The sequence below is a fragment of the Trichosurus vulpecula genome, chromosome 8, assembly GCF_011100635.1.
Source record: "Trichosurus vulpecula isolate mTriVul1 chromosome 8, mTriVul1.pri, whole genome shotgun sequence".
NCBI classification, from domain to species: Eukaryota; Metazoa; Chordata; class Mammalia; order Diprotodontia; family Phalangeridae; genus Trichosurus; species Trichosurus vulpecula.
The window spans coordinates 208,090,640-208,162,728 of record NC_050580.1 but is presented as its reverse complement, the minus strand read 5'-3'; the positions used below and the strand labels follow the sequence as shown (position 1 = coordinate 208,162,728).

The window sequence follows — 72,089 nt, the reverse complement described above, 5'->3', positions numbered from 1 at the left end:
ATTTATTCCTATGCTTTCTAGTGTTTTTAATAGGAATGGGTGTTGTATTTTGTCAAAGGCTTTTTCTGCATCTATTGAGATGATCATATGGTTTCTGCTAGTTTTGTTGTTATGATCAATTATGCTGATAGTTTTCCTAATATTGAACCACCCTTGCATTCCTGCAATAAATCCTACCTGGTTGTAGTGTAAGAGTCTCATGATAAGTTACTGCAATCTTTTTGCTAATATTTTATTTAAAATTTTTACATCAATATTCATTAGGGAAATTTGTCTATAATTTTCTTTCTCTGTTTTGACTCTTCCTGGTTTGGGTATTAGTACCATATTTGTGTCATAAAAAGAATTTAGTAGGACTCCTTCTTCACCTATTTTCCCAAATAGTCTACAAAGTATACGAATTAATTGTTCTTTAAATGTTTGATAAAATTCACATGTAAAACCATTTGGCCCTAGAGATTTTTTCCTAGGGAGTTCATTGATGGCTTGCTCAATTTCTTTTTCTGAAAGAAACTGGAATATGATCTTTTTCTCAGCGGTACATGGCACATACTCAAAAATTGATCATGTACTAGAACATAAAAACCTCACAATCCAGTGCAGAAAGGCAGAAGTAGTCAAAGCATCCTTTTCAGATCATGATGCAATAAAAATTATTTGTAATAAAGAACCATAGAAAAATAAGCTAAAAATTAATTGGAAACTAAGCAATCTAATTCTGAAGAATTAAAGAATTAAAGAGAAGTCATTCACTTTTGTGATGGTTAAGGGTGACTTTGTGATCTATTTTACAGCTGAAACATGTAAATAATTACTTGTCTTGGTCATGTTGTCTGTGTTAATAAACCGTATGGGTAGTAACCTTGATATTTATTTAAGCAGCCTGGCGGATTGAGAGTTCGAGATATACACACACATACATACATGTATATGTATATAGAAAAAATGTATAGAATGTCTGTCTGTTGCCCAGATTTCAACATGCATTTGGATGGACACCCTATTGAACTTGGCCAACAGTATGTATATCTGGGACAAACAGTACAGATTGCATGTGTGTGTGTATATGTGTATAATCTGAATTATGTATAATTTTATAAATGTCACATATGATATTATATCAGATTTTTATATTTTATAATATATATTTATTTGACATTAATATCTCTGTGACATATTAATTATGATCTGTTTATATATTTTATACTATATATAATATTTCATATAAATATATACTTATATAAATACATAGCTATACACACTCGCATACATATAAATGGAGCAAGCGATGAGTCAAATACTTATGAAGAAAAAAGGTTTTCTCCAGTTTGCTAAATAAATAAAATTTCATAAACTGGAATAGGAGCTTAGACTTAATTGGAATGATGTTGAAACTGTAGTAGCTAATAAATATCCATACCCTGGATCATCTTAGAATTTGGAATGATGAGAATGAATATGGTAACTAACAAGTCAAGTAGCAGGCTGAGAGGGGACCACCCCGTGTAGGTTACATATCAATGTAGTTTCCCCTACAATCTTGTTGCATAGATTAATCCAATATATTATATATTTCAATCAGCTCAAAATAGCTATCTGGTCTAAAAATGTCACATAATTTTTAAAAATAGAAGAAAAAGGAATCAGATACTTTTTACAACTATGGCTAGGGGGAGAACTCTTAACCCCGTAAAGGACAGAAGAGATCCCAAAAGATATTTATATCCAAAACAGTCAAATGTATTTGTGATCTCAATTTAGGAGTTCCTTCCAACATACAGATGGCAGCCCATTCATATCTTTATGCAACTCCTGTCCATGTTCTTCTAAAAGTTCACCACAAAGGATCCACCCAACATGTTGGAGGCCTTTCTCTCTTTATCCCAGTATTATGAGGGTACCTGTGGAGCATTCTAGCTGTCCATCTATCATCACTTGCTCTTGCCACATGACCACCCCTCTTCTGATATTATATTGCAGTTCCTTGAGGAGTGTCTTTTGCTCCTGATATTCCTTAGGGTTCCTTGATATATATTGCAGTCTGTTCACATTTACCATATACCTCTCAGTAGCCCTCTTTGTGATAATCATCTTTAGTTCTTTGGAGAAAATGGTATTCTACATCTCACTTCAATATAACAATGCACTTCATGAGAAGTGTAGGGTCAGTAGAAGAATCTTGTAATTTCCCAAAAGCAATCCAGAACCCTCTTCTCCTAATCAACTCTGGATCAATCTTCTTGTCCATCTGCATACTTGTCCATCTGTTTGTTCCAGAGATACATACAAGCTCTGTAGGGTATCCAACCATATTTGAAATCTGGGCAACAGACATTTTTCACCCATGTAGTCTTTCCTGAGTGTTTGGATGGGCCAGATTCCTTCGAGTGATTACAGATTTTTTGTAGGAGACTCTGAAATGTTCTGTGGCTTGAGACAATCAACACCATTATTCCCAAGCTGGATCATCTAGGTGACCAGACTACAGGGAATCCCTTTTCTACCTGGATCCTGAACTGGATTTCCTCCATAACAATGGCAAATGTCTTGGGTAACAAATATCTCCCATGCATCATTTGGTCTTTACTATCAAAGAGTCATTATTTCTGTTGACATAAATTTCAAAGAACCTTAGAGGATTTTAATATATAAATGAGAGACCATTTGTAATAGAGTCTACAAGGCATTTTCTACTGAACCAAACGCTTTTTCATCATCAAAAAACAAGCACAGGAAGATCCCATATTCTCTTTATCTTTCAGTTAATTGCAAAATAGTGAAAATGTAGTTCATTAGTGAATATTGATTTTAGAAGCCTGGTTGTTCCCTAATACTCTCATCGAGGATGCCCTCTATTTGCCCTCTATTCATGTATAGATGACCTTCATAAAAATTTTGTATAGATGAAAGGGTTGGCTTTCTTGATGAGTAGTTACTGTTCTGGAAATTTTTTTCATTATTAATCGTCCCAAGATTTCTTCCACATTTCTGGTATTTCCCCCCTCTTTCAGATACCTTGTATCTGTTGTCCATCAACATGGTCACAATTATATTGCCTCCAGAAATATGTCCTCTACAGGGTATTCCAAAAGTCTTAGTACAACTTTAAGCTTTAATAGCTTGAATAATTTTAATAGCTTAAAGCTGCATTAAGACTTGTGGAACACCTTGGATATATATTTGATCCAGTTTTAGCTACTTTTCCCATCTTTGCTTTCTGTAGTGCTATTTCTACCTCCTCTATAAACACATTTGTGACTATGACTGTAGGATTCAAATGTGGTAGTTCTACTCTGCTTGATGGAGAAAAACTCTTAATTAAAATGTTTTGGATGTTTTTTTCCAAATTTTTCCATTGTTCTTTTTGTGGTCCCTCTTCCCTTTTCATGTTTGAATGAACCTGAGATAATTTTACTTAGGGCACATATTTTGCCAACTATCTTTACACTAGTTTTTATAAAACTTCTACTGCTTCTCTCTTTGAGAGGATAAAATAAATAATTTTGATTATATAAACCTAAATCTTTTTGCACAAACAAAATCAATGCAACTAGGTTAATAGGGGAAACTATTGATTGGATTACTTGGAAAATAATACCCAGAAAATTGGTAAAGAAGATAGAAATAGTGTTTGAGAGGCTACAGGAAAATAGGAACACATCTGGTGGAGCTATGAATTAGTACAACTATTCTGGAAAGCATTTTGGAATTATGCTTTTTTAAAAAAAAGACTATAATATATCCTTTGACCAAAGATCTCACTGATTATATATATTATAAGGAAGTCAAAAGCAGAAGTTTCCATATACACCAAAATATTCATAGCAGCAATTTTTATGGTAGGAAAAGAACTGGAAAAAAGTAGATGTCCATTGTCTGGTGCCTGGCTAAACAAATTGTGATACATTAATGTAAAGGAATCTTTTTGTACCATAAGAAATAATAAATACGACGAATTCAGAGAAACATGGTAAGACATGTGAATTAACACAGAGTGAAGTAAGCAAAACTAGGAAAGCAATATACACAATGACTACAACAATGTAAATTAAAAGAATAAAAATAACCAAAACTAAATAATTGTTACAATGCCTGAACTTGGGCCTGCAAGAGAAGTAATAAAATTTATATCATTTCCCTTATTACAGTGTGGGGGGGGTGACTATGGGTGTTGAATATTATGTATATTATCAGAAATAATTTTCTTAGTTTTCCTGAACTACTTTTTTTAAATCTTTGTTACAGGGTACGGCTTACGGGGGGGAGGGGGTGGTTAGGGAATATTTTAGAAATTAATAAGTTGTAGAAACCAAAGGCATATATAAAAATAAGGTAATTTTTTAAACAATTGGACAAATCTAACAGATTAAACACAAAGGATAACAGAATTGAACAAATATTTGGAGAAGTTGAAACTAAAAGACTTAAGTGCCTTCTGAAGGAAGTCACTAAAGAATAGATGTATTTTTCAGAACTACATGTCACTTTTACCAAAAAAACCTGATGAAGGCACAAAGAAATTACAAATAAATGGAAATAAAAAAGCAGAAATACTAAACATATCCTTTAAAGAACATAATGCAATAAGAGCTCTAATCAATTCAGGGAGTACAAACAAAAACACAAACCTAAAGGATGACTTAAAAACAAAATCCTAAATAAGAAACATGTCAAATAACAAATTATAGAAACAATAATTATGTAAAAGATAATGGTGAGACAACACAACAAAAATTTTGGTACCCAGCTAAAGCAATCCTTAGAGGAAAAATCTATACTCCTAAATCATAATTTAATGACATAGAAAAGGAGATAATTAATGAACTGAATATGCTTTGTTAAAAATTAGAAACCCAATGAATAAAAAAATTCAAGATAAGCACAAAAAAGTTTACCTTAAAAATTAAATGAAGAAGGATAAAACAAAAACCAAAAAGACTATTGAACTGATAAATATAAAAGCTGTTTTTTCACTCTAACAAAACTTACAAACCTTTAGTCAAACCAATCTTCTGCCTAAGAAATAGGCAGAAAATCAAATTGACAAAGAATTGAACAAAGTAAAATCACTATGAATCCAGAAAATTCTTAAAACCTACTATGGACAATGATATTCCAACAAAACTTAGAATACACACACACACACACACACACACACACACACACACACACACACACATACACACAGAAAGAGAGAGAGAGATTGCCCTCAAAATTATAAAATACCTGTCCAACAAAATACCGGCTAGATATCTTAAATAACTCAATGTTGTTAAAGGAAAGAGAACTAGCTATAAAGAACTACCAAAGGAAAAACTCCTGGTCCTGATAGATTTATGGGAAAATTCTATCAAACATTTAACAATTAATACCTATACTATACAAATTATTCTCAAAAATTGAGAGAAAAATTATTCTACCAAAGTCCTCTTATAAGATTAACATTATCCTAAAACCTGAGGCCAAAGCAAAGATAGTACTATAGACAATAGCATTAATGAATATTAATTCAAATGTTATAAATAAAATCCTATTAAAATTCTATCCAAATAGACTACAGTAATTTATCTAAGAAATCATTTACTATGACTAAGTTTGACTGATACCAAGAAAGCAAGGATAATTTAACATTAGCTAAACAAACATATTAAAAAACAAACATGTTTCTCTCAGATACAGGGAGGGGAAAAAAGCATTTGACAATGTACAACACTCATTTATGCTAAAACCCCCACAAAATATAAACACAGAGGGAAATTCTATTCATATTATTTTTTTAAATATTTATTTAAAGCCGAACGCAAGAATTATGTGAAATTGGACATACAGCAAAAACTTTCCCAGTAAATACATGAATAAAGCCAGTGTCTTCTTTCCCCACTATTATTTGATATAGTTCTGGGAATGCTAACAATAGCAATAAGAGACAGAAATAAAAGGTATAAAGACAGACAAAAAGGAGACAAAACTATCCTCATTTGTTAATGGCAAGATGGTTTCCTTAGAAGCTCCTAAGAAACTGGCATAATAACTGAGGTAATTATTAGCTACAGCAAAGTTGCAGGCTACAAAATAGGTCAACAAAAATGAATACAATTTCTATATAACAAAATCCAGGAATCAACAAGAAAAAGTTAAACTCTATTCAAAATAACTGCGAAATCCATGAAACATCAAGGAGTGAATCTACCAAAGGATATGTAATATTTCTTTAGGTTCAGATAATATGATAGTATACTTAGAGAGTCCTAGAGAGTCAACTAAAAATTAACTTCAGCAAAGTTGTAGGATATACAATAAGTCCACACAAATCAGTAGCATTTTTATAAATAACTAGTGAAACATGCAGAAAGCATTAGAAAGAGAAATTCCATTAAAAATAACCATAGAGGCTATAAAATATTTCGGAATGCAGCTATCCAGATTCATCCAAAACCTATATGAACCCAACTATAAAACTCTTTACAGAAATACAGACCTAAATAATTCAAGAAATATTCATTGCTCATAGGAAGGTCAAGCCAATATTTAAAAAAATGACAATACTATCTAAATTAATTTATTCAGTGCTGTACCAAACTACCAAAGCAATATTTTGTAGATTTAGAAATAATGAAATTCATAAGGAGTCAAAAAAAGTATTAGTTGGAAATAAAGGGGGTGAGGGTCTGTCAGTACCAGATCTCAAACCGTACTATCTTTAAAATGATTTGGTGCTGGCAAAAAAGAGAGGTTAACTTGTGGAACAGATACACAGCATACAGAAGAAAGCAAACAGAAATAGCATAATCTTTGATGAACTCAAAGACCCCAGTTACTAAAGGAAGGATTCATCATTTGACAAATACTCATGCAAAAAGTAGACAGAAATCTAGCAGAAAATAGTTTGACTAGTACCTTACACCATATACGAAAATAAGCTTTAAATGGATACATGACCTAGATGTAAAAGATTAAGTCACAAAGTAGAGAAGCAAGAAGTAAATCACTGTTCAGATTTATGGATAGGGAAAGAGTTTAGGATTAATTGATAGAGAGGACCATACAAAATAGAATGGATAATTTTTATTATATAAATTTTTTAAGGTTTTACACAAATTTAATAAAGTTAAAATTAGAAGGGAGTTGGGAAACTGGGGAGAGGGGGGAGAAAATCTTTGCAACATGTTTCTCTAATAAAAGTCTTATAACCAATATATATAATGAACTGACTCAAATTTCTAAGAGTAAGAGCTATTCCTCAAAAGATATACAGTAAAAACAGATCGTTTTCAAAGGAAGAAATCCAAGTACCTCTGAGGTTCTAGTCTTGATGTCCCAAGACTAGCAAAGATAACAAAAAAGAAAAATGACAGATCTTGGAGAAGCTATGGGAAAACAGGTACATTGTCTACACTGTTGGTAGAGTTGTGAATTGGTCCGGCCATTCTAGAAAGCAATTTGTAATTTTGCCTAAATAATTACTCAAATGTACATACTCTTGACCCATCTAGGCCTATACCCCAAGAAATCAAAAGAAAAGGGAAAGCATATATGTACAAAAATATTTACAGTAGCCCTTTTCATGGAAGCAAAAAACTGAAAATTAAGGAAGTATCCTCCTGTTGGGGAATGGTTAAATAAATTGTGGTATATTGATATGAGCAATATTATTGTGCCATAAGAAATTATTAAATGGACAGTTTCAGAGGAAACTAGTAGACTTCTATGAATTGATGCAGAGTAAAGTGAGCAGAACATTTTATAAAACAATAGCATTATAAAAAACACAACTTTTAAAGAATTCAGAATTCTAACCAATGTAACAATAATCCATAAATCCAAAGGAATAAAGATGAAACATGCTATTCGTCACCTGACAGAGAGGTATAAATGTAGAGATAATACATATTTTTTTGGATATGACCACTGTGGAAATCTGTTTGGCCAGACTGCAGCTGTGTATTGAGGACTTTATTTTTTTTATTTGCTCAGTGGGGGAGGAGGGGAAGTAGTGAGAGGGATATTTGATTTTAATAATACTTTTAAGTTGATCAATTTTTAAAATCAAAGGATGTTTAGGCTATGATGTGCCACATTTATTTCACTATAATTTCTCACTCTTCAGTGATGTGGCTCTGAAATAAAATTCAGGTACTGAACTACTCTGCCAAAAAGGCTTGGTGAAAGTATACTGCATAATCTTACTTCTAAACAAAAAATATTTCAATTTCAATTTCAAAAATATTTCAAAACCTACCTTAGTGGGTTGTTTAATTATTTTTTAGTCACCTGGCTCTTTGTGACCTCATTTGGGATTTTCTTGGCAAAGATATTGGGGTGGTTTACCATTTCCTCCTCCAACTCATTTTACAGATGAGGAAACTGAGGCAAACAGGGTTAAGTGACTTGCCCAGGGTCACACAGGGAGTAAGTGTATGAGACCAGATTTGAATTTAGGTCTTCCAGGCTCTTGGCTCTATCCAATGTACCACCTAGCTGCCCCCTTAGTAGGATTGCTATTGATATCACTGGTATTGAGAATGAAAGGGGAATATTTACTGAAAGAAGGGATTTAAAGTGGACACAGCTTATATTTTTAAATCATTATACTGCTAAGACATGTAAGCTGTGTAATAAAACAAAAATTTTAAAAGTAACTGTCAAGGCCCCAGCAGGTTGACAGTATTGCTTCAAAATTTTTAGCAACAGCATACAATGAAGTTGTGCCTTTTTACATTACCCCTTCTTCCACTCCCCCGCTCCTGCAAATACTCTGTAAAGCAAAAAAGGACAAGATAATAGCTGAAGGGATAGTTCAGTCCTCATGGTTGAGACATGCCAATAGATTAAAAAATGACAATAGTACCAAAGTTAATTTGCAGATTTCATTTTACCCCTGTATTTAAACTACCAGAGCTAAATGAAATAATAACAAAATGCATCTGGAGGAACAGAAGATCTAAAATATCAAGTAAAATAATGAGAGGAAAGGTAGGAATGGAGGGAGATGGCTCTTCTAGACCTCAGAATATACTATTAAGCAGAAATCAAAGCCATTTGGTACTGGTTAAAAAATTAAAAGTAGATCAGTGGAATAGCCTAAACAAAGGAAAATCATAAAGAACGGAACCGCAAAACATCGATTACCTAGGTTAAAGAATGCTCTATATGATAAGAATCTGGGAATATAAGAAACTAGTCTGGCAGAAATTAAACTACCACCTTACATGATATTGCATAATAAATTCAAAATGGGTACATGACCTGAATATTAAAGATCATAATATTAAATAAATGGAAGAAAAGTGGATCAGATACCTTGTGCGACTCTGAGTAAGAGAAGAATTCTCAACCAAATGAAGGATAGAGACAATTACAAAAGATACAATCATTTTTATGACGTTAAATTGAAATGTTTTTACACAAACAAAATTAATGTGACTATGATAAGAAGGTACAACTTGGGCCAAAAATCTTTGCATTTAATATCTTTAATGAGGGAATTTAGATACCTATATAAGAAAAATAGATAACTAATAGAAAAAAGAAAAGCCATTCTGCCATAGATAAGTGGTCAAAGGACATAAATAAAACAGTTCTCAAAAGAAGAAAAACATACTACTAACCACCAAATGAAAATGCTCCAAATCACTAATAATGAGAAACACAAATCAAAACAACCCTGAGGTTGTTGTCACAGCTATATACTGGCAAAGATGGCAAAAGATAGGAACAGTCCTTTTTGGAGAGACTGTGGAGATATAAGAACACTAAGGAATTAGTAATGGAGCTGTGATTTGGTACAACAATTCTGGAGAGAAATTTGGAATGATACCAAGTGACCAAAGTGTTCATAATCTTTGAAGGAGATATTCCACTTCTAGGTATCCAAGTAAGTCATTGACAAACAGAAAGACAACATTTACACCAGAATATTTATAGCAGTGCATTTTATAGCAGCAAAGAACTGTAAATAAAGTTGATGATCAGCTAGAGAGTGGCTAAACAAATTGCTATATGTGTATGTAATGAAATATTACTATGTTCTGAAAAAAGAAAAGAAAAAACATGACTAATACAGATAAGCATGGGAAGACTTACATGAATTGGTGAAAAGTGAAGCAGTAGGCAAAGCCAGGGGCAGTATACACAATGACTACATCAATGTAAGTGGAAGGAACAACCACTACCAAAAAACTGAAGGTAAATGCTGCAAAATTATGAAGTCTAAGCTTGGCCCCAAAGACACCAGATATATAGAACGTACTTCCCACTGCTCCTTTGCAGAGGTGAAGGACCTCTATGTGGAGCACTGCATATAATGTCAAGGGCTTATATATATATATATATGTACATATGTATATATACACATATACATGTACATATGTGTATGTATATGTGTATATAAATATATACGTATGTTTGTGTGTATATATATATACATATACATATATAAAGGTTCTTTTTAGCAACGTATTGTTCGTTTATCAATTGTAGAGTGGAAATGACCCGAGACTGAGTTTGTCTTATCCCAAGATGCATCCTGCCCTTGAAAGATAATTTATTACATGAACTACTGCTGGCCTTTCTCCATTCTTTCTCATGTTAGGTTTCCTTCCAAATAGTAAAGTTTCTTAAAATATGAAATATGTATTAATACTATATATTTTACCTTGTGAGGCTTCAACAAATCACAAGCCAGCCTTCAATCAGCAAATACTCCATGTATATTACTCCTTAGATGGATTTTTGCTCTAAATAGTAAGTTCATCTCCTTCCTCTGTGCTTTTGTACTGGTTGTGCCCTGTGCTTGGAATGCCTTCCCTCCCAACTTCTAATTCTTAGAATTTCTGGCTTCCTTTGTGACTCAGCTCAAGCCTACAATCTTCTCTAGTGACACCATTCTGTTTAACCAAAAGTCTTCCACCCCACCATTAATTTGTACTTTCAACTTGATTCCCAACTGCCTACTTCAACTCTATTATTACTCAATTCAGTTAAACATTTTAAAGTGCTTATCATCTGCAAAATACTGTGTTGTTGAGCATCTGAAGATATAGGTTTAGAGAAGATGGTTTCTCCCCTTATGGAGCTTGCATTCTAATATCCATGCAGAGAAACTATTAATCCTTCCCCAACTACCTCCTCCAAAGCTCTTATTCACCATAGCCTTACTTCTCCTCATCCCGATCCTTAATGTCCTTCTACTAGCCCCTTTCATCATCATCATCCTCTGCTGAGATAGCATCAATATATACAAGAGTATACTCCCTCCCCCATGCGGGTTGGGTGATGTGTTTTCCTAAGAAGCAAGGAATCTTGGTCTAAGACTTAATTGGTCCAAAGGGCTTAGGCTTAAACTACCTAGAGGTTGATACAGCTTTCTGGTGGCCTCAAGCCATGTTAAAGTGGCTTTGTCATCATCTAAATTCATAATAAGTCCTTCAACTGTCCCAAACGTCCCCCCACCAACCAACCCCAGTTGCCATCCTCACCCCTTGCTGATCAGGCTAGTTTCCATATTAAGGAGCTAAGAACTGTAACCTTATTAAGTATCCTTTTTATGCTATGGTTTAAATAAAACTTCCCTTTGTTGTATATTGAATGACCTATGAGTATCTCACTTCATTATAACATTGGACCTAAACTACAAGGTAATGCGACTGAATAAGTCAGCCTACTACATCTGCAAAGTCACTGTTTCTCTATGGCCAAATTCTCCTTTACTCTGTCATTTCCTCCCAGGTTTTCTTGACTTGAGATATAAGACAGAAAACTCATTTACTGGGGAATTAGAGAACCAAGGTCTGAGCAGGATAAGAATGAATGAATGTCGATGCTGAATTGGTAACTGCCATGGGGAGTTACAGCTCCTCTACTCTAGGCCTAGGATTTGTCCTAGAGTCTGGGGTAACACTGAGCTTTTGGGGTGTGGGTAGGTGTAGTTATGATCAGTCACAAGGGCTAGGGTTAGCTGGGTTTAAGAGCCCACAAGCCCATAATGGCACAATCACGTGGGAACCACAGAAGCTATTATCAAATGAAAATCAATTATAATTGAATTAATTTTTAAAAGGAGGGAAACTAAGAAATAATCACTAAATTAATGAATGTAATTAATGATACTAAAGAAGATGCATTACTATCTGTTTTGCCACTGCACCCTAAGCACCATTGGGCCTTTCTTTCTTACTTGCAGCTGAAATCTACATGTATTGTCTCCCCCATCAGACTGTGAGCTACTTGAAAAAAGGGATTGTCTTACTTTCCTATTGCATCCTCTCTCTCTCTCTCTCTCTCTCTCTCTCTCTCTCTCTCATATATATATATATATATGTATATATATATACACACACGTGTGTGTATGTACACATACGTATACACATGTATATACGTACTCATGCATATATACATGCATGCACATGTACATATGCCTATGCATGTACACACACATTTTTATATATACATATGCATATACATGTATGTGTATGTATATACACACACACTCACACACACATATATATATATATATACATATAAAATCTCCCCTCGAGATCTAATTCTTCAGGGCAATTCTATTACAAGACTGTCCCCTAAATATTTGTAGAAGGAGAGGTTAGGACAATCCTCTACACCAGAAGGGTCAAGCACACTGCCCAATCTGTAGCACATTTCCAGTGTAGCACAAACCAGTCTAAAAATGTAATTGGGAAATATTTAACAAAATAAATTAAAATACTGTAAAACATAGGTAACATATTTTAAAGCTAAATTGATACATGGCCTGTGGGAATCCTTAGGTACAGATTAGTGGTTCCACCTTTCTATTTGAATTCAACACAACTGCTCTACACCTATGAATACATACACTATCCTGTATTGTTTCTTAATTCCTCCATGCTTGAGTGTCATCTTCCTAACCAGGTTACAAACTCCTAAAGGGCAGAGACTGTATCTTATACCTCCATTACTGGGAATGATGCATTGTACATATTCAATAAATCTGCATAGCATATATGGAAGAATGAAATGGGGCAGGTAGGTGGCCCAGTGGATCAAATGCCAGGCTTGAAGTCAGGAAGACTCATCTTCCTGAGTTCAAATCCAGCCTCAGACACTTACTAGCTGTGTGACCCTGGGTGAGTCACTTAACCCTGTTTGCCTCAGCTTCCTCATCTATAAAATGGGCTGTAGAAGGAAATGGCAAACCACCTTAGTATTTTTGCCCAAAAAAACCCCAAAGTGGGATCGCAAAGAGTTAGACATGACTGAAACAACTGAACGACAAGAATGAAATAGAATTAGTTGATTACGCCACTTTCCTCTAACTTTTCCTTGCAGTGGTTTCTTATTATTTCTCATTTCAGACACAGACTTCAGTGGCTGACATGTAAAGCCCTATGCCAGCTGGCACCCATCTACCTCTATGACATCTTTTTATTTCTTAGAATTATGGTCCTTCCTCTCTAGCTAACCCAATCTGCTTCTTGTCTTCTTCACATCTCATTGAGTCTTGTTTCCAAGCCTTTATTCACACTACTAATTCTGTCCAAAATGTCCTAGCCTCCTCCTTGTTTGGTCTTCCTAAAGAGACTGTAAACTTTACAAAAAGACTGATTTGGCTACTCTCTCCTCTCCTCATCTTGGTCTCTTTGAACCAGTTTAACTCCATACAGGCCTCTTCTCTTCAGTCCCTTGTCCCTTATCATATTGTAATTGTGTTATTGGAAGCCTCAGCCTTCAACCACTCCTACCATCTGTTGCCTTTGTTCCTACACATGCTGCTGAATGAGAGTGGAGAAAATCATGCAACCATCCTGACTGAGTCCACTACAATTTTATGGTACATAATAACTTCAGCTGGGCTATCATTGCTGCTAGGCAAACCTTTAACATCTCCCTAATTATTTCATTATCTCACCACAGCAGCTCCCTCAAACCATTTCATCCCTCCTCAGACTTTCCATGGTTCCACCCACCCCCAAAATTGAGGCAATTCAATGAGAGCTTCCCCTTCTTTATAATCTTTCTTATCTTACATCATCCAGAAGACTTCTACCACTGTTTAGGCTTTCATGCTATCTCACATGAGGAGGTGGTGTTTCTCCTTACCAAGGTCCACCCCTCTGCATGAACAAGTGATCTCATTCCATCCCACATCCTCCAGCAGACTGATCCCTCTATCATCCTCATTCTCTCACTTAGCTTCAATCTCTCCCTGTCAACTACTTCCCTTCTGATCAGAAACTCTGAGGGTCTTCCCTTCCCAGATTGCTTCTTTTGTAAAGGCAAACTATGCCTCAATTCTTACCTAGCCTTTAATTACTGAATGGGCACTGTCTCAGACAAACTGAGACATGGAGAAAACCTTAGCTGCGGCCATCACTAGTTGTCTTCACCTGTGCCTTGCTGCTGGACTCTAACGACTGTGGAGGCGATAGTGAGGCTGATGACTTTGCACATTCCTGCCTCACTTAAATCCAATTCACTTGCAAGTCAAGACATCACCCTCCCTGATGTCATTGGTCCTCTTCAAGAATGAAAGACAAAAACAAGCCAACTGACTGTTTCCCTGCTACTTACAAATACCCTCACCTCCCTCATCCTCAAAAGCCCCTCACTTGATCCTTCTCCCCACTATCATCCCATTATCTCATAGCTAGTGACAGGCTGCATTTGAACTCAGGCCTTCAATACTTCAAGTATGAAAGGCTGTGCACTAAGCCATACTGCCCCTCCACATAAAAACCCTCTTAACAGTTTACTTCAAGCTCTTATGATCATAGGATTTAGAACTGACTCTGGGGATCATCTCTTCAAATCTTAGAAAGGCAGTGTAATATGATAGACCTGGAGTCTGGAGGACCTACCTGAGATACTAGCTTTCAAACGAGTGGAGAGACTATGACTATACAAGCTGAAATCGGCATACATGATGCATCGTTTTTGTGCACAAATATAGAAGTCATGGTCATGAATCATGCCAAGGTTATGACCAAGTCCATGGGCAACAGTGACAGAGAATTCCAACAAGTTATCCGCAACATATGCATCGATGCCAGCTGATTTTAGGTTGTGGCATATTGTACCAACATAAGCATAGATACCCACTAGCTGTTTCCTGGGGCAAATTATTTAACCTCTCTACACCTCAGTTTTCCCATTTTTAAAGTGAGAGAGGAGAGAGAGAGAGAGACTCTGAAACTCTTCTGAGCTCCCTTTCAGCTCTAATTCTATGATCTGCTTATTTTATATATGGAGAAATTGAGGTACAGAGTGGTGTATAATAGGAATAGAGATATAACAACCAAGATTCCAACCCAGACCTCAGGATACCACATCCAGTGCTCTTTCCACAGAACCTGGCCATTTCTGGCTGAATTGTTGACACTGCGCTTCCGAATCTATTAAGTTCAGTGTTACATCTGGCCTTCTTGCTCCCCCCACAACCTTACCCCTACTAATGGGTACATCTCAGAGCTTAATGAGAATACGTGAGGTCTCTACAGGTTGCAATTTCTAGGCTTCTCTAGGATGCCTTTGTCCTACCCAAACTGTAGTGAATATTGGGGTAACTCATGGAATGATTTCCCTTAGCTGTAGCACTTCTATCTAAGTCTATAGTTAGTCACAAGGTGGAGAGGGAGTGAGGAAGAGGGACCATTCATCAAAATGGTCCCTATGTAGTGATAAGCAGAATGGATGGTGAGAGGGTAGGTAGAAAGACTATGAAAGCTTGAACAGTTAAGAGTCCTATCTATGATAGGCAGATGTTAGGGCTCTCTTTGCTTCACTGTTATGCTCTGTGGCTCAAGATGCTGCTTTCAAGCCTAGAGTAGGGAGAGCAAGCAATTTTGAAGCTCTGGCCTCAAGGGCCTGACTGGAGCAGCTGATTTTACTCCTCTCCTGCTTGAAGGAGCGCCTTGTGGTAGGCATCAGGAGGGCAACAGTCACCCAGGGCTTATGTCTGTTAGAGTAATTTGGCCTGACCCTTACATTATTAAAGTAACTAATGATATTTGAGGGGTACATCCTGATTGGTTCAACTCCATGACAAAACTCCCTTCAGAAGCTTTATTTGATATCAGTTTGCATTGTATACTATTGGTGCAGATGGTTTTTTTTCTTTTTCTGAATGGGAATTTTTCTCTGATAGAGGATATTATCTGATATGGATAGATCCTTCCACTGGTTCCTGACTTTATTCATAGAAAGACTTTTCCTTTCTCGATGATAAATGCTGACTTTCTTGCTAACCAGACAAGCAGTATTAGTGTCACATAAAAGCCAAGGCAGAGAGCAGCTAGATAGCAAATAATTAAGACATAATTTGCTTTCCATTCTGGAGGAGGGCCACTATCAATGCTTCCACCAAATCCTCTTCTAGCACAGAATGGGGGATTCCATCCACTTAGGCAATGACAATTTTTCTTGTTGTTGCATATACCGTTATAATTGCACTTTTGGGCTGTACAGTCATAATTCAGTACAGAATAATCAACACACTTCTTATTCAGGCAGATCTTTCCAGGGTCACACACTGCACCATTATTTACATTCCCAGCATCCTTCCCCGTGGGAGAGTCCATTTCAACGCACATAATTCCATTCACATAAACTTGGAGTACAGTAGTGAATTCTTCTAAATGGGGAATCCGGCTGACATTAGTACATTGCAGCCTGCCACACAAAACATGGGCTGTGTTACACTTCCTGTATGCATGACCATCCAAAGAACAGTCCCCAGATCGATCACCTCTCATGTATGCTTGTTTGTAGCAGATCAGGGGAGCGTCATAGGCTGTTTCACCAAAGATAGTTTTGCACTGTTGAATTCGGTCACTACAAATATTCTGATAACAGACAGCATTTTTAGTGCACGGAGTTCCATCCTGCATGTAAAAATCTTTCTGGCACAGTACCGAAGTTCCATTGCAGTACTCTGGAAGGTCACATGGTGTCTTAGGGGGTCTGCAAAGTGTTCCAGCTGGTGCAATCTTACAATTTACACAGCACAGTCCAGAAGCACAGTCAGCATGGGGCCTCAGAGTACAACCTGGTTTACAACAAGAATCCTTGCTACATTCTTTTACTGATCCACAGTCACATTCTTCTCCCTCTTCGACTACCTTATTACCACACAGCTTTGTAGAGGCAATCTTGTAAGGCTCCGGTGGATTTGTTAAACAGTCTATAAACAATTCACTAAATTGATCAAAATAACTGGCATAACTACAGTTGCTAAAGACGTCAGTTAAGCCTAAATTGGCATACATGATGCATTGTTTCTGTGCACAGATACAGAAGTCATGGTCATGAATCATCCCAAGGTTATGACCAAGTCCGTGGGCAACAGTGACAGAGAATTCCAACAAGTTATCCTCGACATATGCATCAATGCCAGCTGATTTTAGGTCGTGGCATATTGTACCAACATAAGCTAAACCCTTGTCTGTACCAAAGTTATAGCGAACAAAGAGGTGGGCAACATCATGTGGCAAACGTTCATTAATTACTTGTTTCCAATGGGCAAATACATCCAAAGTTACCTTTATGCCATTACTAAAATCCACTGGGTTGCTATTTGTCCAGATCTCCACTCCACTCAAATTTATATAGGCATCCATCAGATAATACAGGGAATCTATTATATTGACTACCTCTAACACTTGGTATATCACCTCAGTTTCATTTTCCCAAGCATACTTATACCAAAAATTATCCACTACCACCATCAACTCCACAAACCTGGTTCCTGGCCACCACCTGTCCTTGGGACCTGCCCCAGGCACTGACTGTCCCAACCCCTTTTTCTCCAAGCCCAGATGACCTATTTCCTCTTCCGTTAAGCCGCACTTCCAGCCAGGACCTTTCTTTTTATTCTGCATCGGATAAACCAGGTGCTGAAAAATGGGAGAGGCCGGCAGGGGCTCAATTTCATAGTAAAGAGAGTTCACCTGCAGCATCCCCTGGAGACCCCCATGGCAGGTGTTGAGAGCAGCCAGGGAACCCTGGGCCCCTTCCACGTAGCCTCGGTAGTAGCAGTCTTTAGGGAAGAAAGAGTGGTCCATCTGGATGGACCCTTGGGCAGTATAAGTGAAGACTGGCAGGTGCCTAGGCAGCAGGAACTTCTTAAGCTGCAGGTGGACCACATGCCTCCTGCCCGCGAAGTGCAGCACGTAGGACAGTCGCCCAGGGCGATCCCTCTGGTCGAAACCTCTCAGTTGCAAGGGAATCACCACTTCAGAGGAGGCGAAGCGCCAGCCGGGCCGGCGCTGGAAGCCGCCAACTGGGGCCAGGAGTACCCCGAACCCAAGCACTAGGAGCGGGATGCTCAGGAGGCGCCAGGCCTGGGCAGTGCCCATGAGCAACGTCCCCGGGGAGACCCGGAGCCACAGGGGAGACACCGAAAAGTTCCCGCTACTGCAGCTGCCCTGCCCCGGGAGGCGCCTCCGGAGAATCCTCCACCCACTTCGAGCCCACGGGCTCTGTCTAGCTCGCTGCTCTTGGACCTTGGGCTTCAAGACTGGCTGGAGGATGTTGGGAACCAGAGACAGTTGGACTTGTCGCGAGGAGGGGTTGGGGGAGGGGGGAAGGAAAGAAAGATATGTGGAAATATCTGTTGGGTCCACGGTTCGGTTCCAGAGCACACCACGCATCTCCTGGCAGAGAGGGCGATGGACTTGGGGTGCAGATTTGAGCCGTCTATTTCGGCGGCATGGCCACTGTGGGAACTTTTTTTACTTTGACCATGCATATTTGCTATAAGAGTCTTGTTTTTCTTTTTTTTCGGGGAAAGAAAATAGAAATTTCCTTAAAATTAATTTTAAAAATAAAGTTTCCAAAAGAGAGAGATCTGTTAGGGCACATACGAAGGGGTGGGTGGGGAAGTGTGGGGTGGGATTTTATCGTATCGTACGTATTCATATGTCACATTATAAGAAAGGACAGGAACTTTCTTCTCTTTTAATCTCTGGATCTCTAGTGCCTTACACAGGGTACGTGTGAGGTGGTGTGGTGTAGTCTTTCTTATTAATAATATTTTTTTAATTCTGAGCATAAGCTTCAAAAAAGATCATTTCTATACACATGGCAGAACACAAAAAATGATTTTGTGTGAAGCCATGAATCTGCATTTAATCTGTAGCTTTTTTCTTTAAAAAATAAAAGCATATAATAAATTCTACACATCTTCACAACCCTCCTGTTTGTCTTCCTTCAAGACTTCCCTTCTGTTCCATTCGTTCCATTTTGTCTGCTTTAAAAAAAAAAATGTTACGATGGCCCTCTTTTATTTGGCATCATTTTGCTAAGCCCTTCTTTCCTCCTCTCACTAAAAACCTTTGTAACAAATAATAAAGATACTATTAATCTAGTTTTCTTCTTTCCTTTTTTAATCAAATTAACCAATGGTTTATCTATTTTACTTTGGTTTTATTTTGGTGTTTTATTATGGTTGTTATCTTTTTTCCCCATAAAACCAGCTTCTAGTTTTGTTAGTTCAATGGTTTTCTTACTTTCAGTTTTATTAATCTCTCCTTTGATTTTCAGGATTTCCAATTTGGTGTTTAATTGGGGATTTCTAGTTCATTCTTTTTCTCCTTTTTTAGTTGCATACCCAATTCACTGATCTGCTTTTTCTCGGTTTTATTCACATAAACAATTAGAGATATAATTTTTCCCTAAGTGCCACTTTGGCTGTATGCCATAAACTTTGGTAAGTTGTGTTATTGTTTTCGTTTCTTTTAACGAAATTATCTATTGTTTCTATGATTTGTTCATCAGAAGTGCTGGGAAATCTTTTATTCCATTGAAGGTACATTTCCCTCTCTCCTTCAACCACTGCTGGATTATATTCAGCTTTGCAGGATAAATTTATTCTTGTACTAAGCCTACTCACCTTTTGTCTTTTAGAATACTGTATTCTGATATCTCCTCTGGTTTTTAGGAGCTGTGAGGTCTTATATGAGGCAGCCAGACTCGAGTTAAGAAGGCTCCTCTTCCTGAGTTCAAATTTGACCTCCGATACTTACTAGCTGTGTGACTCTGGACAAGTCACTTAAGTCTGTTTGCCTCAGTTTCCTCATCTGTAAAATGAGCTGGAGAAGGAAATGGCAAACCATTCCAGTATCTTTGCAGAGAAAACCCCAAATGGGGTCACAAAGAGTTAGATATTACTGAAAACAACTGAACGACAGCAAAGTCTTATGTGATCCTAATTGTAGTTCCTTGGCATTTAAACTGGTCTTTTTTTAAAGGATGTTTGCAGTATTTTTCTTTGACAAGGGGTCTCTGGATTTTGGCTATGACATTCCTGGGACTTTTCCTTTTGTGGTTCTATTCAGGAAGTGATCAGTGGATTCTTTCTGTCTATAGATAAAGCTATCTCTAGATAACCCTCTAGTTCTAATCAATCTAGGCAGTTTTCATTTATAATTTCTTGAAATAGTGTCCAAGCTTTTAAAAAAAAATAGTTTTCAGGAAATTCAGTAATTCTTAAATTCTCACCTTGATGTGTTTTTCAGGTTATTTTTTAATCAGACATCTTACATTTTCTTCTCTTTTTTTCCAATCTTTTTATTTTATTCTAATATTTCTTGCTCTCTCATAGAGTAATTGATTTCTCCTTGTTCTATTCTAGTTTTCATGGAGTCCGTTAATTGGGTAAGATTTACAACTTTCTCTCCTAAACTACTTCTAATTCTTTCCTTCAAAGCTTTTATTTCATTTTTTAACCTCTTCATTTCGTTTACATATTCATTGTAGTGTTTGTGGAAGATCATTTTTTTTTCCTTTGAGTCACTGCTTATTATTGTTACAAAGTTACTTTGTAACATCTCTCTAGCTTTAACTCCTGAATTGGGGATTTGTGCCAGGGCCAGATTCTGCCCCCTGCTGTACTTTTGGGTAGGGTAGTCAGTCCTGCTTGATCTCACCCTGTTCTCCATTTGGCCTCTACCTTCCAATGTTAGTTCTCCCTGGATCTACGAGGTTCAAAGTGTTGGATATTCCAGGCTCTTTCTGGAATCTCAGGAGAGAAGATGCAGATCAACCACTCAACTGTAAGTTAGAATCTTTTTTTAAAAAAAAGTTAAATGTTGAATTTATTACATTTAAAAGGAAAATCAAGCCATATATGATAGATATTTGTCTTTTTATGTATAATCCTCTTTTTTTTCTATTTTCTATGTGGAGATTCTCATTTTATTTGGTATTTGTTAAATTCAGAATAAAAAAAATTAAATCAATGTCCTGGTAGATTATAACAGCAGTAAGTTTATTTAAGTGATTTTGTAAATAGGTTTTTTTAAAGAATCTTTTCTAATGTATGCGAGAAATAAATAGATATCAAATACCTGATTTACAATGTACTTTTAGTGTCCTTCTTTCTGGTTTGGGGACACCCTACAGATGAGTCAAAACTTAAGTTTTAAGAGATGATGCTCAGGGCCCTAGGGCATGGGTGTAACTTATGGTCTTCAAGAGCTAACTGAGCAGGAGTTACACAATCAGTATAAGATAAAGATAGGAGACCAATTCAAGTATTTCTGATTCCAAAATCAGCCTTCTATCTACATACCATAGGGCCTCTTAATGGAATAAATGGACAGTACAAATGATGTAAAGTAATATGACAAGACACATATATGCAGTGATGCACAGAAAGATTGGCAGAACTAGAATAACATACACATCCTCTACAACCATATGAAAAGAGAACAAAGTCCAAGGTAATGGAACCTCTTTTTTTTGGTAATGGAACTTCTGTTAAGCAAACTTATTTTGTATTTGTCTATTTGGTTCTAGACAGAAAACTGCATTAATACAAGGTAGCCAAAAGGCATGCATGAGTCATGAAAGACATTTAGTCTTTTCAAAGCAACTTTCATAGGCCTCTTTAACCTGTGCTAACCTTAGTCTAGCTAAGTATGCCTGTCTACTCAATGGATTGTCATTTCCAAAGAATTTATCACCTAGTGACTAGTACACTGGCAGTATGCCCCTCCAGGTTGGCTAGGCTAGTATTCAGGCTATAGACATAGTCTTTTGGACCATACCTGACATCTTTCTAGCTTGTTAGAATTGGTTGAGAATTTACACTCTATAGTCATGGTCTAGGTCAGTTCCATGCCAAAATCACGCACTGGAGTAGGACTTCCGTGGAGGCCAATTCTACATATCAGCTCTGTAGCATTCATATAATATTCATTTCTCATTTCCTTCTATCAATTCTCCTATTAAATTATTTTGAATCTCCTCCCCAACTTGGGTACCCTTTTTTCCTTTTCTTGAATCTGTTCCTTCCCAGAAAGGAACATAAAACTTAAGAGAGCCAGAGACAGACAGAGGTGTGATAGGAGAGATTATTTATAAAGTGATTGAAATAGTCTTCACACTTAGCATTTCCTTTCCTTCCAGATTTTAAATTTGCCTCCAGACAATTGCAGCAGCCCCACCTTACTGCTGTCTCTTCATAGCATTAAAGGTTAATTTTGTATACCTGTCTCCCCTATTAGACTGTAGATTCCGAGAGAGTATGGATGGTTTTTTTTTGTAATTGTATTTCCAGTATCTAACACAGTGCCTGAACTACAACAGGTTATCAATAAATGCTTGCTTGCTTGCCTGATTGTGGCACTGCCAATGAACCATAACTCAAGGGAAGAAATAAAGAAGAGAGAGGCATTGGGCTGGGGAGAGGTTAATGAGGTTTAAAAAAAAGTACTTGTGGACTATTATTCTGGGAGGGTATTTTTATTGATATGAGTAGCAGAATATTTGGGTGGTACTTGAAAGGAGAAATAAGCAAAAATATTTCTTTGGTTGCCTGCAATATAGCATCAGAAGATGTTTAATAAGCATTTACTTCCCTTATAGGAAAGTTAGAGAAGACAGATGGAGCAAAGAAAAGAAATAGAAAGTAGGAAGAAAACTGAAGAGAGAAAGGAAGACAGAGAACAGCAGTTGTGTGGTGCCAGAGGACCCTTCTAGGCTTCCATGGCATGACAAAAGCAGGGGTAGAGGGTTAAGAAGGGGAGGAAATTACGATGTGAAAGCCCACTTTGCATAGTCCAGTCAGCTCCCTTAAGTGTTGTGAGAGGGGAAAAAACTGGTGATGCTTCATTACTTTGCAACCAGAAGATCAGGCTGTATTCTACAGTCTTGGCTACAGACAAGCCTACCACTCTCCTGGAACTAAGGTCCCATGGATGATGGTAATAATTATAGCTTACATTTGAATAGCACTTTAAAGCATTATAAAGCATTGTGTATGTTACCTCGTTTGATCTTCATATCAACTCTGTGGCTTGATCAGGGTCACATAGCTCATGAGTGTCTGAAGCAAGATTTGAACTCAGCTCTTCCTGATTCCAAGTGCAGTTCTCTTATTGACTCTGTCTAGCTCAGGGGGTGGGGAATCTGCGGGCTTGAGGCCACATGTAGCCTTCTAGGTCCTTAGGTGCAGCCCTTTGGCTGAGTCTAAGTTTTACAGAACAAATCCTTTTATTAAGGGGATTTGTTCTATGAAGTTTGGATTTAGTCAAAGAGCTGCACTTGAAGACTTAGAGGGCCACATGTGGCCTTGAGGGTACAGTTTTCCACCCCTGGCTGGCTGCTTCACAAAAGAAATTTTCCTTCTGGGAATGCTCTAAAATCCATGGAAAGAAGTGAGTCCAAGATTCACTGGCTCTGGGACATTCTTTAAACTGTGTTGAGGAGGTTGAACCAAGATGCCGGAGTAAAGGCAGGGACTTCCCAGAGCTCTCCAAAATTACCCTCCAAACAACATTAAAATAATTGTTCAGAACAAATTCTGGAGCAGCAGAACCAACAACAGAGTGAAAAATTTTTCCAGCCCATGACAGCTTAGAAGGTCAGCAGGAAAGGTCTATCTCATTGAGGTGAGAGTGGAGTGCCATCCAATGTGGGCTACAACCCAGAAAGCCAGCAGCAGGCCTTGGGAGAGACCAAATCAGCAGTGGTGGAGGCTTCCAGAGTTCTCAGTGCACAGATGGTAAAGGGGTCAGACAACTGGTCAGAAAGGGATTAGAGGGAACCTTTTGCTAGCAATTGGTGTAGGACTCTGTTGTATTGCCCATACATAGATCTGGGTCCCAGTCCCAAGGTGAGGAGGAGCACTAGAAGGAGCAAGGACCCTAGTTGCAGTGCCAGAGTGGAAAAAATTGTTTGTAGTCACTCAAAGACCAGAACACAGGACAGCAAAGCAGTAACCACACCTCTCCTTAGAGCACACCATTTTAAAAAAACTGAAAATTTACAGACCCCAAAAACTAGCTTGAAAATAGCAACACAAAACAAGCTAAAACTTGGGATAGTGCCCCCTCTACTCAGGAGGAGAGCCCAACTTTAGTACAAAGTTGAAAGTCAAGAAATAGACTGGCAAATGAGCAAAAAAAAAAAAAAAGAAGAAGAATCTAGCCATAGACAGTTACTATGGTAACAGGAAAGATCAAAACACAAATTCAGAAGACAAAAAAGTCAAAACTGCTACATCCAAAGCCTCAAAGAAAAATTTTAATTTTGATCTCAGGCCCAAAAAGAATTCTTGGAAGAGCTTAAAAAGGATTAAATAAGAGACATAGAAGAAAAATTGGGAAAAGAAATTAAGAACAATGGGAAAAATTTGAAAAAGAGTCAACCTTGGTAAAGGAGTCACAAAAAGTATTGAAGAAAATAACCCCTTAAAAAACAGAATAGACAACATGGTAAAAGAGGCACAAAAATTTACTTATGATAAGAACTCCTTAAAAATAGAATTGGCCAAATGGAAAAGAGGTATAAAAACTCACTCAAGAAAATAATTCCTTAAAAATTAGAATTTGATGTGTAGAAGCTCATGACTCCATGAGGTATCAAGAAACAATTAAACAAAATCCAAAGAATGAAAAATTGAAGAAAATGTGGAAAACAACTTGGAAAAACAACTGACCTGGAAAAAAGATCCAGAAGAGATCATTTAAGAATTATTGTACTACCTGAAAGCCATGATTAAAAAAAAAAAAAGAGTTTAAACATCATCTTCCAAGAAATTATCAAGGAAAACTTCTCTGATACCCTAGGAGCAGAGGGTAAAATAGAAACTGAAAGAATCTACCCATTGCCTCCTGAAAGAGCCAAAAATGAAAACTCTAAGGAATATTATAGCCAAATTCCTGAGTTCCCAGGTCAAGGAGAAAATATTGCAAGCAGCCATGAAGAAACAATTCAAATATTATGGAGCCACAGTCCGTATAATACAAGATTTGGAAGCTTCTGCATTAAAAGATTGGAAGGATTGAAATGTGGACAAATGGTAGGACAAAGGAGGACAAAGGAGCTAGGTTTACAACCAAGAATTACCCACCTAATAAAACTGAGTATAATCCTTGGGGGTGGGGGGGGGGGCGGAGCGGTGGGGGTGGGGGATAGCGGTGAGGGAGCAGGGATGGATATTTAAAGAAATAAAGCACGTTCAAGCATCCCTGATGAAAAGACCAGAGCTGAATAGAAAATTTAACTCTCAAATACAAGACTTAAGAGAAGCATAAAAAGGTAAACAGGAAAGAAAAATCATAAGGGATTCAATAAATTAAATTGTTTACATTCCTACATGGGAAGAGGAAATTTGTAACTCCTAAAAATACTTTATCATTATTAGGGAATGTTAAGAGTCTACATAGAAGGCACAGATGAAAGTTGACTATGATGGGATTTTAGCCAAAAAATAAAATAAAATGAAGGGGTGAGAAAGAGGGATGCACAGGGAGGAGGAGGAAGGGGGAGGTGGAATGGGGTAAATTATCTCATATAACAGAGGTACAAAAAATCTTTTACAATGTAGGGGAAGATGTGTAGGTGCACAATGCTTGAGCCTTACTCTCATCAGAATTGGCTCAAAAAGGGAATAATACACACTCCATTTGGTATAGTAATCTGCTGATAGAAGGGAGGGCAGATTGAGGGAAGGAGTGGTTGGAAGCAAAACACTTTTGAGGAAGGACAGGGTGAGAGAGGAGGGGAGAGAGAGAGACAGAGAGAGACAGAGAGACAGAGATGCAGAGACAGAGAAAAACAGAGAGACAGACAGAGAGACAGAGAAAAACAGAGAGACAGAGAAAAACAGAGAGAGAGAGAGAGAGGGAGGGAGGGAGAGAGAGATGGGTTAAGCTAGGTTAGGTTCAGATTCGGATTCGCACTGGCAATAAGACACACTCCCAACAGAATAAAGTTTTAATTGAAAGACAGGGGAAATACTCTAACAAACACAGTTAACACAACAAAGACAAAGACACAGACGACATAGATTCATCACCTCTCGGGGGAACTCCTGCACTTGATCCTCTCAGAGCTGTGGGGATCCCGGTTTACACAGCTCGATCAAGACCCCGGAAGGGAAGGTGGTCCCAGGCAAAGTGAGATCCCAATGTGCCTGTCCCACGTGGTGACTTTTATAGGGCCTTGAACAAAGAGAGTTTTTTTCCTGCCAGAGAGAGGAGCCACCCCTGCCCCTCCCTCATTCCTAAGAACTGTTTAGGAATGTTTAGGAGTTATTTCCTATACTTTGTCTTAGGAGTTTCCTGTTATCAGTCTCCAAGCAGGAGAGTCTGCAGAAGGGGGCTGGGAGCTTGACACATATGTGCTGAGCTTACACTGTAATATGGAGGATCTTCTCTAATTGATCATTCTGAGAGGAGAGAGGGAGGGAGGAAAAAGGAGAGAGATGGGAAAAATAGGATGGAGGGAATTACAGAGTTAGTAATCATAACTGTGAAAATTTTTCACAGCAATAAAGCCTCTGATAAAGTCTTCATTTCTCAAATAGAGAACTGAGTCTAATTTATAAGAATACAAGTCATTCCCCAATTGATAAATGGTAGGATACAAATAGGTAATTTTCAGAAGAAATCAAAGGTATCATGTGATAGTCATTTTTTAAATGCTCTAAATCATTATTAGAGAAATGCTAATATGACAGAAAAATGAAATGACAAATTTTGGAGGGAGTGTGGGGAAATTGGGACACGAAAGCACTGTTGCTGGAATTATGAACTGATTCAACCATTCTGAAGAGCAATTTGGTACTGAGACTATAGAACTATAAAACTGTGCATACCGCTTGACCCAGAAATTATTACTAGGTCTGTATACCAAAGAGATTTTTTTTTAAAGGGAAAAGGACTTATTTGCACAAAAATATTTTTAGCAGCTCTTTTTGTGGTGCCAAAGAATTGGAAATTGAGTGGGTGTCTAAGGGGAATAACTGAACTAGTGACATATAATTGTGATGGAATACTATTATTCTAAGAAATGATGAGCAGGATGCTTTCAGAAAAAACCTGGGAAGACTTACATGAACTGATGCAAAGTGAAGTGAGAAGAACCAGAAGAACATTGTATACAGTAACAGCAATATAGTACAATGATCCACTGTGAATCCTAGCTCTTCTCAGCAATACAATGATCTAAGACACTTCCAAAGGATTGATAATGAAAACATGATCTCCATTGCCAGAGAAAGAACTGATGGAATCTGAATAGAGATCAAAACATACTTTTCCTGGGTTTTTTTTGGGGGGAGGGGTCTGTATTTTCTTTCATACATGACAAATATGGAAATGTTTTGCATGGGTGCCCATGTATAGCCTATATCAGATTGCTTGCCTTCTCAATGAGGGGGTAGAAGAGAGAAGGGAGAGAATTGGGAACTCAAAATTTTTAAAAATGAATGTTAAAATTTTTACATGTAATGGGAAATATACATATATTTTTAGATGCTGCATTGAAACAAAAGCTGGAGACACTGATTGGAGATTTGGAATGCATCCTGGATCAGGTGTCCCATGGCCACACTCAAGACTGCTAACACTAGTCAGAGTAGCGATATCAGAAGGTTTCACTGTTTTCCTTACAAAGTTTGGCTTATTGGTTGCTAGGTTGGGGGCAATAAATTTGGAAGTGAATCTTAAAACAAAAGACATCAAAGTAAAAACAAAACATGATTTCCATTGGATTCCAAGATATAAAGCACATTTATTTTTCAAGCAGAAAGCAGAAAAAGGAAAAAATAATATGGGTTAAATGGGCAGCACATTCTTGGAGCTTTTGAGAAACAAGGGGCTCTAGCATAACAATGAAGACAGCAGTGCTAAAAACCTTCATCACCTTCATGAAGTAATATTGCTAGAATTCTAATGGATGGCAGACTAACCCTGAAGGCTCACTTGAGGGGCTAGCTTTCTGATATATTGGACTGGGTCTTTCATGAGATCTTGGACTAGGCTTCTTTGATTGCCTACGTAGTTTTATCCCTAAGGTTTTTTACATTTTCTCTTTTTATACAGCATTATCACAGCCCATTTAAGCATCACAAAGCTTGAGCAAATGCTACCACGAATTAAATAGGTCCTCCAGGATATGAAACTTGTGTTCATCTCACTCCCGAGATTTGCTGTTGGTCCACTATCACTGCTTCCTCCATAGCCAGGATCCTGACAGAAAGGAGGGGCCCATCCAAAATCACAGTGGCAGTTCCCTCTGTTGTTGCACACACCTCGATAGTTGCACTGCTCTGGGACACAATCCTGGTGGATCCTGGAGACGTTGAGACAAGTCTTGTTAATACACATCATGTTTTCCCCACATGAGCTGCCATCTTGCACAACTCCAAGATCATTCAAACCCTTCTCCTTTGCAGTCTTGTTAAAAGCTGTTCCCCAGCACAAGAGACCTTCCTCTTCAAGTGGTTCTTTTAAGTAAGTTTGAATCAGGGTGTAATAGTGAGGTACCTGAGGAATGGTGTCAATATTGACACATTGCAATCTTCCACATAAAATATTCTGGGTGTTACAGCCTTTGAAAAATGATAATTGCTCAAGTCCACAGTTACCAAACCGGTCACCTCGACTATTCACTTCCTTATAGCATTGGCGGGGAGCATTCTCAGCTTGTTGCCCAAACAGAGCCTGGCACTGCTGAAGATGGCTCCCACACCTTTTCTTGTAACAGTATCCTTTCCCACTACATGGCGTACCATCTTGTTTGTATATGTCATCTGGGCAAAACCCTGAGGTCCCATTGCAGAACTCTGGGAGGTCACACTCACTGGCCTGTACTCGACAGACCCTTCCAGCTGGGAGAATCTTACAATCTTTACAGCATAGTCCAGTGCTACATTTGGCACCTTTGGAAAGAATACAACCTTGCTGACAACAGGGATTTTTTCTGCATTCTGTCTCCGAGCCACAGTCACATTCCTCTCCTTCCTCCATAACTTTGTTTCCACATATCTGCTCTTCCATCTTCTTCTCAGAGCTCCCACTGAGAGAGTTGGCCCTGCTGCCCACTGAAGGCAGATGACTATCCAAAGTGCAGCCAGAGGAACCAGAGGTTTGGGCCCTACTGTCCATGAGGCAAGGTTTCCTTTGACCGTGCAAGTTTTCCTCATCACTGGGCTTTCCTAAGTCATGCCTCGTTTCACAGGAAACAAGGACCGAGAAAAAGATCAACTGGATTCCACGGTTAGCCTTAAAAGCCAAACTGGGATAAGGGTTGCATTTTGCAGTCCTGGGGTCTACTCCAAAGATAAGGTGGGAACTATGCTGCTGGAAAAGACGAACTAAATCACAAAGTTGCTCCTCCCCGGGGCTCCAACTTTCGGGTTCAGCAGAATTACGAAGAATATTCTGCAGCTTCTGAACGATATTTATAGGGCTAGGATTGGTCCAGATTTCCAGTGAGGACAAAGAGGCGTGTGCCTTGATCTGCATAAAAAGCGTGTCCACCAGGTTGAGTGTGAACAGCATGTCCTGGAGCAACACGGTATTATTAATGCTCCGGAATTCGTTCCGCAACTTCTCCACCACAACTCCCATCTCCACCTTCTGCCTGCGCGAATGGACATCATCAAAAGTGGCTGTGGGTGAAGGCGATGTGGCTTTCTGGGCCTGGAAGAAGTCCTCATGTACCCCCCCTCTGGCTAAAGCACGGGTCAGATTAGAAGCGCCCGTGTTTGCTATCGGATAGAGATGATGTTCAAAGGTGGAGGAAAACGAAACGGGCTGGATTTGATAATGTTTCTCGTTTACCTGAAGCATCCCCCAGAGCCCACCCAAGCAGGTACTGAGGGCAGCTAAGGACTTGGGGATCCCTTCCATGTAGCCGTAGTAGTAGCAGTCATTCCGGAAGAAGGGATCCTCCTCCTGCAGGACACCATTGGCTACGTAGGTGAACACGGGTAGGTGCCAGGGTAGCAGCATTTTCTTGGGTAGTAGGTGCAAGGTGTGCTTCTTGCCTGTGATATGCAGGCTGTAAGAGACCTGCCCGGACATCTCCGAGTGCCACATCGGAGAGCTTATTTCCTTGGGGATCACTAGTTCAGCCGACGCTCGGGGACGTTGGAGGGACATGTCGAGACAGCTGGCGGGGGCCAGAAGCGCACTTAGCCCCAGCAACAGCAGGGGGCCTCTCAGTAAGGGAACACCCCCTGTTACAGTTGCCCCCATGGCGGGGCCTCTGGGAGAAGGTCCCCAGAGCAGCTGTCAAGGAGCTGATGAAGAGAGCGAAAGACTCCGGGCAGGTCCAGGGACAAGGGGGCGAGACCGAGACCGGTCCCTCCGTTGTGATCCTTGAGTGCCGGAGAGGCTCTGCTGGCAGCCTCTGAAGTCTCTCCGAGCCTCGCGGTGAAACCCGTGCTCTGAAGGCAGTTATTTGTACTGGTCATGCGGTTGTTGCGGAGCGCGAGAGGAAAGAAAGCAGGGCAACAGCCTCACTTGACCCACGGAGATGGCTCTAGCGATAATGACAATCAGAGCTCACTTCTGGACAGTGTAATTCCCATGTGTGCACTAGCATTCCACCCCATGAAGTATTAGAGATATTATAACCATTTTGCTGATGGTTATAATATCTGAGGTTTTGAGAGGGGGAGTTCACATTTGGACAGCATGCCTTCCTTTTTTTTTTTATTCAAATTTACTGATTTATTTTCGTTAAATTTTAAGTTCCAAACTGTCTTCCTCCCTCCCCACCCCGCACTACTCTCCCCACTCTGCACTTAGAGACGGTCACCATTTTACGCAGAGATGTATAATTATATATAGATATATGTAATATAGATATACATGTAGTTTTATATACAGATATGTAAAACTGCATTATGCATTCTTCTATTATTTCTTTCTCTGGAGTTGAATAGCACTTTCATAGGACCTTTGTAGTGGATTTGAATATTTAGAATAGCTTAGCCATTAACAGTTATTCTTCAAACAATATTACTGTTGCTGTATACATCAGTTCTTTTGGTTTTCCTCATTTCACTCATTTTGTGCAGGTCTTTCCATGTTTTTCTAAAAATCAATCTGCTCATGATTTCTTACAGCATACTAGTATTCCATTACAATCATATGCCACAATTTGTTTAGTCATTCCCCAATTGATGGACATCCCCTCAATTTCCCCACAAAGGGAGCTACTGTAAATATTTTAGAACATTTAGGTTATTTTCCTTTTTTCCCGGGAATGTTTTGGAGTCACCTTGGGAAACAGACCTAATAGTACTATTGCTGGGTCAAAGGGCATCCAACTTTATAACTCTTTGAGCATAATTCCACATCGCTCTCAAAAATGGTTGGATCAGTTCCAACTGATACCGTTCCACCAAAATACTGTATTAATGTCCCAATCATTCCACATTCATTCCAACATTTGTCATTTTCCCCTTCTATCATTTTAGCCAGTCTGATAGGTGATGATATCTCAAAGTTATTTTAATTCGCATTTCTCTAATCAATAATAATTTAGAGCATTTTTTCATATGACTGTATATAGCTTTGATTTCTTCACCCAAAAACTGCCTGTTCATATACTTTGACCATTTATCATTTGGGGAATGACTCATATGCTTCTTGTTGTTGTTGCTGTTGAAGGATAAACAACAACAATTGGGGAATTACTCATATTCTTATAAGTTTGACAAAGTTCTCTACATATTTGAGATATGAGACCTTTATCCAATAAACTGTCCATAAAAATTCCCCTCCCCCAATTTTCTGCTTTCCTTTTACTCTTGGCTATATTTGGGTTTTTTTTTGTGTGTGCAAAACCTTTTCATTTAATGAAATCAAAATTATTCATTTTACATCTCACAATGTTATCTCTTGTTTATTCATAAATTCTATTACTATCCATAAGTAAGATAGATAACATGTCCCATGTTCTTTTAGTTTACTTATGATATCTCCCTTTATGTTTAGGTCATGTATACATTTTGACCTTAAATGGTGTAAGATATTGGTCAACCTAGTTTCTGCCAGATTGCTTTCCAGTTTTCCCAAAAATTTTTACCAAATACTGAATTCTTATCCTCCCAAATTAAATTTTTACAACTGTAAAACCCAACTCTACTATGTATTGTTGGTCTACTCTGTTCCACTGATCCAGCTTTCTATTGTTTTTGCCAGTACTAGATAAGTTTTATACTTACCATCTTAATATAGTTTAAGATTTGGTACTGCTAAACCTCCTTCCTTTACATTTTTTCATTAATTCCTTTGCTATTCTTGACCTTTTGCTTTTCTAAATGAATTTTATTTTTTTCTAGCTCAATAACTTTTTTTTTGTAATTTAATTGGGAAGGCATTGAGTAAGTAGATTAGTTTATATAGAAATGCCATTTTTATTATATTGGCTCTGCCCACCCACGAACAATTAATATTTCTCCAATTATTTAAATCTGGTTTACTTATTTATATATCTGGTTTATTCATACTGAAAAATATTTATTTATTTATATTTATATATATGGTTTATTTATAAAAAAGTATTTTTATAATTATGTTTATACAGTTCCTTGGTTTGTCTTCCCAGGTATATTGTATTGGCAGTCCCAGGTATTTTTTGCTGTCTATGGTTATTTTAAATGGGTTATCTCTTACTATCTCTTATTTCAAGGTTTTGTTGGTGATATATATAAATATTGATGATTTATGTGGGTTTATTTTATATCCTACTACTTTGCTAAAATAATTATTTCAACTAACTTTTTAGTTGATTCTCTAGCATTTTCCAAGTATATCATCATGTCATTTGCAAAAAGGGATAGTTTTATTACCTCATTGCCCATTCTGACTCCTTCAATTTTTTCTCTTCTCGTTACTATTACTAGCATTTCTAATATGATGTTGAATAATATTGGTGATAATGGACATACTTGTTTCATTCCTGATATTATTGGGAAGACTTCTAGCTTATCCCCACTACAAATTATGCTTATTAATGGTTTTAGGTAGATGCTTCTTATCATTTTAAGGAAAAATCCATTTATACCTATGCTTTCAAGTGTTCTTAATAGGAATGAGTATTGATAATGAAGCCCTCTATGATATCTGTTTTAGAACCCTGAAATTGACCACTCCCACATATGGCGACCTGAACCATCTAGTGTCAGCAACCATGAGTGGCGTCACCACTTGCTTATGTTTCCCAGGGCAGTTTAACGCTGGCAGTGACCATGTCCCCTTTTCCCGTCTGCACTTCTTTATGCCTCGCTTTGATCCACTGACTAGCCATGGCAGCCAGCAGTACTGTGCTTTAACTGTGCCACAGCTCACCCAGCAGATGTTTGATGCAAAGAACATGATGGCTGCTTGTGACCCGAAGCATGGGCACTATCTTATGTTGGCAGCCATGTTCAGAGGCCGTATGTCCATGAAGGAGGTAGACGAGCAAATGCTCAATGTTCAAAACAAGAACAGCAGTTATTTTGTTGAATGGATTCCCAATAATGTGAATATGGCCATTTATGACATCCCACCCCTGGGGCCTGAAAATGTCTGCCACCTTCATTGGTAACAGTACTGCCATCCAAGAGCTCTTTAAGTGCATTTCTGAGCAGTTTACAGCCATGTTCCGCAGAACGGCTTTCTTACACTGGCATACTGGAGAGGGCATCGATGAAATTGAATTCACTGAAGCAGAAAGCAACATGAATGATTTGGTTTCTGAGTATCAGCAGTATCAGGATGCCACAGCTGAGGAGGAGGGAGAATTTGAGGAGGAGGCTGGAGAGGAGTTGGCATAAAGCTGTGCATCACTTATTCTGTAAATTATGTTGAAAACCGTATGAACTCTTTTTATTCAGTCACAGACTTGTTTTTCTGATGTTCATGTCTCACTGTGCTCTGCTCTTGCTGTTTTCCTGTTCTTTGACATCAAATGCTGTACAGATAACACCATTAAAGCATTTTTCATAGTGAAAAAAAAATGTTTCACTGACTTGTTTTTTAACTCACTCATTCTTAAAGATTAGGTTATTTAGTCTCTGGTTAATTTTTAATCTGGGTTTCCTTGGTCCCTTGTTAAATATAATTTTATTGCATTATGGTCTGAAAAAGATGCATTCAATATTTATGCTTTTCTGCATTTAACGATAAAGTTTGTATGCCCTATCATGTGGCCAATTTTTATAAAGGTGCCATATACCACTGAGAAAAGGTGTATTCCTTTCTATTCCCATTAAATTCTCTCCAGATAGCTATCATATCTAGCTTATTCTATTCCTCTCCTTGATTTCTTTCTTAAGTATTTTTGGGTTAGATTTATTTAGTTCTGAGAGGGAAAGGTTGAAATCCTCCACTATTATATCTATTTCCACCTGTAATTCATTTAGCTTTTCCTTTTAAAATTTAGATGCTATAGCATTTGGTGCATATAGATTTAGTATTGATATTACTTCATTATTTATGATACCTTTTAATATATTGTAGTTTTCCTGTTTAATTAAATCTATTTTAGCTTAACTTTGTCTGAGATTATAATTGCTATCCCTGCCTTGTTGTTTTGATTTTTTTGTTTTGTTTTGTTTTTTGCATCAGCTGAGGCATAATACATTCTACTCCAGACTTTTATTCTTACTCTATGTGGATTTCTCATTTTTAAATGTGTTTCTTGTAAACAACATATTGTTGGATTCTGGTTTTTAAACTGTTCTGCTATCTATTTCCATTCTGTAGGTAAGTTCACCCCATTCATATTCAAAGTTATAATTATTAGTTGTATATTTCCCTCCATCCTATTTTTCCTCATTATTTATACTTCTCTCCCTCTTTTTACTCTATCCCTCCCCAGATGTTCAATTTACTTCTGACAATAGCCTCTCTAATTCACACCCTTCCTGAGTCCTTCTCTTGTCCTCTCCTTTTGCCCTCTTATTTCTTAATCTGCATACTCTTCTAAGAACCCCTCCCTTATTGTATCCCCCTGTAAGTTAAGAAGAATTTTATACCCTTCTAGATATGCATGTCATTCCCTCTTTAACGCAGTAATGATGAGAATAAGGTTCTAGCACTACCAGCCCTCCAGCCCTCCTGCCTTCCACTCTAACAGTTCTTTCATTTATGCCTCATTTGTATACCTGCTCCATTTTATCTCTCTCTACCCGATTTTATTTTTTAGGATCATCCCATCATATTTAACTAAACTCCAAGCCTTCTATATGTGCTGTTTCAAACTACCCTAGTAATGATAACATTCTTAAGAGTTACAGATATCATTTTCCTATGTAAGAATAAACAGTTTGACCTTATTAAATCCCCTATAATTGGTCTTTCATGTTTACCTTCTTATGTTTTCTCCTGATTCTGGTAGGTCAAATTTTCCATTCAGTTATGGTCTTTTCTTCAAGAATGCCTGAAAGTCCTTTAATTCTAGTTAAATATCTTTCTTTCTCAGCTTTGCTGGGTAAGTTACTTTTGGTTACAAATCCAGCTTCTTTGCTCTTTGGAATATTATGTTCTACGCCCTTTAGTCTTTTAATAGAGAAGCAGCTAAATCTTGTGTTATCCTGACTGTAGCTCCATAATATTTAAATTGTTTCTTTCTGATTGCTTGTAGTATTTTCTCCTTGACCGAGGAGCTTTGAAACTTAGCTATAATGTTCCTTTGAGTTTTCATCTTGGGATCTCTTTCAAGTGGTGATCACTGGATTTTTTTGAATTTCTATTTTACCCTCTAGTCCTAAAACTTCAGGGCAATTGTCCTTAATAATTTCTTGAAGTATACTGCCTAGACTCTTTTTTGATCATAACTTTCAGGTAGTCCAACAATTCTTATACTGTCTCTCCTCAATATGTTTTCTATATTCTCTTCTATTTTTTCATTCTTTTGTTTTATTATGGTTTTTGGTGACTTGTGAAGTCATTAGCTTCTCCTTGCCCAATTCTAATTTTTAAGGAATTATTTTCTTCTGTAAGTTTTCAGATCTCTTTTTTCCAATTGATTGGCTTTCTTTTCATAATTTTCTTGCACTATTCTAATTTTTTCCTAATTTTTCTTCTCTTATTTGATTTTTAAAGTCCTTTTAAAGCTCTTCTAAGAAGTTTTTTTGGGTTTGTGACTATTTTACATTTTCTTTGAAGCTTTAGAGTAGCTGTTTTGATGTCACTGTCTTTTTTTGAGTTGAACTCTGATTTTCTCTGTCACCATAGTAGCTACTATGTATACTTTTTAATAGCTTCTAATAGCTGGTTTTGGAAAAGGGCAGGGTTTTCCCTTTCTCTCTGAGTAATTTCCCTAATTTTTTGAAAATGTATTTGCTTTTGAAATGCTGTTCTTGGGCCTTCTAACAAGGCAAATTACCATAGGGCCTCTCTTTTCCCTATCCTCACTCTTTTGATAATTCCATCCTGGGTCACTAGTGGGAACAGCAGCTGTACCTGGGGGATATTTTATGGGGTTATCGCTAGGTCAAAGGCTATGCATGGTTTTATAGCCTTTTGAGTGAAGTTCCAAATTTCTTTCCAGAATATTGGACTAGTTCACAACTCCACCAACAGTCCAGTAGTATCCCGTCCAAGATGTTCCTCTATCTATTGAGTCAAAAGTTGTCTTTCTGCAGCTTCAACCTGTTGCTTCTAGTTCTTCACTTTGGAGCCAAGCAAAATAAGGTTACTCTCTCTGCCATTACTGATAGTGTCCATGGGGTTTCTTGGGTAAGGATATTAAAGTGGTTTGTCATTTCCTTTTCTGGTGGATTAAGGCAAACAGAGGTTAACTGACTTTCCCAGGGTCACATAGCTAGTAAGTATCTGAGGTTGGATTTGAACTCAGATCTTGCTGATTTCAGGCCCTGTGCTCTATCTACTGAGCCACCTAGCCACCTCCAAAGGTTTCTCCTCTCTAGGTTAATATAATTTCTAGTTGCTTCAAACATTCTTCACAATTATGGATTTAAGTACCCTCACCATTCTGGTCAATCCCCGCTGAACATGCTTAAGTTTGTTAATGTCCTTCCTAAAATGTAACACCAAGAACTGAACATAATACTGCTGCTATCATTGGAGCAGATACAATATAGAGGGTCTATAATCGTCCTCTTTCTAGATAGTAGGAAGGAAGGAAGGAAATAATAATTTACTAACTACTTAGTATGTGCCAAGCATTTTAAAATATTGCCCTTGTGACATATAAAAAGTTCAAGAGACATAGTTTCTGCGTAATTATTTTATTAATCATAATAGCAATAATTAATAGAAGGGGTCAGTGTCACTCTCGAACGCCAAAGACCCCTCAAGGAACCCACTCAACATGTATATGTCCATAGAAGAGAGGATGTTTATGAGGGTGGCAATCAACTCTGATTGGTTAACAATGAGAAAAATGAATATTATAATGAGAGGTGGACATCTCTTATCCAGTCCACCCCCACCTTAGGCAGTCTACACAAAAGTGGGTCCACCTCTGCTCAGAACTGGCTGAGTGGAAGACAATGGGCCAGAATTCACCTTAGATTAAATTCTTTGCAAGTTTCTCTAGTTGGGTGGGGTCTCCCACCCAGGATCAAAAGGCATGTACCTGCAGATATATGTCATTTCATCCACCAAAAATGTCCTTCAGAGACCGAACAGCCCACAACCTTCTAATGAAATACTGGTTCTAATTCATTAATTGATTATCAATGCATGAAAGAAATAATCATCTCTCTCATCCTCATTTGACCCTCACAACAACCCTGGGAGGCAGGTGCTGTGGGGATTAAAATTGCCCAATCTGCAAGTAAAACCTCTGAGGCAGAGCTCTGAGCCAATGGCACTGTATTGAAGGGTCCATGGTCGCCTCTAATGAAGTGGACCTCAGATCTTCCTCACAATCTAAGATGCCTCCTTCTTCCAGGACCTTGTTTTTGTAGGATTTGATACCCAAATATGCAAAAGAGGCATGGTGAAATGCAGATTCTCCTTGGTTGATAGATCTTGCTCTTGAAGGCCAAGAATGACATAGCAGGGAGGTCATAGGTTGCGTGAAGCACGGGGCATCTCCACTGAGCAGGTGGAGGTCAAAAGAAGGTCATAAGATGGTCACCTGCTCATGTTGGACAACAGAGAATGGTCCGGAGGCACAACAATAAATTGGGGGACTTTCCAAAGCATTTAGGCATCCCACCTGTGTTGAGTTTGAACATGGAATTTGAGTAAAACAATGGAGATATTTTGTGGTTGCACAAGCGAACCTCATAACTTGGTAAACAAATAGTGAACGTTACATTAAAACTTGGGGCCCACTATAAGAACATATCTATCTCTATAAGATTTATGTAGAACATTACACTGATCAATACTGATCGAAATAGAGTAAGGGTCCAAATGAATTATTTCTCACAGTGCTATTATTTCTCCCATCTCACAGTTGAGGACACTAAGGCAGGCAGAGGTGAAAGGGCTTACCTCGGGTCCCACAGCTATAAGCATCTGAGGTTAAATTGGAACTCAGTTCTTCCCTGACTCCAGGCCCAGAGCTCTATCCACTACACCATCCAGCTGCCTCTGCAGTACACATTCTATTAATGTAACCTAGGACCCATACTGAGCTAGAAGTCCAATAAAAACCTCCTGCTCTTTTTCACATGGATTATCTAGACAGGCCTTCCCCATCATGCACCCATTCACGTTTTAAAAAAAATTTAACTCGACCTTAGTATTCATCCCTACTAAATTTCATTTGAGAGGCAGCCTAGCTGACTCAGAGTCAGGAAGACTCGTCTTCCCCTGACACCTACTAACCCTAGACAAGTCACCTAATCTCAGAGACCCAGGCATTTTTCGAAGTTTCTAGTTTCTCTGCAGCTACACAGTCACTGAGCCAGCGCTGATCTTCACTGGCAAAGGGGATTTCCTCATCAGGAATTTGCTACACTGATGAAACCATAGGTTTTGTGTCCCTAACTCTCCATTCCCCCAAATCATCTTATTAGATTCGGCCTGTTGCAATATTTTTGAACTCAGATTCTGTCATCAAATATACTAGTCATTTCTCCTAGCCTCATGGCACTTGTGAATTTGATGAAAAACCTGTAGCTCTTCAAGATTCTCCTCAAGGCTGACATGCTGCTCCCCCTCCCCTTTAATCATCCCTCTCTGTGTCTAGATGTTCACTGTTTTAAATGCATCTTAGGCAGCTAGGTGGCGCAGTGGCCTGGAGCCAGGAAGACCTGAATTCAGCCTCATACACGTAATAGCTGTACGGCCCTGTGCAAGTCCTTCAACCCTGTTTGCCTCAGTTTCCTCATCTGTAAAATGAGCTGGAGAAGGAAATCGCAAACCACTCCAGGATCTTTGCCGAGAACACCCCAATCACAAAGAGTTGGTCCCTGACAGAAATAAACAACAGAGTCTACTATCAGTTCACATAGTTTGAGATGCTGTCAAATGCCACCAAGTATACTATTTCAATCTCATGACCTTGATTTATGAGTCTAGTAAGCCTATCAAGGAAAATGAAGTTTGTTTCCCCTGAACTTTTCTTGATGAACCCATATAAGCTCATTGCGATCATGGTTTCCCCTTTTTAAATGCTCATAGACAATCCCTTTAATATTTTCTAGAATATTCCTCTCTGTAAATCTCCTCCTTGCTCCCTGTTTTTTAAAAATATAATTTTATTTTTGGCTCCAAATTTTCTTTCTTTCCAGGATGTCCTGGAAGTCCTTGAAACTGTATAATATTGACTACTACGATCTAACATCACAAAGTATAAATTTGACTTGTTTTCTCCTTGGATTTGGTAAACACTCTGTTCTTCATTTGTAACTTTAAAGCAAACTCTGTAGTAAGAGGTAATTTCTAGAGCTTTCTGAGAGTATCTCTGTAAGAGTAAGTAACATCTAGATTTCTTGTGTCAAATGAGTATAGTTGGTTAATAAAGATCTTTTTTATCTGGCAACCAAGCCCCAAACAACAACCTAACAAAAATATTGTTTGTAATAGATGATTACTAAATACAATGCTGAATGACTCCACTTTTTTACTTCAATGATATGGTGCCTTGGTCTTGGCTCAATTTCTAATAGATGCTAGTATTGGTATGGAGTTTTGTTTTGACTGACCTTCATGTATCACCAAACCTTCAATTATCAGAAGTAATAGAACCTAATATAAATCTCCATGGTGCTTTTCGGTGAGGAATTTATATGTTCCAGAGTTGCATGTGTGCTAGACCAGTTCTATATGTATTGGATCTGTTGGAATGACTATTTAAATAAAAGGTTAAGAGAGTTTATCATTATAGCAGGACATTGAGATTAGTGCTTAGGATCAGATAAAAAGTTTTCAGTCAAGGAGAAGTATTGAGATTAGCCTGGTTGTCTTCCGGTGGAGTTACTGTTTCTTTTTTTTCCCCCTCTTTCCTATTCCCTAACCTACCACCAATCCAGAATGAAGGTGGAAACAGGTAGTTCCTAAATGTTTTTCACCCCAGCATGAATTGGATTTTCTCTTTACAGAGAGAGAGAAAGAGAAATCCTGAAAAATTTTTGCTTTGGATTATGGAAATGAATGCATCTTCCCTGAAAATCACACCTGATAGCTGTTTCTTCATCAGTATCTACGTTCTAAACTTTAATGTTAGCTGCACCTCTGAGTTTGAAGGCCATGCTCAGCATATTCAAATGTAAGGTAGAATCTTTATTTTTCCTTCCTTCCTTTACTTTATGAGCAAAAGTTTAAGTGTCTCTGCATTAATAGTTAAGCGCAGTCCTGCTCTGCTTTCCTTTCCTAGTCCCAACCCACCCCCACCCCCCCACCCCTCATCTTCTTTTTCAAAATACCCCAGGTAATAGCAGTGGCTCCATTAACCTTGACTCTCTGTATATAAGCCCATTTGAAGCAACACGAGTCCCAGAAAAAAATTACTCCAGTCTGGTTTTTTGTATTGCAAGTACATACTGATCCTAGGCTATGCAGAGATTCATGGCTGCAAAGAATTTACCCACATTTACTTATGTTTCTCTAGCATAGGTACATCAAAGCTTTGACTACTCTTTCAAAAAGGACCAGTGGATGGCTAAATTGGGCTTTTCTGCTGGGACTGGAGTCAGGGGATAGTTTCAGGTCCTAGTTCTGTGACTTAAGTAACCCTGAGCAAATCATTTCATCTCTATAGGCCTTATTTTTCTCATCTTAATATGAGAAAGGTGGATAATTCAAGTTCTAGATTCACTATCCTGATTCAGTCCTTTCAACATAGAAGACCCAGTCACTGAGCCTGCTGTTAAGAGGCAGCAGCCAAGTGCAAGGAAGAAGTTAGCTAATTGCAGTGGAAGTCCTAGAGCCATAGCAAAGATTTTTCCCAATTATCCTTGGGGGATTGTTTAACTAGGGTTGGGATTGAATGGACAAGTACAAACCTCTGGAACCTCAGGAATTTTTTTTTTCACTTCTGCTTAGCAGAAAAGTATAGTGTGTCACCTTCAAGTAATAATATCTTAGATTGAGGGGTTAGAGCTAAAAGTAGGGTTAGTGTGGCAGACACCATTCTACTGTGCTGATAAAGCAGAGAGCCACAAAGCTTAGATATGGGGAGGTTTGAGGAGGGAGGGCAGGAGAAGTAGGAGAGATGGAAACAAAGATTTACACAGAGTTAAAACAAAAGGCTTGAGAAGAATTTAACTCTTAGACAAACTTATTGCAAAAGAAAAAGGGGGCGGAGGGGGAGCAGGAATTGTACCAGATTTTTTCTATAAGACAAAAATAGTCCTGATACCTAAATGAGGGAGAGGCAAAGAAAATTATAGATCAATATCTTTATTGAATATTGATGTGAAACTATTAGCAAAGAGGTTACAACATGTTAAAAGGATTAGACCAGATAAGATTTATGCCAGGGATACAAGATTGATTCACTATCTAGAAACTTAAGACCACATATTAGTAACAAGCACAATAAAAATCATTGATTTTATCAATAGATGCAAGAAAAAGCTTTTGACAAAATGCAGCATTCCTTTGTGTTAAAAATATTAAGTGGAACAGGAATGAATAGACCTTTCTCTAATATGGCCAAAAATACGTACCTAAAACCAAGAGCTAGCATCATTTGTAACAGAGAAAAGTAGGTGTCTTTTAAATAAGATCAGGGATAAAGCAAGGATGTCCACTTCATCATTATTATTTGATAAGAGCTATAGAAATGCTAGAATTAATAAGAAAAATAAATTGAAAGAATGTGAGGATAGGCAAAGAGGAAACAAAATGACCACTTTTTTGCAGATGGTAGGATGGTTCACTCACAGAACCTCAGAGAGTCAACTAAAAACCTAACTGAAGCAACAGCTTCAGCAAAGTAGGATATAAAATAAACTGATAGGAATTAGCATCCTTTCTGTACATTACAAAATCCAGGAGAGATAGAAAAAGAAATTTCATTTAAAAGTTACATGTATGAATTATCTGGGAGTTCATCCATCAAAACAGGAATTCTACAATTACAGCTACAAAAACTCTAGAGAAATAAAGACAGAACTAAATGATTGGAGAAATACTAGACAGTATCAATATAGTAAAGGTGAGTTATCTAAATTATAGATTCAGCCCCATACCAAATTACTAAAGAGTCACTATAGAGAACTAGAAAATTTATTAATAACATGAATCCGAAGGAATAAAATGCTGAGAATATCAAGGGAAGCAGTGGGAAAAAATGGTGGGAGAATGGGAACCCACCAATACCAATTCTCAAACTATACTACAATGCAGTAATCATCACTACTCTTTGGTACTTGTTTAAAAAAAAATAGAAAAGTTTATGAGTGGAACAGTTTACCTACTTGAGACCTAGAAGCACACGAGTATGAACAGTATGAAACTAGTAAGCCCAAGAATCTGACTTCTGCAGTAAGAACTCACTATTGGACAAAAAATGATCAAAAAACTGGATAGTAATCTGTCAGAAACTAAGTTTAGACTAACATCTCATACAATATAACCCAATAAACTCCAAACGAACACATGACTTAAATATAAAAGGCTTTATCATAAATTAATTGGGAGGGGGTAGGAGTGAGATACCCTCAAAACTGAATAGGGAAAACAATTCTTAACCAAACAAGGGATAGAGAAGAACATAGAAGCTAAAATAAACAATCCTGATTACACAAAATTGAAATTTTTTTCACAAACAAGATTAATGACATTAGAAGGGAAACAGTTAATTGGGGAAAAAAATCTTTGCTGCAAACTTCTGTAATAAAGGCCTGCTATCCAAGATATGTAAGAAATTGTTACAAATATACAATAAGTTATTTTGCATGGAAAACATGGGCAGTGAATATGAACAGAACGTTCAAGGGAATAAAGAAAAGTTATTAACAACATGAAAAATTTCCAAATCACTGAGCTATGCAAAGTAAAATATCTCTTTGTGTTCTACTTCACACCCATCAGATTGGCAAAGACGACAAAAAGAAGGAAAGTGACAATTGTTAAATTAGGGGCTCTGGGAGGACAGACATACTAACATATACTACTGGTAGAGCTAAATGGTCCAATCATTTTTTAGAGCAATTTGAAAGTGTATGGGAAAGTCATTGACCTGTGTATAACCTCTGATTTAGCAATATTGCTAGTAGGCTAATGCTACCAAACAAGTCAAATAGAGAGGGAAGAGATCCATGTCTAAAAATGTTAATTGCAATGATTTTTGTTGTAAATAGCTGAAAACAAATTGGGTGCTCATTTATTGAAGCAAATGGCGGAACAAATTAAGGTATAAGGAAGTAATGGAATATTATATCAAAAATGAAGGGATGGAGCCACAGACACCTAGAAATTATATGAACTGATAATGAATGAAATGAACAGAAGAACAATATAATGACTTTAACACTGTAAAGGAAATCAATTGTACAAGACTTAATAGATATAATCAATGCAATGGCCAATGATGATGCCATTGGACTAATAAGGAATCATGTCTTCCACCAAATTGATGGACTATAGGTACAAAATGAGACATTCATTTTCAGACATTACCAAAGTATGGATCTCTTTTTTTTCATTACACTTATTACAAAGATAGGACTTTTAGTTTGAGGAGAAGAGTTAGAAGTGAAGTGTGGGGGCTGTGATAGTGATACTAAAAAAAAAATTGGAAAGAAATCAAAGAGCATCAATGAATCTCTGAAAAATGAACAGAAGAGATCACAAGTTCGGAAGAAGATATAGATAAGTAAAAGTGTTAGAACTGTAGTGCTAAATTTGAAATATATTTTTAAAATTCATGCTATACCTAGCAGAGATTGATGGTTTCACATGCAGTCCTCTTTTAACGTTTGTCTTTGTATGTAAAAATATTCATATTTGTTAAGTTTGTAGCAATAAAAAAGAAAGTTTAAAAAAAGGGGAAGGGAGCTCTTCATGCCTTGCCTGATATTCTTCTCTGTACTCACAAAACCTACACTGAAACAAGGCCCCAAATGAGCTAACGTCTAAATTTCCCAGAACTCTGTATTTTTAAATTCACTCATCTGGGCATTCAGGATTCATCTTTAGCTCATCCTAGAATCTGATTTAATGTAGGTATTTTGGTGTTATATCTCATATTACTACATAATCACTTAGCTGATTAACTTACCCTTTCCCTGCCAGAAGTGGGGGATGGAACAGAAAAAAACAAACACACACCAACTTAAAAGAATCATTTAACCTGACACAGGTCACCCCTAAAGTTGACAACAAATACTGTATTTCACCACATAATCATCACACCGTTTTTTCAATCCAAAAATTGATTTATAACCTTTCATCGCATAATTGTCACATGGTGTAATTCTGTTCATTATGCCGCTTAAAAGGTAAACAGAGCAGCAATGTATTCACCAGTGACATACGGATACACATTTCTCTCACATATTGCGAGTCTCAATTCTCAGAGCACACACATTGTCAGTATTTAATTTTAATGTATATTCACGAGTATTCCATGCATCCTAATCTTGCACCAGAGATAGTTTAGTAATATATGATTTTTGACTAATACCAGCACAGTTTAAAAAAAGAAAGAAAAGTTCACGTAATGGTCGCACCCCACTTTTTTGCAGTTTGCCATAAAATCTGCAATGATTATGCAGTGAAATAGTTACCTCTTTCTTTAGAGTAATAGTATTAATGACATTAGGTTGGAAATACCAAGTTACCAGGTCATATACCAGAAGATGGGCAGTGAAAGCTATCTAGATGAAGATCCAGACACAGAGTACCACAATTTACTAGTGAAGAAACAAAGCAAACAAACAAAAAACATCCCAAATCCAATATTCTATAAAGTTATTTTATTTGATAAACACATATATACACATAAAACTGATGTGGGGAAACATATAAAAGATTAATGAAAAAAAATCTAACATACAAAGAAAGGAGATAAAATAAATCCTTTCCTAGAGACAAGAGCTTCTTATAAAAAAGAGAAACCTGTAACAAAGGATTTTAAATGCTGTAATGATATAAAGTCTTTACTGCAGAAGTCTGATGTCATCCAGAGAAGGAGAATTTTGTACGTTTCTCTTTGGTGCTGGGGAAATAACAGCCCAACATTCACTGCAGTCTCATTCGTTTCTCAGGGGGGCATTTAGTGCTAGTTGTCTGCTGAACATTTTTGGGGGTCTCTTTTTCCTCTGTTTTTATCGCTTCAGGTATAGGTTCTGGCTCCTTCTTGGTCTGATCCACTAATAACAAAAACACCATGTTGAAAATGAGGTTATACTTTTTAAAAATTCCTTTTAAAAATATCAATTACAAATGATATAATTCTTTTTTTGGGGGGGGGAATTGATATTTTAAGGTCCATTTAAATTCCCAAAATATTGAGATCCTGCCCTACTTTTTTAGCACTTATGATCTAAAGCTAAGTGTGACACAGTCAGGAAGAACTCTTTGAATGTTCTTCTGAGACCAACTGTCCTTTAAAGACAAAAAGATGTATCATTTTTTTCTCTGACTTCAAGTTCAATTCTTTCACTCAGATCTTTCAATAAATCCTACAGAGTTCAATGAAAAACAGAACCCTTTCAAAATGCACACATATGCATTACTGTGATGCACATATAATGCATTATATAAAAATTTCATATACAAAATATCTATAATTCACTGCAGGCACCAATACTTCTCTACCATGAAAGAACTGTTTGAAATGGTTCAGTGTCACTTTCTTGACAATTTAGAAGGCCTTAGAGGTAAGCAACAATAAAATGCAGTAAGTCTAGGAGGACAAAGTAACTAGTTCACTCTATTCATATAGCCTAGAGTCTGCCACTCCTACCATCAAAAAAATCTATTGAGGGAGGTTACTTTTGCCCTAAACAAGCTATTATTTTTATTTCCAATTTGCTAAGAATGTAAGATGTTCATACCTGGGACAGGCTTTTCTCCAGGCTTTTGCTGCAACAAGAAAAAGAAGCAGCTTATTAATAACAATTCGTTTACATTGCACTTTAAGATTTACCCAGATTTTTTTTTCTTTAAAGGAAAGGGTTCAGGCTTTTTTTTTTTTGGAGCAGGAGGGAAATATTGAAGAAGACCATAGAAAAGAAATATATACACATATACACACACACACACTATGTGTGTATGCACAGGTAGAGAGAGACAGAAGGGGGGGAAGAGAGAGGGAGGGGGAGGGGGAGAGGGGGAGGGGTGAGGGAGAAGGAGAAGGGGGGGAGAGAGAGGAGGAGAGGGGGAGAAAGAGAGAGAGAGAGAGAGAGAGAGAGAGAGAGAGAGAGAGAGAGAGAGAGAGAACACGATTTGACCTCTTCTTTTTTCAGGAAGTGTTTTCCAACACCTCTTAATTCTAATGCCTTCTCTGTTAATTATTTCCTATTTATCCTGCATATATATTGCTTGTATAGATTTATCTGCCTGTTGTTTCTCCCATTAGACTATAAGCTCCCCGAGTGCAGGGGCTGTCTTTTGCCTCTTTTTGTATCCCCAGTGCCTAACAGAGAGTAGGTGCTTAATAAACTGATTGATTCTCACAACCACCCTAGGAGGTGCAGAGTACAAATATTATTATCCTTATTTTACAGATAAGCAAACAAAGCATCAGGAGCTAATCACAGAGCCAGAAAGAGTCAAAGCAGGGATTTGAATACAGGTATCCTGGTCTCAGTCCAGGGCTCTATCTATATACTATGCTATTTTTTCTTCTTGTTTTTGCTTTTATAAATCTTATAAAATTATAACAAAATTTAAATAAGCTACAACAGTCTCAATGATATTCATGCGACACTGTTGGAATGCCTCATCCTAAAAAGCAAAAATTTCATCTTCCTCTAACACATTTTTCTTCAGTAGTACTAAATCTTCCCATCCCTTCAGATCTGACAAAAAACCTAAAGGTAAATTAGAGCAAAATTTTAAACATCAAATTCACTGCACCAAAAATAATCCCAACCCAACCCAAATATACCTAACAAAGGCCTCATTCTACTGACAGCAGTCTTATTCAAAGCAGTAGAGGAAATAAAGTGGAAGGGAACAATGGAGACCAAGAAGGTTCCCAAGGCATTCCTGATCAGAAATGATGAAGTAGACGAGTCTACTGTCATCTAGAACCATCTGAGGACATAACTCATTTAGTAAATATTTAGTAAGTACTACATAGAATACATAGTGCTACACGATGAAGATAATACATAGATAAATGAGACGCAGTCCCTGGGCCCAAAGATCGAGTAACTCAGTAGAAGATAAGTATAAAACAAATTAGGAGATAATAATACACTTATGAAGATCATAAAGTGTTGTTTAATTATTTAGAAATCACTTTGTGTGTATACATATGTATGTGTGTGACAGAGAGACAAAGGTCTGGAGGTGTAGCACACATCACAATCTACTCATGGGTCATGGTTAAGAGGGACATGGGAAGCGTGAAAGACAAGACAGTACAATAGACCAATAAAGAATTATTTAGGGCTTGACCCACGCGGTGGGAGTGTAAAGGAAGGAACAGATATGAGACTGTGGAGAGGCTACATGACTTTTTTATAGTTCGGATATTCCCACTGACACGAGAGCCCCAACCTACTGTTCTCCAGCCTTATCTCACACTATTCGCCCCCACACACTCTAGACTCCAGGCAAACTGGATTATTCCTAGACCCTTGAACATGACTCATGTTTTGCCAAATCCGCTCATGCAGTTCCCCAACTCTTTTTACTACCAAATAGAAGCTCCAAGTCTTTAGCCTGGCCTTCAAAGCCCTCCAAAATTTAATTTCATCTTTTCTTTTCAGACTTATCTCACACTACATCTCTTCCAGCCAAACTGTACTACTCATTACTCCCTGAACTTGTCCTGCCCTCTTTTGCCTTGTTTTGTGTTCTATTTCCCTCCCCTCTTTGCCACCCCCTTCTACCTCCAATTCTACCAATGCCTGGGATGTGTCTCCCACCTCTCCTGGTTGCAAATATTCCCATTCAGATGCTACGTTCTCCTTAAAAAGTCTCCCCGATCCTCCCCCAGGTAAAGTGAGCTTTCCTTCACTGGATCTCACAGAACTTTGTACCTTACACGTGTACTCATTTTCCAAGTAGTTTTAAATAAGGGCAGAAATGATGTCTCATTCATCTTTGCATTCTTTAATCATAACAAGGTGCCTTGCACATGATAGGTACTTAATAAATGTTTCCTGAATGGTCCTCAAGTATACCACTCCAAACTGTGGCAGCTCTTGAGGAGAGCTCTCCACAACTTTCAGAGCTGCAGCAGAAAATGAAGAGCTAGAAAATGAAGGCTTCTGATAACTGTATTTCTGAAGACACAAAGTATAAAGATGGAGGTGAAGAAAAGTTCTGGGCCAACCGCATCTTATCACTCTTGAAAACGTGTCTGTGCCTTCCTGTCACTGGGCTAGTGAACACATCAAGTCTACACAAACCTTTCTTGATCATTCTTCCCCACACACAGATTCAGTACCATACCTCACTCCTTATCCAATTACACTGTATTTAGTTTGCATATACTTACACAGTACATTTGGTCCACACTGTTAGACTGTAAGCTCCCTGAGGGAGGAGACAATTTTGCTTTTGACTTTGTATCTTCCACGCCTAGCACAATGCTTAGCACAAAGTACATGGTTCATAAATATTTCTGGGTGGAACACAGAATTGCTATTAATTCCATTATTCCTCTTTAAAGGTCTTTTCTGTACTACATATTCATCTCCAGGGCTGGGGAACCTGCAGCCTCAAGGCCCTCTAGGTTCTCAAGTGAGGCCCCTTGACTGAATCTAAACTTCACAGAACAAATCCCCTTAATAAAAGGATTTGTTCCGTAAAACTTGGGACTCAGTCAAAAGGCCACACCCAAGGACCTAAAAGGCCACATGTGGCCTTGAGGCTGCAGGTTCCCTACCCCTGAATTCTATACCCTCACTCCTTTCCACATCAAATCTGTTGCTTTAACAACCTATTCACCATTCTCATCACACTATCATCCATTTCCTAACTCTTCCTATTTTCCTACAAATAACCTATATCTGGAATATTCTCTTCCAAAATTTCTGAATTCTCATCCTTTCTATAATTCTAAGAAAATACGAAATGCCATTTCCTCCACAAAACTTTTAATCTTCCCATCAACTTAGGATTCCTTTTGTGGATCCATTATGTATATCGTTTTCAGTTCTTTCCTCTAAACAAATCATACGAAACAAATATAACATACATTTTTAAAAGTAAGCTCACCAAGCAGACACAATGGATGCTTAGGTCTTGCAGATTTCATATTTAAAATAAAAACTGTCAGCACAAGTTATTACCTGAACAAATTTGGGTGGAAATTTCTGTCGTAGATCTAGGAGTAAAGCATCTACGCGCTGCCTCTGAAAAATAGAACTTGGTTCTTCTTTTCTTTTGGCTTTAGGTTTGGCTTTATCTATAACATAAAAAGTTCAAGTACATCACCATAATCAAAAAGGGAACAGCACCTTGTATTCACCATGTATCAACTAAATACTATTTTGTGGCTGCTCAACCTAATGCCAAACTAAACTTTCTTCTTACAATAAAGCGTTCTAACAGCAACGATATTTAAATCAATCTATATGGAAAGGCAGAAACAGATATTGATTATCCATAACACAATTCAAAAGCTTAATGAAAGCACTGTTAATGTGCAAAGTAAGTTTGAAGTGGTCAATGATACCTCAGACTCAATACCAACTATAACCTATTGAAAAAGATGGACTTGGATACAAGAACCAAAAGCATTATTTAGGGGGGGGAGGGGAAAGACTGTCAAAGAGTATTTTTTTTTCCTCCATCGTCCCCCCTTAAACTCTCTTTTGATCTTCCTTCCACACACTTCCCTATCTCCCACCCAAACTCACCATCTTTTTCTCTCTCTCTTAATTGGTCATAACATAGAATTGAAATATATTTTTTTCTTGAATTTATAACAAAGTTTTATATTCCTTTCTCCTAATTTTAAGAGCAAATGGTCTAATTTTTTAAAAATTTCCAGTAACAACAAAGACACTAATGTTAACTTTGAGTCAATGTTCACACAGTTTACACACACACATGCGCGCTCGCGCACACACACACACACACACAGCCTCTTTTGGGGATGCATCCGAAGGTGAAAAGTGTCCTTAACATGGTTTATATCAAGAGCTGTCATTAAATGTGGGGACTGAGCAAACCACAACTGATTCCATCTTGTGACTCAATTCTGGAGCTAGCTCAATTCCATTTCTATTTAATTATGGGCCTAGTTCAAATTCTGTCTTGTAAGAAAAGTTTATTCAATTGTGGGAACAGGGAGAAAACCTTACTGGATTATTTAACCTATCCCTGCATGGCTGGGAAATTGGACCACCTCTTCCTGCTGCTTGGAGACCCTTAACCAATAACCTGGGTCAAGGGTGGGGAACCTGCAGCCTCATGGCCACATGTGGCCTTCTAGGTCCTTGGGTATAGCCTTTTGACTGAGTCCAAGTTTTACATAACATATCCTTTCACTAAGTTAAAAAGTTCTCCATTATTCTCCAAGACACATCATGTGCTCCATTTGCACAAGCTCTCCTTAAAAAGCTCTGGATGTCCTACCTTGTTCTTCTTGGTCTTTGAAGTGCCACCAGTACCCTTTGGAAGGGTGGTAACGACAATATGACATAGCTTCGTCAAAAGCTGACTGAATTCCATGCACAGCTGTGAGCTTGCAAAAGAAGTTGAAAATTACAAGAATAAATAACCAAAAATATTGCTTTTCTTTTAAGTATAGCGTTTTCTGTGGCTCACAGAAACAACAAAACAATTTGGCTATGCTTGTAGTATACAAGTTCAGAAATAACTCAGAACGTAGCTATCCCTAGTCAACATGGATTTCAGATTTCAAAAGCAAATATTCTTACACAAGTTTTCAGAGAGGAAAAATACTAATTTAACACTTAAAGAGTGTTCAACTCATTGGCTCCCTTTCCTGACCATTCACCCCAAAACCCAAACCCTTACACAAAAGGACACTTACCACTCTGGAGTTTATGACAGATCCCAAGTCAGGTGCCTGATAAATTACTCCAGCAATAATATAATAATCAGCTAATGGGATGACTGAAACAATAAAAAAGCATTTTTGAAACTTCAATCAGTAAATATGTGACATTAGAAATAAATACAAATGGTTCAGTGTTCATCAATGGAAAAGTAGAAAATTTTAGAATAGTTAAAATAGTTTGACAGAAATGAAATGTAGAAAGTTGCATAAGTCAATAACATGGATGAAAATTAAGAATCAAATGCCCAGACTTTTGGCATCCCTTAGAGAAGCTAGAATGTACTTTTTTAAAAAATCTCATTAATATTTTATTTTTTCCCAATTACATGCAAAAACAATTTTAACATTCTTTTTCTTCTTCAAATTCTGAGTTCCAAATGCTCTCCCTCCCTTCCCTTCCCTCCCACCCCTCACTGAGAAGGCAAGCAATCTGACATAGGTTATACATGTAGAGTCACATAAAACCATTTCCATGTAAGTCATTCTGTGAAAGAAAACAGACAAAAAAAAAACCAAGAAAAATAAAGAAAGTAAAGGTATCATTGATCTGCATTCAGGCTCTACTAGTTCATTCTCTGGAGATGGACAGTATCTTTAATCATAAGTCCCATTGTCTTGGAATATTGTATTGCTGAGAATACCTAAGTGATTCATGGTAGATCGTTATGCAATATTGCTGTTACTATGCACAATCTTCTCCTGGTTCTGTTCATTTCACTTTGCCACAGTTCATGTTAGTCTTTCCATGTTTTTCTGAGGGCATCCTGCTCATCATTTTTTAAAGCACAATAGTATTCCATCACAATCATATACAACAACTTGTTCAGCCATTCCCCAGCAGGATATCCCCTCAATTTCCAAGTCTTTGCCATCACTAAAAGAGCTGCTATCAATATTTTTGTACACACAGGTCCTTTTCCTTTTTGTTTATCTCTTTGGGATACAGACTCCAGTAGTGGTATTGCCTGATCAAAGGGTATGCATAGTTTTACAATCCTTTGGGCATAGCTCCATATGCTCTCTAGTATGGTTGAATAAATATGCAACTTCACCAATAGTACATTAGTGTTTGAATTTTCCCACATCCCCTCCATTTGTCAATTTCCATTTCTGTCATATTAGCCAACCTGACAGGTGTGAGGTAGTAGCTCAGAGTTGCTTTAATTTGCATTTCTCTCATCAAAGGTGATTTAGAGCATTTTTAAAAATATGACTATAGACAGCTTTGATTACTTTGTCTGAAAACTGCCTGTTCATATCCTTTGACCATTTATCAATTGAGGAATGGCTCTTATAGAACGTACTTTTAAGAGATCATTTTCCGGGAGAATGGGCCAAAGCATACTTGCTATATAAAGAAAAATACAGTGTAAAAGTCTTAGTGCAGTGTAAGACTTTTGGGATACTGCATAGATAGTTGGTGTTCAATAAATAGTTATTCTTATTTTTCTCTAGTACTTTCCTGCAGCAAACTGATTCCCTCATTAGCTCTGCTCTCCATTTCCTTTCCATTTCATCACAGCAGCCTTCCCACCCAGGGAATGGCCATGTCCTTATGGCCCATTAGCCACCACCACTATCATTCTGAGCCATAACCATCTCTACCTCCTGGTTAGCAGCACTTTTCCCCTTTCTTCAGCTCCTCTTTATGTATAGTTTTTGCCTGTTAAAATGTAAGCAAGCTCCTTGAGGGCAGGGACTTTCTCATTTGCTTATATCTGTATCCCCAACATGGAGCACACTTGGCGGCACACAGTAAGCACTTAATAAATGCTCTACCTACAATATCTAACATCTGTTAATCAGGCAATATGATGCATAAGCATATATAACAAGTATAACACATGAGTAAGTAATATTTGTAAGTTTAATAAAGGTCAAAAGAATGATTTAGGAGTTCTGAGATAGCCTTCAACAATTCCAAGTGACTCCTATGCTAAGCAAGGACAAATGCACACTGGTAGACAGACTGCAAGGGACATTAAGCTTGAAGCCTGATCCCTCCCACATGCTGGGGACTCTTCCCTGATATTCAAACAACCACAGCCTCCAGATGTGGGCACTTCATGCCCTCTCCCCAATATATCTTTCCAGTCACATCTCCTGCTCCTACCCCTTTCACACACATTTCCAGAAAATAAAGGGGCCTGCCCTCTGCTCTCTCTCTTCTCAAGCACCTATTCCTCTCTAAGCTCATGTTCATGCAACATGGAATGTCAGGAATAGACTTGTACATCTGGATTCCCATCTGCTGAAATATTTAAAGCTCAACCTAAGTGCCACCCGCTCCAGGAAGCCCTCTATCATCTCTCCTCAGGTAAAGTCGTCTAGTCTCTTCAGATTTCTCATAGCTCCCCGAATAGATCTTCCATTTGCACTCATATCACTGTTCATTTAATAGTTGTTTGTATACAAAGTCTCTCACTCCACTGCCCACCCCATCTGGCCAGATGTAATAACCATTTTTGTGACTCCAACACCTAGTATGGTGTGGGCATTCAACAAGAAGACAGAATTGGTGAGCTTGAAAGAGACCTGTAAGATTATCTAGTTCAATACTCTCATTTTACAAGAAATGAGAAGAGAATAAGAACTTAACGGGGAATAAGAAGTTAGTAATCAAACAGTAAACAAAATCAAATCATATAAATATCAAGGTGACCTATCAATTTCTGAGATTTGGCTGAAACTCCATATGACAGGATGAGTATTTACCAGGCATATATATATATATATATATGAAGGAGGTCAATGGCAGAAAGAAAGTCTTCATATACACCAAAATAAAATGATACTTTTTGTAAATAGCAAAGAACCGGAAACAACACAGGTGCCTATTGAATAGGGAATGGCTAAACAAGCTGTGGAACATGATGATAATGAAATAGTGCTGTGATATAAAAAATTACGACTATGATCATTACAGAGATTCATGAGAAATGTATATGTAAAGTAAGAAGAACCAGAAAAACAATACACATAATGACTAAAAAAATGAAAATTAAGAGAAGAAAAGAACAAAACAACCAAAACAGAAATTTTAATAACTAAGCCTGATCCCAAAGACAAAATATAAGAATTTACCGGCCCTCCATCTTTGCAGAAGTACAGTATTATGAGTGTGGATCAGAGGAGGCAAAACTCCTGAATGCTGCCCAAACTAGATTAAAATGTAATTATGAAATGTTTAACAAAAAAAATAAAAACACATCATAGAGAATGTCAATTGGAGGTTTTCTGAGTCAATAGGCCACCTGCAAAGATCTAGCACCATTGGTATACCACTGCATACAATGGCAGACTTGGTTATTGTATTGGTTAGTTTTGCTGACTGTTTTTTACTACCTCTTTTTTAGTCTTTGTTAAAAGGGATGATTTTCTGGGAGGGAAACAAGAGAATGTATATGATGCAATAACAAATGATATCAACAAAAATTTATTTTTAAAAATTACTACGAAGGGTAAAGGCATATATAAAATCTAATTAACCACGTTCAGAGTGGCTGGGGACATTAAATTCTCATGCTTATGTTAATAATGAAAGAACCTGAAAGAGCTACCATTAGAACATGGAAGATGACACTTCTAAAATCAACCAATCAACACTAAAATCATACTGAACCATTCCTCGGAGAATAATTAATACCTTACAGGCAATATTAGAATTTTTTCCTAACATTTGGCAGATATGGTAGTTCCCAATATCACAAGCTAACTATTTAGGTTTATTAGAGTTTGCTCTTAAATTGAGAATACAAAATATGCAATAAATTTTAGGTTTTTTTTAAATCAACTAAAACAATACTCAAAAATTATGTCCCTCACAAGAAAGATACTTCACACAACATAAACATCATTTGAACCTGTGAGCAAATATTTTTTTCCTTGCACAGTCAGCATTTTGCCACTAGAGGGCAACCTCTGTTCTTTCTGAAAAAAAGCACATGCATGGGACATAATTTTAGGAAAATAAAAAATATTACTGATAGAACTTACCAGGAATCTAAAAGTGACTACGATTAAAAAAAAAGAACCTGGAAGTTAGAAAACAAGGAACCCATGGGCCTTTGAAAAGAAAAAATGGTCTGAAGTGTATATAACTTACCTTGTGTAGAGGATTGCCGCTGCTGTTTCCGGATAATAAAAAGAATGGGCTCTTGGGCATGCAAAAGGATATACTCCACTCCCACCATTTGACTGAAAAACAAAACACTGGGAATCAAGAAAGCTATAAAAGCTATTTCAAAATCAACTTCGTAAGGTTATCAGTGTATTGTAGAGTACAGTAACTTCAATGGTAGGACACTATGAGATATGAAAGGCAACTAACGTAAAGCACTTCTGTGACTTGATGGACCTATAGTTAAAACTAGGGTTGCAGTCCTAGCTGATATTTCCTGATGAAGTCACCCTAAGACTTTAAAATGAAAAAAAGGTTCTGCCATGGAAATTCATTTTCACCTCACTGAAAACAGTGTCAATCACAAAAGCATACCAAATGGTGTGCAAAGTTTTAGGCAGGAAAGCAATGCATCAGAAATGCTGTGAGCAGCAGAATATCGACAAACACAAACTAGGGATCCTATATTTTGTACACCTGGAATTGAAAAGTTTGTCCAGAGACCATAACAAATGTTTGATTTTCATGGATCATGTTGAAAATTACTATTAAGTTGTTTAATTACAAGTTATAATTATTTACCTTATTATATTTTTTAAGATTTAGGAAAATCTTATAGACCAGTAACAAAATGGTAAGCTCCCTGACAGGTTTTATTTCTATCTCCAGCTCCTGACATACAGTAAACCAATAAACGATTATATGAAAGGAGGTATAACGTAACAGTTAAAGAAAGCCTTCCTGTCAGGTTCTAGGCAAATCACTTTACCTTTCAGTGCCCCGGCAACTAAGACTATGGTGCAGAGCTGGACCAATCTGCATTGGTGAAGGGAGTCTTCTACACTAATGAAATCATAGGTTTGACTCCCCATCCCAATACTACCCCACTGCCCAAAAAAGAATTCTTAAAAAGCTTGCTTGTCTCTTTTTTTAAATAGGTTAAAATGTATCTGTCTTTTCTCTTAAATGAAATCTTGTCCTGTACATTAAGTACTTGGGTAAGCATACTTAAGACCTCAAACTAGCACAGATACAACTGGTAAAAACTACGTTCATTCCATTGTATCAAATTAATCAAACCTGCCGCCTGCCAGATTATAGTCTTTAGAGCTGGACAGGACCTTAGGTATCCAGTCCAATCATCTCAATTTACAAATGAGGATGTGAGTGGCCAATCAGAATATAGTTGCTGGGAAGGCTAAGAAGACTTTTTATTATTCACTCCAATGAGAGAAGAGTTTCCAGGCAGATAAAGACTTATCTCTCTATTCCTATTTTAGGTTTTATAGTCCAAATTTTGGCCACTCAGGATTGAACATAACATTTCTAACATTGTTTGCATGGAACTAACTACATCCTATACTGTTTTCACTTAATGTTATGTTTTCATGGAACCATATAGTCATTTCAGGTAAGTACATCTCTATAGGGAAACATACTGGGGAATTCACTTTTATAGTAATATATCCACATCCTAATGAGACTCATATCCTTCCTTACTCTATTTCGTAATTCATGAGCTACAGCTACGGAATAGCAGATCTGAATAGTCCTACTGATTGGCAACAATGCTGGGTTCTTACAATGACTTACTTTAAATGCTCCAACGTGAGCCTCTGCATTTTGACCACTTCATTATTACATGTCCGATCATAAAAAGGGTTACTCCGTTCAGAGAAATAATCCAAGACACTACCACTGTTCAATATAGGGATCCAGGAACTGTCAACCCATGAAATTCCCAACAGGTTGTCTATGGAAGAGAAACAGAGAAAGGACAGTAAGAGATAAAGGAAACATATTTAATAGCAAATTAAGTATAACAATCAGCTTTCCTTCTCTCCTCTTCCCATCAAGTCATACTCATCCTCTCACCTTAAAAGAAGAGAACAATTTAAAAAAGGATATGGGTTTTTTAAAAAAAGTTTTTACTGATGTCTTTTTAAACATCATCATTTTTCCCAAGCAGGCCTCCTCTTCAAGGAAGCCATCCCATATAAAAAATAGCATTTGTTAAAGATAGAAAAAGACTAAAAAAATCAGCACAGCCAGCCAATATGGTGAAAAGTCCAAAAATACATGTGATATTTATCACCTATGGACCTCCCACCTCCACAAATTAGTTGGCTGGGGGCATCCTCTCATAACATTTATTTTGAGCCATACTTGTTTTTTTTCTTAGCTCTGTTTACTTCACTTAGCGGCTTTCAGGTCACATAGATCTTTGCATGCTTCTCTGTATTCATCACATTCATCACTTCTTACAGCACAGTAATATCTCATTACATTCATGTACAGCTATTTGGCTATTCCTGAACTGACAGGTATACACCTTGTTTCCAATCTTAATATCACAGAAAGCGCTGCTATAAAACTTCTGGTGTATACAGGGACTTTCTTCTTATCAATGGCTTCCTTGGGGTAGAAGTCCAGTAATAGAAATATGCAAATAAGCATAATTCAACCAATCAATAAACATTAAGCACCTACTATGTGCCAGGCACTGCGCTACAGGCTGGGGATACAATGAAAGGCGAAAGGCAGTCCCTGCACTAGAGGAGCTCAGTCTGATACAGGAAACAATAAGCAAACAACCATGTACAAACAAGATAGACTATACAGGATTAATTGGAGGCAGTGTCAGAGGGAAGGCACTATTATTAATGGCAGCAGGGAACAGCTTCTTAGATGTAGGATGTTAGCAGAGATTTGGAAAAAGCTGGGGGAATTAGAGCCCAGGAAGAAGAGTTCCAGGCAGAAGGTGCAAGCAGTAAAATGACAGGAGTTAGGAGATAGAGTTTACTGTTCAAGGAACAGCAAAGAGGCCAATGTCATAGAATCATGTAGTACAGGGCTGTCCAATCTTAGGTTATCTTTGGGCTGCATTAAAATAAAATAATTATTCAAGGGCCACACCCAGAATAAAAAATAGAGCACACTAAGAGAAAGTGGGGGAACGTGCATCATCAATATGACAGCTGAAGGTGCAAAGCGCGAAAGCAAACACAAAACAACAAAGCAACAACACAACAGTATAAAGTAGGTGCATAAAGTAGTCTGCATTATACAGACAGAATGCATCCCACAGATGGATTGAAAATTCCGTACAACATGTTCTGTCCATGACACTGCTTAAAAACACCAAAGAAAATCAGCATCAATGAGATTATTAGTGGTGGAATTAAAAAATCTAATATACATTCCATGCAAATTGTTATTTTATTTTTTCACTCATGAAAATTAAAACCCACAGGTGGGCTACTTGCAGCCCGCGGGCTGTATTTTGGACAGCCCTGATGTAGTATGTGGGGGATAGTAAGGTGAAAGAAGACTGTAAAGTTAGGAGGGGCCAGACTTGTCCCTCAGGAGGGTCAATGTGACAGCTAAATAGAAGGTGGATGGAGTGGAGAGTTGAGGCAGGTAGACCAACCAGCAGACTACTGCAATAGTTCAGGCATGCGGTGATGAGGGCTTACACTAGGGTGGTGATAACGTCAGAGGAGAGAAGGGAGTGTATATGAAAGATATAATGAAGGCAGAAATGGCAGAGTCTGACAAAATGACTGAATATGGAATGAGAGTGAGGAGTTGAACATAACACCTATGATGTGTGCCTGGATAACTGGATACCTGGCAGATTAGATTTGTTCTATGTGGCCCAAATGACAAAACCATGAGCAATGGGTAGAAGTTCCAAAAGGGCAAATTTAGGTTTGAGGTATGGAAAAATGAATTAAAAATTAGCGCTGTCCAGAATAAGAATGAAGAGCCTTGGGAAATAGTGTCTTCCCTCTCATTAGAAGTATTTAAGCACAGACTGGTTGACCAACCACATGTTATTATAGGTATTTCCTTTGGTTATAGATTAGATTGCCTCTGAAAGCAACTCAACTCAAAAGTGTGTGGATACATCACCTTATCTCAACATCAATTAAAAAAATTTTTTTTGGTAAAAAGTGGGCATGGACCCTTTAGACTCACTTAGGTAAGAAGATCAGAAAAAAAATTGTTGACTATGAGAATAATACTATAATTTAATAGATAGCCGACAATTATATAGCACTTTAAGGTTTGCAAAGTTTTACACATATCTCATTTGAGTTTCACAACAACCCCGGGATGTAGGTAATACAGGTATTTGCATTTTCCTTTATAAGGGAATAAAAATCAAGGCACAGAGCCACATCTATAGTCACAGCTGGTAAAGGTTAAAGGCAAGAGTTGAAAGCTGGTCTTTCTGATAGCACATCCAATGTTCTAACCACTTGACCACCCAGCCTCTCCTAAAATTCTATGGTTCTAGACCTAGGCAGGAACAGAGAAAATAATGGCAAATTAACATATGGATACAGATCCTATTTTCAACAAATGTCAAGCATAAAAATCATCAAATAAGATAGCCATGGGGCTGGTTAGCTAAGTCACTTAGAGGCCCAAGTCCTGGGTTTGCTCCCCAGGTGGGGAAATCAACTTTGCTTGTTGCATAAACACAGAATACATCCCTGAGTAGCCAACTATCCTGCCAATGTGTAGCCCAGGGAATAACATAAATCAGAATCACTGGAAAAATACTTCAAAGCACATACCTCATTTCTGGTGGGTCTGAATTATGCACAGTGTGTATCAAAAGGCTACAGTACCTTACCAACGATAATTTGCCCATGATACCTGGTATAAGAGACATCATCCAGGATACAGAAAATTGGAAAATGAAGTGGGCTACTAATATAGAAAGGGCAAAGGATGACAAGATGGATAATCAGAGTGCTGAATCAGTACTCACATAATTTCAAAAGATCCAGAGGAAACCCTGTAGTAAATCGGGTGCCCCTCCTCCCAGTCTCCTTATAGGAGGGGATATGAATAAAGGGTCCCAGATGATAAAAGTACGAAATATCTCTGAGATGAAGGTGAGAAGTACCATAAATACTCAACCTTTACAGCAGAAAGAAAAAGCCATCCTCAAGAGCCCAAGCTGAGGCTAGATCAAGAAAAGGGGCAGGAGTCGTCGTAACTCCAGGAAATGATCCTCCCTCCCTGGTCTAAATAAATTCCTTTTTCATCTGCCCCTTTACCAACCACGCTCAAAGACGACTTGTTGATCCCTAACAAATTGTCTCGCTCAGCAATACAGTATTTTGTTTGCACGCAACTGTTTGCACGTCTCTCCACCCCCCGCCCAATCAGACTGTGAGCTCCTCGGGGGCTGGGGCTGTTTTCTGACTTTCTTTGTACACAGGGCCAGGCACATTTGTTGTTTTGTCGCTGTTCCGTCGTTTCCGACACTCCATGACCCCTTTTGGGATTTTCTTGGCAAAGATACTGGGGTGATTTGCCATTTCCTTCTCCAGCTCAATTTACAGATGAGGAAACGGAGGCAACGGGGTTAGGTGACTTAAACAGGGTCACACGGCTGGACTTGGTCTTCCTGACTCTCGCTGCACCACCAAGCTGCCCCACCGAGCACACAGTAAGCACTTAATAAATGCTTGCTGGGGAACGTATCTATAGGACAACACCACAGGCCCACCACCTCAGTTTCCCCTCTCGCTCCAGGACCCCAGAGGCTTCCGACAGTTCATGAGCCTCTTCGCGAGACGGAAGATGAGCCCCTCCTTTCCTGTAACCAAGAGGGTCCCCTACACAATAGAAATGCGAGGAAAGAAGGGAGAGGAGAGGGGTAAAGAGGACAAACCCAACTAAAACTACAGAGACGAACAATACAAAAAAAAAAAAAGAGGTGCTTACCTCGAATATCTACCGCCGCCATAGCGCCGCTCATTGCGACCTCCTCCCACTTCCGGCGCAGAATAATGCGTCAGAGGGAAAACCACAACGGCGTTCCGCGCCGGAAGAGGCCCTAGGAGAAGCGGAGGGGGCGGGGCCAGAGCAGAGAGGAAAGGGAGGGAGGGGAAAGGGAAAAGGAGAAGAGGCGGGGGCATGAAGGGGAGGGGAGAAGAGGAGGAGGAAGGGAAGAAAAAGAAGGGTGGGGAGAGGGAGACCGGGAGGCAGGGAAAAATAAAAGGCCGATGCGGTGTGGGGTGGGCCGCCCCGCGAGGAAGGGGAGGAGGGACGGGCAAAAGGGAGTAAGAGGGAAAGAGAGGAGGTGGGAGGGAAAGAGAAGCCGGGACGAATAAAAGGCCAAATGAGGGGGAGGGGCTGGCCAGAGGAGAGGGCAGGGCGAGGGGAAGGGGAGTGTGAAGACACCTTAAATTCCTGTCCCCTTCCACCGAAAAGCATTCACCAATCCGGTGCCCCGTAGTAGGCAGTATTATAATTATTCACATTTACGTAGCCTTGGCTTGACCAGAGCCTGAGAAGATCAGATGCTAGTTTCGTCACCATTTTACAAGGGGAAAAGTTAAGGCCTAGAGAATTTAAGTCACTTGCCCAGAGTAGGGCATTAGTGTCAAGAGACTGTTTAACAAATGGCAGGCACGCTTTTAAAAAGTTTTATCTCCATTAATGACATTTTCTCCATCACTTTCTTCTACCCCTTTTGGACAATAAGATGACCAAAGACAGCAGGAGGTGCCCTAAGCCTTGGCTTGGCTTGGCTTGTCCAGAGACATGGAAGTTGTTTTGGAAACAGGGCAGGGCTGTTATGTGAAACACCTATTCGGCAGTCCTGAAAACTGCTTCATAGTGAGATGTTTAAATTGGTCAGCAAATCTAGTCAACATGTATTTAAGTGCCTACGGTTTGCCAAGGCCCATCAGAAACTTTAGGGGTACAAAGAAAAAGAAAAACAGACTGTCCTCTCAAAAGTAGTTAATATGAAAAGCACTATGTACATGCAAGTTATATATAGGATAAAACAGAGATAATCCCAGTAGGAAAGTATTGATGTTAAGGAGAATGAGGAATGGCTTCCTGTAGAAGGTGGAATTTCAACTGAGACTTAAGAGAAGCCTGGGCTGGTGGTGATGAGGGCACAGTCTCTGGGAACCCCTTGAACCCTTGAACTCTCCTTGAATCTTCCCACTTGATCTGGCCTTGGCCTGAGGCTATAACCATTAGGCCCAAATGCCTACCTTGCCCAGCCCTCTATTGTCCAGCTGTTTCCCACCCTTAATCCTGTTTCCCATCCTTAATCCTGATCAAAATATCTATACCCTACCTCTGTTACCCTAGCCCTCTATAGTCTGTCATTTCCATGTAGCCTTCAGTTATTTCCCATCCTGGAGTCTGACCTCATCCCAGTCCCCTCAAGCTCCTCCTTAGACTCCTCCTCAAGTTCCTCCCTAAACCCCTCCTCTGGTCACCCCAGACCACCCCTCAATCCCTCCCACAATCTTTGTGTATATAATCTCCATCTTGCCTCCATGAAGGTGGTCAGATCCAATCTAGCTCAGATTGATCTGGCCCGCTTTTCTTACAGGTGTCACATGCGGTGGGATCTCTTGGGGCAGGCCTATTTGGCTAACTCTTAATAAACTTTATCTTTTCCCTTGGCTGAGAAAGCTTGAGTCGAATTCTTTCTGCAGGACCCGGTGTATCGGTACTTTGGGTGTCGAGCACCCCTCACCCCAAACCCTCTTCAGTGGGACAGCTGGGGGAAATGGCCAATCAGGAGTCTTATTCAACAAACTCCAGGGAGAACAGTGTCACTGGATCATAGAATACACGGAAGGGAGTAAGGTGGAAGAAAATTGAAAAGGTAGGAAGGAGCCAGTTATGAAGAGCTTTAAAACCAGAGCGTATTTTATATTTGATCCTGGAGGTGATAGGGGTCCTGAAGAATTTATTGAGTTTATATTTATATAAGTTCATATTGAGTTCATTGAGTTATTATTAATTGAGTTTATAAGAGTTTATTGGGTGGGGGTAGTAGAGTAGGGTAACATAGACTTGTGCTTTTTAAAAGAAGATTACCTTGGAGGTGATCAGAACCAGGAGATTACTGTACACAGTAATGGCCATGCTGTGCAATGAACTCTGAACGACTTGGCTCTTTAGGGCAATACAGCGATCCAAGACAATCCCATAGGACTCAAGATGAAAAATGCTATCCACCTCCAGAGAAAGAACTGATGTTGTCTGAATAAACCCTGAAGCATACTATTTTCACTTTCATTCGTTTTTTTTGTTTTGTTTTAATCCTCCTGCACAAAATGACTAATACGGAAATGTTTTACATGATTGTACATGTATACCCTATATCAGATTGCTTAGGTAAGGGCGAGGGAGAAGAGGAGAGAGGCAAGGATCGAATTTCTAACTCAAAACTTTAAAAAATGTTAAAAGTTGTTTTTACATGTAATTTTGGGGAAAATAAAATGTAAAAAGAATTACTTTAACTACTGATTGGAGAATGGATGGGAATAGGGAGAGATTTGAGTCAGGGAGACTACTCAGAAAGCCATTGCAATAGTACAGTCATAACAAAGTTATGAAAGTCATGCCAAGGGGATAGAAGTGTCAGAGGGGAGAACAGGGAGCATACAAGATATTTTGTGAATGTAGAATGGGCAGGACTTAGCAACAGATTAGGTATGTAAGGGAAAGAAGGTGAGGAGTCAAGGATGACACCTAGGTTGCAAATGTGGGTGAGGAAGAGAATGGTGGTGCCTTCAATAGTAATTAGTTCCAAATTGCTCTGCAAAATAGTTGAATCAGTTCACAACTCCACCAATGATGCATTAATGTCTCATTTTTCCTACATCCCCTCCAATGTTTGTCATTTGACTTTTCTGTCCCATTAGCCCATCCAATAGGTATGAGGTAGTACCTCAGAATTGTTTTAATTTGCATTTCTCTAATCAATAGTGAGTTAGAATATTTTTATATGTCTATAGAAAGCTTTGGTAACTTCATCCAAAAACTGATCATATCTTTTCATCATTTATCAATTGGGGAATGGCTTCTATTTTTATAAATTTGACTCAGTTCTCTATATGTTTGAGAAATGAGGGCTTTATCAGAGAAAATTGCTTCAAAATTTTTTCATGGTTACTATTGCTAACTGTATTTCCCTCCATCCTATCCTTGTTTATTCTATTCTCTCTCTCCTTTCGCCCTGTCTCTCCTCAAAAATGTTTTGCTTCTGACTACCCCCTCCCCAAATCTACTCTCCCTTCTATCACCCCCTACCTTCTCTTATCCCCTTCCCCTCTACTTTCCTGTAGGTAAGATAGATTCTATACCCAGTTGAGTATCTATTCAATTCTGATGAGAGTAAGTTTCGCTTACTCCCTTTCCACTTCCTCCCTTTCCCTCCACTGTAAAAACTTTTTCTTTCCTTTTTTTAATGTGAGACAATTTACCCATTCTACCTCTCCCTTTCTCCTTTCTTCCCAGTGCATTCTTCTCTCACCCTTAATTTCATTTTTTAGGACATCATCTCTTCATATTCAACTCACACCTGTGCCCTCTTTTATATATACTCTTTCTAACTACCCTAATAATGAGAAAGGTCTTATGAGTTACAAATATCATCTTCCCATGTAGGAATGTAAACAGTTTAACTTTAATTAGTCTCTTATGATTTCTCTTTCCTGTTTACCTTTTTATGCTTCTCTTGAGTCTTGTATTTGAAAGTCAAATTTTCTGTTCAGCTCTTATCTTTTCATCAAGAATACTTCAAAGTCCTCTATCTCAATGAATATCCATTTTCCCCCCAAAAGATGATACTCAGTTTTGCGGGGTAGATGATTCTTGGTTGTAATCCTATCTCCTTTGCCCTCTGGAATGTCATATTCCAAGCCCTCTGATTCCTTAACATAGAAGCTACTAAATCTCGTGCTATCCAGACTACGACTCACAATACTGAATTGTTTCTTTCTGGCTGCTTGCAATATTTTCTTCTTGACCTGGGAACTCTAGAATTTGACTATAATATTCCTGGAAGTATTCATTTTGGGATCTCCTTCAGGAGGTGATTGGTGGATTCTTTCAACTTCTCTTTTCACTGTCTGGTTCTAGGATATCAGGGCAGCTTTCCTTGATAATTTCTTGAAAGATGATGTCTAGGCTCTTTTTTTTTTTGATCATGGCTTTCAGGTAGTACAACAATTTTTAAATTATCTGTCCTGGATCTATTTCCCAGGTCAGTTGTTTTTCCAATGAGATATTTCATATTGTCTATTATTTTTTCATTCTTTTGGTTTTGTTTTATTGTTTCTTGTTTTCTAATAAAGTCATTAGCTTCCATTTGCTCCATTCTAATTTTTAAGGAATTATTTTTTTTCAGTGAGCTTTGGACCTCCTTTTCCATTTGGCCAATTCTGCTTCCTAAGGCATTCTTCATTGGCTCTTTGGACCTCTTTTACCATTTGGCCTAGTCTGTTTTTTCAGGCGTGATTTTCTTCAGAATTTTTGTGTGTGTCTCCTTTACTAGGCAGTTGACTCATTTTTCATGATTTTCTTGCATCACTCTCATTTCTCTTCCCAATTTTTCCTCTACCTCTCTTACTTGATTTTCAAAGTCCTTTTGAGCTTTCCATGGCGTGAGACCAATTCATATTTTTCTTGGAGGCTTTGGATATAGGAGCTTTGACTTTGTTGTCTTCTTCTGAGTGTGTGTTTTTATTTTCCTTGTGACCATAATAACTTTCTGTAGTCAGAGGTTTTTTCCCATTGTTTGTTCATTTCCTCAGTCTATTACTTGACTTTTAACTCTTTGTTAAAGTAGAGCTCTGCTTCCAGTGTGGAGGGTGCACTATCCCAAGCTTCATGGGTTTTCTGCAGCTATTTTCAGAGATACTTCTAAGGACCTGTAAGTTTTCAGTTCTTCTAAGGTGGTATGATCTAAGGAGAGGTGTTTAATCCTCTCCTGGACTGTGCTTGGGTCTGTGAACAACCACCAGCACTCTTTTCTGTTCTGGAACTATGAGGGTCTCCCCTCTACTGTAGGAGCAAGTTCTGCTGTGCTAGTACTCCTTCTCACCCTGGGACTGCCACCCAGGACTGTGATGTGGATCCGATTATGGGCAAAGCAACAGAGTCCTGCCTCAGTGCAAGCAAAAAGACCCCTGTAATCTCATTCTGACCAGTTGTTCAACCCCCTTACCATCTGTTTACTGAGAGGTCCAGAAGCAGCTGCTGCTGCTGTTGCTGATTCAGTGGTTCCCAAAGTCTGCTGCTGGATTTCTGGGGCTGGGACTGTGCTGGTATGGTGTGTGCTGGACTGCACTCCACTCTCACCCAGGTGCCATGGATTTTTTCTGCTGACCTTCTAAGTTGTCTTTGGTGTCTGTGGGCTGACAGTTCTGGAAACCACCACTGCTGCCATTGATTCAGTCACCTCAAGGCCTGCTCCTGGTTTGCTGGGGCCAGGTCTGGATGATGCTCCTCTCTCACCCTGGTGCAACAGACCTTTCCTGCTGACCTTCCAGGTTGTCTTGGGCTGGAAATTTGTTTCACTCCATCTTTTTGTGAGTTTTTCTGCTCCAGAATTATTGGTAGTCATTTTAAAGGTATTTGGAGGGGTTTGGGGGAGAACTCAGTCGAGTCCCTGCTTTTACTCTGCCATCTTGGCTCTGCCTTCACCATTGATTTCTTTGAGATATATGACTAACAGGAGGATCTCTGGGTCAAAGGGTGGGGATCCTTTAATACTTTTCAGAAGAGTTCTGAATTGTTTTCCCACAATGATTAGGCCAATTCACAACTTTACCAACAGTATATCACTGTGCCTCCCTTTCCACAATTCACATATTTTTAAAAATAAATTTTTATTGATATCTTTTGTTTTAGGTTAGTTAAATTTCCCTTTTACCTTGCCTCCACCCTTCTCCAGAAAGCTATCCTTTGTAACAAAGAATTATTTTTAAGGAGAAGAGAAAAAAATTAGCAAAATTGACCAATATTTTGAAAAATAATTAACTATATATACCATGTTCTACATCTGTGGACCATCCACTTCTGCAAAAGAATTGAAGAGTATTGTCTTCTTGTCTTTTCTTTTGGGCCAGGCGTATTCTTTGTAATTTCACAACATTTGTTTTCAATTGTTTTGTGGGTGATGTTCTTTCCATTTACATTACGTAGTTATCGTAGTTATATGTAACTTATATGTACATACGTTATATGTAACTGTATATGTAACTTGTTCTTGGCTCTTCTTTCTTTTGTATCAATATTCATTTAAGTTTTTCCATGCTTTTTTGTATTCATCATATTTGTCATTCCACGTAGCACAGTAACATTCTAACACATTCATGAACCACATTTTGTATAACCATTCCCCAACCAATGAGTATCTCCTATTTTGCCTGATATTTTGCTCTGACATATTTTGCTATATTTAAAGGTTATTGTTTTTATCAATAACCCTTTGATATATACCTAGCAGTAGAATCTCTGGGTCAAAGTGTATGGCTATTTAGACACTTTATTTGCATAGTTCCAAATTTCCTTACACATTGATTGTTATACTGATTAGAAAATGTCATTTTCCTTTTGAATAAAATGTAACCATTCATAGCCATATTTTAGTCTAAAGTTTCATCTCAAGTTTTAGTGATATCTGTGAGGTCAAATTAATCTCCTTACATTAGTACCTTTAGATCATCTTGCTTATTTCTATACTTTGGGCAATTGTTTAAGTAGTAAGCCTGTGGAAGGAGTTTGACCCTGGAGGTCAGGAGGACTCAAGTATGTTTATGCTACTCCTTTTTTTGGTGACAGTTTTCAAAATACTTCACTCCCTGAAAAAGACATGAGAATGTTTTTCTAAGCTATTTCAGAATTTATTTTAAACTGCTGCTTTCTTGTGCAGAGTTCAAATGCAATCAACATGTTGGTCACAAATATGTACCTTAATATATTTTTCTACATGATATTTATTGGTGACCCCATTCTGGCCCTGTGAACTCAAGATTCACCTTGTGTTTCTGACCTTGGTCACCGAAATTTTCAGTCCTAAAAGAAGACAAAAATTAAGTACCTAAAGTGGAGAGCAAAGATGGCAGGAATGAATGTTGTTTTGGATCTCTTTAGGGCTCTATATCCATATTCTCTTTAAAATTAAATCATTGGGGGCAGCTAGGTGGTGCAGTGCGTCAAGCACTGGCCCTGAAGTCAGGAGGACCTGAGTTCAAATCCAGCCTCAGATACTTGACACATTCAATAGCTGTGTGACCTTAGGCAAGTCACTTAACCACAATTGCCCTACCTTCCCCCCTCCAAAAATTAAAAAAAATTAAATTAAATTAAATCGTTTTCCTTCCTTTTACATAACACAGAACTACATTTGTACCAGTTGACTTTATGTTTGCACTATCTACAATTGCACCGTTCCTACAACTTTTGGGAATTTGAGGAGTCACATAATTCTGTATGCATGTGTGAGAGAGCAAGTACTGTGTGAAAAACAAGCTATTCTGTAGGGGAGGGTGACATTTAACTGTTTACAGGAAATGATCCATGTGGATAATTTATACTGTGCTATATTCACCTTCCTTCACAAAATCAACCTCCAGCTACATAATTTCTCCTAACACAAGCATATGTTGTTTAAATTTATATACTTAACACCCCATTCCTCATTCTTATTCTTCCCTTATCCTAACATTCTTTCTCCTATATTCTAAGTATACATATAAATCATGTCAAATATTTCCTATCTTCATAGAAATAATTGTGCTCATTCATGCACATCATATTCGGTAGATCCATCAATACACCTGTTTTCTCTAAAAAGAAAGCAAGATAAAGGTCAGGCTTCATACCTAATGCTGAACATCTGGGTTTCGATTACTGATGAAATACAGGATAATTATTATTTAATTAACAACTATTTCCACAAAGTTATTCCTTGAAATGTGTCTCAGTTTTAGACATGAGCTTTGCAATGATGGCATGAATACTGGCAGAAGTCACAACCTTTTGCCCTTCATCTTTCAGTGTTTCTAGTGCCTTCCTGAGGCTTATCAGAATAGCTGTAGAAAGGGAGTTCCTGGACCATTCCGGGGAATTGTGGAAAGCAAGAGCCAAGAAACAACAAGACTGCCAGGAGTCAGAGCCAATAGGACATAAGCAAGAGAAATCTTCTAGTCACAGATGGCACTGAAATTCAAACCCTGCCTTGCCTCAAAGCATGAGTTTTCAGAGGATTTGCTCTAGAGAAAGGTCATAAACCCTTTCCCAACTAGGTATGAGTCTATGGGCAGTTGTACTCATTTGTGTATAAGGGGCTGAGAATAATTAATTTTTTTCCTGATGTTTAACTTTGCTATTCTGTCCCAATTAATTACTTTCCTTTTTGATTTATGGTTCCTGACTAGTAATATGGTGCCTGTCTAATAATAGAGTAGAGACCAAATGAGGGCTTGAGCCATATCAGTTAACCCAGCACTATGTGAGAATTCCAGAGCAACTAGAAGATATGTTACAAATACAAAATCAATCAAAAAAATTGTCCTCTATGTCGAGATTCTGGTAACCTGTCAAGAAGTTTATAAAGATAGGTTAAAAAAAGAAAACTTCATGATCTTATATAAGAAAAGACAAATAGCATGAACTTTAGGGTATCCAAAATTTTTATAAGGAGGAACTACTTGAGATCACTGATTTTCCCTTATCTACCTCCCTCTGTATCAAAGGTTCTTAACCTGGGGTCCACAAACACCAAAGAGTTATGTAAATGGATTTCAGTGGGTCTGTGAAGTTGGATGGGAAAACATACTATCTTTATTTCTGTTCAATTGTTTTCCTTTGTAATGTTATGTATGCTATTCATTCATTTGATTCCATCTTTCTTTGAAGGGAATCCACAGGCTTCATTTGCCAAACTGTGAGAACCACACTCAAGCATCACCATCATCATCATCATCATTGCAAGCCTTTTATATAATATTTTAAGATTTGCAAAGTGCTTTGCAAATATCTCGTTTTATCCTCACAATAGCTCTGGGAAGTAGGTGCTATTATCCCCATTTTACAGATGAGGAAACTGAGACTGAGAAAGGTTAATCTGTTTCCCCGGAATCACACAGCTAATAAACGTCTGAGTCAATATTTGAATTTCGGTTTTCTATGTTAATGCTCCCTTTCCTGGGAGAGGTTCTGGCAGTTAACACAATGACAAAGTACCGTTTCTAACTATCCTTGGGAGCTCAGCAAACTGGAGAAGGAAATATAGAAGCAACAACCAACTTAGAGATTGAGTAATACAAACCCAAGGTTTTGACTAGAAGGAGTAAAGAAGCATGGGCCACAGAGCCAAGGAACCTGGATTCAAATACCAACTCTTTGAATTCCTATCTGTGAACCCCTGGACAAGCCATTTTGCCTTGTGACTTCACAATGAGGGATTAGAGTATATAATTTTTAAGATTGCTTAGAGATCTAAAACTTATGATGCCTGGTCTGAGCTAAGAAGGAATTAAGGATTCTATCTTTTCCTTTAACATAGGAATATTAAGAAAGTTCAGTTCATTACAGTACCATTATTAATGGTACACATTGCTTCAGATAAGTTTTGTTTTTACAAGACCGTGATAAACATACACTATCTTACTAACAGGTTAGATCTCATGCAATCATAAATGATTAATCAGGAGTCCCAAAATACAGACTTGAAAATGTTTCGGTTCTTTTGATGAAGAAAAAAATAACAGGTCCAAGGTCTTTCATTTTGGTGTTCAGGAGGTGTCTGGTCATCACAATGATCAATAGATTTTAATATGAATGATAAAGAAAAGGCAGTATTTGGTATAGCAAGATACTGGACTTATTCTTCTAACTCACATGTGCACTAGTACACTGGATTCCCAGAGCTCACCTGTCTATATCTCCCCATCAGGGTTCCTAGGAATATCTTTGAGAGATTGTAGGACTTTTCCTTTTACTGTTGACATATTCTGGTGTGTTCCCCTCAATATCTATAGCCCAGAATTATCAGTATCATCAATACCAGTAATTAGTACCTTACTATTACCTAATTAATATCAATTAGCGTTTACAAAGGGGCAATTACAGAAAAGATCAGCAAGAATCAAAGTACAAAAATATCCCCCCAAACTGAGGGCACTCACTGCCCTCTACCAGATTGAATTCAAACTTTAAAATGATTGCTACAAAGTGTTTGCCCGATCCATTTCACTTCTGAATGAGGAATCACTGATAGACAGAGTCACTCCCTTGCTTGCAGGACACAGTATCTCAGCTTACTGGGTATATTCACTGCTAGGCTGGATCCTACGTTTCTTCC

At 38.1% G+C, this 72,089-nt stretch overlaps 4 protein-coding genes across 4 annotated transcripts; 1 reads left to right on the top strand and 3 right to left on the bottom strand.

Moving 5' to 3' along the window:
* Nucleotides 1-16,187: 16,187 nt before the first annotated feature.
* Nucleotides 16,188-18,347, bottom strand: LOC118829842 (disintegrin and metalloproteinase domain-containing protein 20-like). The gene has a single exon (XM_036736702.1). It carries the CDS (start codon nt 18,345-18,347, stop codon nt 16,188-16,190), a length of 2,160 nt encoding a protein of 719 aa, XP_036592597.1.
* Nucleotides 18,348-27,992: 9,645 nt separating this feature from the next.
* LOC118859098 (disintegrin and metalloproteinase domain-containing protein 30-like) lies at nt 27,993-30,665 on the bottom strand. The gene has a single exon (XM_036769531.1). It carries the CDS (start codon nt 30,483-30,485, stop codon nt 28,293-28,295), a length of 2,193 nt encoding a protein of 730 aa, XP_036625426.1. The 5' UTR covers nt 30,486-30,665; the 3' UTR covers nt 27,993-28,292.
* Nucleotides 30,666-33,333: 2,668 nt separating this feature from the next.
* LOC118829841 (tubulin beta chain-like) lies at nt 33,334-34,060 on the top strand. The gene is given in 2 exon segments (XM_036736701.1): nt 33,334-33,798; nt 33,800-34,060. Coding segments are annotated over 2 exon segments (726 nt in total).
* Nucleotides 34,061-42,111: 8,051 nt separating this feature from the next.
* On the bottom strand, nt 42,112-61,761 carry MED6 (mediator complex subunit 6). The gene is made up of 8 exons (XM_036736857.1): nt 61,682-61,761; nt 57,527-57,686; nt 55,919-56,010; nt 51,787-51,869; nt 51,366-51,474; nt 50,075-50,190; nt 46,661-46,688; nt 42,112-45,973 (listed from the first exon to the last, which is right to left on the bottom strand). The coding sequence occupies exons 1-8, from the start codon at nt 61,713-61,715 to the stop codon at nt 45,843-45,845; spliced, it is 753 nt and encodes a 250-aa protein (XP_036592752.1). The 5' UTR covers nt 61,716-61,761; the 3' UTR covers nt 42,112-45,842.
* Nucleotides 61,762-72,089: the final 10,328 nt, after the last annotated feature.

Bases quoted from the DNA above. Each gene is read 5' to 3' on its own strand.
- LOC118829842 (XM_036736702.1), bottom strand. From the start codon at position 18,347: ATGGGCACTGCCCAGGCCTGGCGCCTCCTGAGCATCCCGCTCCTAGTG.
- LOC118859098 (XM_036769531.1), bottom strand. From the start codon at position 30,485: ATGGGGGCAACTGTAACAGGGGGTGTTCCCTTACTGAGAGGCCCCCTG.
- MED6 (XM_036736857.1), bottom strand. From the start codon at position 61,715: ATGAGCGGCGCTATGGCGGCGGTAGATATTCGAG. The intron at 56,011-57,526 runs GTAAGTCATTGT...TTTGTTTTTCAG, and splicing joins CTCACGTTGGAGCATTTAAA to TCAAATGGTGGGAGTGGAGT. The intron at 50,191-51,365 runs GTAGGACATCCA...TTTATGTTATAG, and splicing joins CAAAGACCAAGAAGAACAAG to ATAAAGCCAAACCTAAAGCC.